The sequence below is a fragment of the Gossypium arboreum genome, chromosome 13, assembly GCF_025698485.1.
Source record: "Gossypium arboreum isolate Shixiya-1 chromosome 13, ASM2569848v2, whole genome shotgun sequence".
In the NCBI taxonomy this organism is placed as follows: domain Eukaryota; kingdom Viridiplantae; phylum Streptophyta; class Magnoliopsida; order Malvales; family Malvaceae; genus Gossypium; species Gossypium arboreum.
The window spans coordinates 9,930,828-9,993,377 of record NC_069082.1 but is presented as its reverse complement, the minus strand read 5'-3'; the positions used below and the strand labels follow the sequence as shown (position 1 = coordinate 9,993,377).

Sequence of the window (62,550 nt, the reverse complement as noted above, 5' to 3'; positions counted from 1 at the left end):
AACTATCAAAAAATTCATTTTAGGGTCTAAAATAAAAATGTTTGTAATTTAAGTACCCATATTACATAGTTCGATCATTTTGTTTACTCTGGTTAAAATCACAAACAACAAGCTGATGTGACAGTTAAAAATCAATATAATAGCATCAACTTTTAAATATTATATCAATTTAGTCATGATTTAAAAATTAACACTCAAAATTTACAAATGATTTCAATTTAATCCTAATTCTAAAATTTCAAAAAAATACATAAATATTTTAACAAGTATAAATTTTATATTAATTTAATATTATCATTAATAAATATAATTATATTAATATTAAATAAATTAAAATCTCCTTCTCCTCCATTGGACCTCTCTCACCATTGTCCCTTGCCCTCCCCACCACCATCCCTATCCCACCACTCGAGGGTTTGGTGTTGGTAGCTTCACAATAGAAAGTGGTACCATGATGAAAACTGTCATGACTGCCAGTGCACTGCTTTCTATTGTGAACCGCGAACACCAAACCCTCTAATGGTAGGATCGGGACTGTGGTGAGGTAGGGAATGAGAGAGGGAGATTAATTTTTATTTTATTTAATATTAATATAAGGGTAAAGTACACCAACAATCACTAAATTTTGGTTAAAATAACAAAACAATCACTAAAATTTGAAAAGTTACAACTCAGTCACTAAACTTTTATAAAAATAACAAACTAGTCACCAGTAAACATTTTTGGTTATGTCTGTAACGAAAAGCTAACCTGTCATGTTAACTGGCCACGTTGGCATCCTATAGTGGAAACGACTCCAATTTAAGAACCCTAGTTGGCTGGACAGTAGAAGAAGAGAAGAAGAAGAAGAAAAAGAAGAATTAATAGAAATAATGAATTTTTTTTTACCCATTGCAAGGTTCAGCAACATGTGGTGGTAGTTCAATCAATAGGTTGATGTGTTTTGAAAGTTCATCTCTTCGATCTTGTATTGTAGAGAGATTCTGTAATTCCCCCATAATCAATAAACGAAACCCTTTTTTTTAGCCATTCACTCTTTAGTCTTATATGATTCTATATATATATCTTCCATGGGATCCACTTTCTTCATTGTTGTTCCATTTTATGTTCATCAAATTAGCTGATTAGTGAATGATTCTTCAAAACCATCTTTCAAATTTTCCTGCAAATCTAAGATAGAAAGAAGAAAAATTTATTAAAGATAATAGTAATAAAGAAGAGCAAGATTTGATGAGAAAAAAACTGGGTAGTGTTCAAAATTGGGAATTTGATAAGAAACCTGAGATGGGTTGTGATGAGTTGAGGGTGAATCCATGTTAAGAGCATTGGGAGAGGTTGTGAAGTTTCTTGTAGGGCCTAAGCGATTGAGTGGTGAAGAGAGGAAAGTGAGGCTTTTTGTGTTGGCGAAATGAGAAGAATTGCGAAAAGAGGAGGAAGAAAAGAAAACAAAGGCGGTAGGCAAGGCAGAGGCAGAGGCAGCAACAGTGGCAACTACCTTAAAAATGCCATAGCTTTTATTTGACATTTTTTTTCACTTTTGATGGTTAGGTGAAGAAGAAGAAGACCCTTTGGCTCCTTATGTCTAACTCATGTTCAACGTGGCAAGTTAATTGGCCAATTAGCTTGCTAACTGGCCATGTCACCTGTTCTGTTAGGTCTGTAACAATAAATGTTAATGGGTGACTGATTTGTCATTTTTTGATAACATTAGGATCTGATTTGTTATTTTTCTAATTTCTTTTCATTTTTATAATTTCCATATATATTTTTTAGATTTTATATATATTTTTATGATTTTTTTATATTTTATTTCTTTACAATTTTTTATGGTTTATACAAACAAAAATTTCACACATGTCAAATGGCACTCTTTCTTTGGCTCAATCTAACCAATGTTTTTTTTCTTAACATCGGTTAAAAGAGATGCCAAAAAGCATAACTTGATATACTTTAGGTATTAAATTGAAAAAAAAAAATTTAAGTACCAACATGAGAAAATAAATATATTTTGAAGGACAAATCATGAATTAAGCCATGATGTTATATAGGTGAATCATTTTATACAAAGAAAAGGGAACATTACACATGGTTAAAAGAAATGAAAAGTCATTGTATGAATAAATGTGAGTTTATATATTGTTTCGGCAGATAGAGGATTTAAAGGAAAATATAAGCAATGTTATATGAATGTGAGTTTAAAATGAATTACAAGGTTTTGAAGTGAAAAGAGATTGTATTTGTAACGACCCAATAGTTAGGAATGTCGGAAAGTATATTTTTGGGACTCCTTTATTACAAACTAGACCCGTAAATATTATTATTAAATATTTACGAAGTTATATTAGAGACGAATTAAATTTTGAATAGGTAATTTTCATGAATTAGGAGTTATTAAGGTATATGGACTAAATCGTAAAAAGGCCAAAAGTTGAATTATAGATTGAAATGAATTAAAGGGACTAAAATAGTAATTACCCCACTAATAAATGTGATGGACGGTGGTTGAGGCTTATAATGTATTAAATGTTATAAATTTATGGTTAATAAATAGTTTATAATATAAAATAATAATAATATTAGATAATGGTAATAAACAATCAAAACCATTTCTTTCTTTTAAATTTTACATGCGAACATTAAAAGAAAGAAGAAAGAAAGAAATAGCAAGGGGAGACGCACGGCTTAGGGGTTTGGAATTCAAAACCAAAATTGGTTAGTGTAATTTAGTCATTTTCTTGTAATTTTTACGTTTTTAGAATCCCGGTACTTAGAACTAGCCAACCCATGTTACAAAGTATTATTCAAGATTGATGATGTTACCATTGTTGATTAGTTAGGTTTTTTGGGATTAAATTGATAGATTTTTAAGTTAGAAGTGGAAAAGGACTAAATTGTGGAGTTAATTGTTAATTTTGAGCAATAGGGGCTAATTTGTTAAAAAATTAAAATTAAGGGGTAGAATTGAAAATAGGGAGCTAAATTTAGTTTAGAATGAAATTAGTATAAAAATTTGAGGTTAAATATGGATATTTAAATCAGTCTCGATTTAGGGACTAAATTGAAGATTAAGTAAAATGTGGTATATAATTTGAAATTTAATAAAAATTGAGTTGTGTATTATTAATCTACTTTAATTATTTTATTCCGTAGCAAACGTCGTCCAGGAATCCTCGAGTAAGAAGGGGAAAGACAAGGTCGATGTCGAGTAGATCAAAATATACGGTTTGTATTTCTATTATATGAAGTAAACTAAAAACTGTTGCATATTGATATAATTGTCATGGTAAGCATTAAAGTGAGATTTTTTATTCGATTGGAATATTAGAATCGGTGGTTGTTTATGAAAGCAAATTTTACATAATTGAAAAATATGTGCATTTATAAATTATGGTTGCTATCAAATTTAATATATGCTATATGTGTGTTAATGTACATATATGAAATCAGAACATTGGTTGCATTGAAAAGTGAAAGGAAACCTTATGAACTATTTCAGGTTAAGTCGGATATAGATGGCGTGCCATAGGATAGGAAGAGTTCAGGGAATTCTTCGACCTCGAGTCGATGAGGCACTGGTGCCAATTTGCTTCGGTTTAACTGATGAGACACTGGGTGTCAACTTATATAGTGTTGGGCGCAGTTATTACTTCGGATTTATCCGATGAGGTACTGGGTGCCAAACTGGTGTGTTGGTTGGATTTGTGTATCCAAACTATCCCGAGTCGTGTTAATAGGGAAAATAAACGATAAAATCGATGTGTTCGATATTGAAATGACATGGTTGAGAAACGGAAATAAGATGTGAAATGTAATATGAAATGGTAGATTGTTATGAATATGGATTGAATTATGAGAAATGAAATCATGAATTGGAAGTAGAGATGAAATATGCCATTGAATGAATTGGTTTCTCAAATGCCATATGAAATATTATTGCCATGTACTAAAATTTGTGAACTCTATTGAATGTGAATAAAGAATGAGTAAGTTGGCATTATTGATTTGATTCATATGTTTTATAACATTACTTATTGTATCTTTATATCTTATCTATTCATATCAAGTTTAAATTGTTCGGATTATAGAAATACCACTAAGTTATATTCAGTGTACAGTTCTTGTTTTCCGTGCGCAGGCTAGGTACTTTCAACTTTTCGTTGACTTAGCACCCAATAAAAATCCCGAGCTCAAGTGTGGTGATATTATATTTTGTAGTGGCATGTTCCTAGAGGGTCTTTTGGAATGATGTTTTGTTAATATGATGATGTTTTAAATTTCATTGTAATGATGTTTAAATGTGCATATGGTTGAGAGTGATGCTATGTTTTGGTAGGTTAGCTTAGTTGATGTTTTGGTATATGTTAGATTTAGCTTGTTAGCTAAATTGTTAAAACATTAGTCAACCTTGATAATCTGGTATGAATGTGAATGAAATGGTTGATGCCTTGTTATGTGCTGGAAATATGAAATGTGGTATCAATGAAGGTAGATTGGTTAAGCGCTTAAAATGATTGTTTCAGCATATTTTGAGCATGTTTAATGGTGTTTTGAATAGGTTAAATGGCTGGTAATTGAGTTGTTTAGTGTCTAAGTAAGCATGAAATGGTAAACTTGAGTTTTAAGGTACACTTAGGTGCATGCGGCCTGAGACACGATCTGTCACAGGACCGTGTGGCACACATGGGCACTCACATAGACACGGCCTTGAACGTATAGAAAAACAGTATAGGTGTAGTTTCCACATGGGCTGACACAGTCAGCAACATGACCATTTTGAGAGGTACACGACCCATGCACACAGACGTGTAGGATAGTCACACGCCCATGTCAAGAGCCACATGGTCTGGCACACGGCCTACGACATGGCCATGTGGCCTAGGTTAGTGAGTTACACGAGCAGAGACACAGGTTGAGACACTACCATGTGCCCCAACTTCGAAAGTCACACGGTCTATCCACACGGTCGTGTGTCCCCTATTTCTAGGTATTTTTTGAGATTGCCTTAAAACTTTCAGAATTGTTCCAAATTAGTCCCTATTTGTTCATAGGCTATTTCTAGAGAACTATACGCTCGTATTAGGGACAATAAGAGTAACTTTTACTCTGGTTTGGAATGAAATAGCAAACCTAAGCTAGATGAAGTAGGTTATTCTACTAGTACCATCGAAGGTAGTAGTAGTCGGAGTATGGTTCAATAATCTGATGCTAATATTTGGAATAGCCTTATTATGTATCCAACTTCTAGCTTTCAAGAGGGGATAAATATTGATAAGAGTGTAGATAGTGGAAGACCAAGTTTAGCATTGTTTAATAGTGATAAAAGTGTAGACAGTGGAAGACTAAGTTTAGAATTACATAGCACGATAACTATTCAATTATATAAGACACTATTATGAAAGTATTAGATTAGCATGATCTGCCCCTGTATATTATGATGATATTAGTTAGCTTATACTACTGCTGATGATGCAATTGAATGTTCTAATTGGTTAGAAATGCTCGTGACCCTAATCCAACGACGGAGAAAGGTTAGAGGTATTACAATATTATAGAATAAGATCGACACTCTCGTTTCACTTTAAGATTTTGGAAATAGTTGCACGAGTCACTTGGAATAAATTGAATTTCATTACAACATTTCCTCTCAGACGAACAAATAATTAGAGTTAATAGAAATCAATTTCTAGTTTAACAAGTGCTATAACACCCCAAACCCAGCCTAGACGTTATGGCCAAGTCCGGAAGTGTCACATAAAATGAGTTGAAAAGAAAACCGTTGTCGTTAAAATAAAAACCCCTTTCCAGTTCAACATTAATCACTATTATTAATTTCAAAGCTCACTTTCATTTAATCATTTAGTGATAAAACATATTTCTAGAGGAAGCTTGTAAAAATGTTGTTTTTAGAAAATTGTTCAAGTATGAGTAATTAAAACCAAAAACCCGAACCAAAGCCAAACAGTTCAAAAACAGTCTAGAGAGTACCAGAAAATACAAACTCTTAAATATTAACGTCAAACTTAATTAAAAACTAAAACAAATGAAACAGTTTTGACGAGTGGTCACCGTCAAGTCCTTTGCTGCACCGATCCACCTAACTTTGTGGGTTACCTGTACAGAATAACAGAAAAGAGTGAGTTTACGTAAATTCAGTGTGTAACCCAATAGAATTAAGCATGTACACATACAGAATATCACAAATCAAACAGATTCATATTCAGGCCTGGGCCCATAGCAGATACGATACAAATATCAGAATCTTACCCCATCCTCTACACACCATCTTCGACCATCCCTACACACCATGTGGGGTTTAAAACACCCACCTATCCCTACATACCACAGTGTACGGATGCTGCACATAACAGATATAATGCAGCCATGCTGCCAGATATTAGGCAAAATTTTCCTTTTAGACACTTGCTCCAATATACATCATCCCACCCCAATCACAGTAGCAGAACATGTATACAGTATAAATAGATAAATCATGCTTAACATGCTTTTCATAACAAATATCAGATATACAAAAATAGGCATGTTCGTAATCATATTTCAGTCTAACAGATCACTTGATTTTAGGGTTAGATAGCGTTTACCGACCCTACGATAGGCCCACAGTCGATTAGGACGACTCATGCGACCCTACAAAAAATCTTAGTATAATGGGCCCACATGCTCGTGTGGTTTGCCCGTGTGGGCCCACACGCCCATATTAGCCTTACCCGTGTAGATCACACGGCTTGGCCCAAATATCACACGCCCGTGTGGCCCACACGCCTAATTCGGTCTAGCCCGTGTGGCCCACATGACCACACTCTAGCCATCACAAGGTCGTGTCTTGCGCACAGTCTGGCCTTCATCGATTACACAACCATGTCAACGTACACGACCTACCACAAAGCCTATCACACGGCCGTGTGGCATCAACAAAGGGGATTTTCGGCTTTCGCCGAATCCTGACTTTCTATGTTTCGGGTACACATCTGGTATTGTTTTGACGCAAAAATACTGCCAAGATCACCAGAACCTGCAATTCACCATTTATCCTGAATTAATCGCTTAAAGCAATAAATTAAACCGAACTCCCTCGAATTAATCAAGTTATAATTCGAGTACTCAAAGCTTACCTGAATTCTTGAATGCCTCCATATAAGATTCCACGTGAGGTAGATGCCCTCATTCACGATTCGCTGCGGTGCAGAACAAAATTTTAATCCCATGAAAAGATTCGAGAATAAAAACATAGATTCTAACATTTTACTTTCACGAACTAACACTGTCAAACCCAAACCATAGTTAAAGGGAATATAACTCCACTTACCAACCGATTAAAGAACAGGAAATCGTAGAACAACGATTGAACGCAGGATTCACGATCCGAATTAAAGAATTGAAAGAATGTTTACTGAAAAAGAAAAGGAAAAACTTAAGGGAAGAAGAGAAAAAATTTTGATGTAATTTTTTTTTGGGAATTTAGGAGGAGAGAGAAAACATAACAACCAAAATCAAGATTATGCTCCCATATCCCTAAATTTTCTCCCCCCACTAACCCACTCAGAAACCTGCTCAACAGAAACTCTAGCAGACACGCAAAAAAAAAAGATAAATAGCTATGCTTACACAAAGAGGCGAACACAGGACCTCCAACACACCAATACCCTTACCACTTGAACCAAAAGGCTTATTCTGACATGGGATTTTAGACAATTAAATATAAGCCCACCGATCAGAGATAGGGCTTAATTCCAAAAATAACAAACTTTGCCAAAGTTAAGGCTTGAACTTAAGACCTCTCACACATACCCAGAACACTTAACCACTGAAGCAGATACATAATTGTGTTAGATTTTATAGAAACAGAAATAAACTATTTAGGGTGTTACAATTCTACTCCCTAAAAGAAATTTCAAACTTGAAATTTACCTGATCGAAATAGGTAAGGATATTATTGTGGCATCGAATCTTCAGGTTCCCACGTGGTCTCTTCAGTGCTATGATTCCACCACAGAACCTTTACTAAAGGAATGGACTTCCTCCTCAGGACCTTAACGTCTCGCTCCAGAATCTAAACTGGCTCCTCCTCAAAGGTCAAATCCTGCCTAACCTCGATATCCTCAACAGAGACTATGTAAGAGATTAGATCAGTACTGTTTCAACATCGAGACGTGAAACACATCATGAATACGGTTTAGTTCAAGGGGTATCTCCAACTGATAGGAAATTGGTCCCACACATTTCAAAATCCAATACGGCCCAATAAATCTGGGGCTTAGCTTGCCCTTATGATCGAACCTCAAAATCTTCTTCCATGGAGAAACCTTAAGAAACACGAAGTCTCTCATAGAATACTCAATCTCACACCTCTTTAGTTCTGCATAAGGCTTCTATCTATCAGAAACCGCTTTCAGACGATCCCGAATAAGTCGAACCTTATCGTCAGTCTTAGAAACCAATTCAGGACCCAAACTCTACGTTCGCCCAACTCAGTCCAACACAAAGGAGTACGACACTTACGACCATACAAAGCCTAGTAAGGTTCCATCTGAATACTAGCTTGAAAACTGTTGTTGTAAGTGAACTCAACTAGTGGCAGATAATCCTTCCAACTACTTCAGAAATCAATCACGTAAGTCCGAAGCATATCCTCCAGTATTTGAATCACCCTGTCAGATTGACCATCGGTCTAAGGATAGAACGTAGTACTGAAGTCCAACCTTGAACCTAGAGCCTCGTCTATATTTTTTAGAACTGAAACATGAAGTGAGGATCTCTATTAGAAATGATCGAGACAGGAACCCCATGCAGTCTTACTATCTCAGAGATATACAACTTCGTTAGCTTCTGAAGAAAGTAATCAGGTCAAACCGAAATGAAATGGGTAAACTTGGTTAATCAATCCACGATGATCCAGACAGAATCCTTCTTAGTGGGTGTCAAGGGCAACCCATTAATGAAGTCTATCATTACCCGCTCCCTTTTCCACAAAGAAATCTTAACCGGCTGCAACAAACCCGAAGGCAACTGATGCTTAGCTTTAACCTGCTGACAAGTCAAACAGTAAGCAATGAAATCGGTAACCTCATGCTTCAATCCCGGCCACCAGTATAACTCACGAAAGTCGCGATACATCTTATTACCGCCGGGATGCATAGTATAAGGGCTACTATGTACCTCCCTCAGAATAGGCTGCCTCAGATCCTCATTGTTTGGTACACAAATTTGACCACGGAAATAGAGTACCCCATCACTATTCAGTCCAAAATCCGAAGTGTTGCCACTCTCAACCTGCAGGAACCGTAAACCCAGAGACTCAACCCCTAACTGCTTATCTCGAATCTGCTCAGTCCAAGTCAGCTTAACTTGCAACTTGGCTAACAGACTCCCAACATCGAATAGACTAAGATATGTAAACATCGCCCTCAAATCAGACATCGCCCTACGATTTAGAGCATCGGCCACCACATTGGCTTTACCTGAATGATACTCTATCATAAAATCATAGTCCTTAAGTAGCTCATCCATCGACGCTATCTAAGATTCAACTCCTTCTGAGTAAGGAGATACTCGAGGCTCTTGTGATCAGTGTAGATGATGCACCTCTCATCATACAGATAATGCCTTTAAATTTTTAATACAAAGACCATTGCAGCCAACTCAAGATCATGCGTTGGATAGTTCACCTCGTGTGTCTTAAGCTGACAGATGCATAAGCCACAACCTTACCGTCCTGTATCAGAACGCAACCCAAACCAATGTGCAACGCATCACTGTATTCTACAAACTCTTTTCAAAATTTAGGCTGTATCAGAATAGGAGCCTGAGTCAGAACAGACTTGAGCTTCTCAAAGTTCTCTTGCTGTGCATCCGTCCAGACAAAAGGGACACCCTTACATAGAAGCTTAATAAGAAGAGCTGTAATAAAAAAGAATCCCTTGACAAATTGACGATAATAACCCACCAAACCTAGAAAGCTATGGATCTCAGATACACTCTTGGGATGTTTCCAATCCAACACAGTCTCAATCTTCCTAGGATCGACTCAGATCCCCTCAGCAGAAACTATATGCCCAGAGAAGTCATTTCATGAAGCTAGAACTGTAACAACCTGATTTTGGGCCTAGTCGGAATAGTGGTTTTGGAACCACTATTTCAGGGCTGAAGAAATTATTATTAATGATATTTTATGTGTTATAGAATGATTATATGAGTGCATGAAAGTTTTGGTGAAATAATTTTAGCGATTTCATACTTAATTGCGAAAAAAGACTAAATCATGTAAGGGGAAAAAGTTTTGTTTTGCTAGCTAAAGGTGTCAAATAGATATATAACATTAAATTAGGGTCTTTATTAAGTAAATAGACCATAAATACGTTAGTGGCTGATCAAGGAGACAAAAAAACGTTGAAAAGTGAAAGTTGGTGTGCATTAGGTGACTTATTTGGTAATAAAATAAAACAAAAAGAAAAAAATTGTTGTCATCTTTTCATCTTCCTTCTTCCCCATTGAAAATACCAGCAAAGAGGGTTTTTTGAAAGATAAAAAATTTCAGCAACTTATATCCCTTACAAGTAAGTGATTTAGATGCCTATTTTTGATAATTTTTGTACTTTTGGAAACCTTGTAGCATGAACTAGCTAATGGGGGGACTATTTTGTGAAATGGTTGATAGTCTAGGGATTTGAAATGAAAGGATTTATGTTATTTGCTGAATTTTTGTAGAAGAAAATGAGTCTTGGTTGTGTAATAAATAACTTTTGTGAAAGGATTTTCATGGAAAACACCTAAAAGGGTCATTTTGAAAAAAGTTATAAAATAAGTTGTAATTGTGTGAAATAGTGGAAATTTGGGGTTGTCATAAGAGTAATAATTGGTCGGTTAGGCTTGGCTAATAAGGAAATTTGATAAAAATTGATTTCTGGGCCTAAGGGTAAAATGGTCATTTTGCCAAAAATGTGAATTTTGATTGTCCAAATTTATTTAGTGATTAAATGAGTGACTTTCATTATGTTAGATCAAGAAATTCGAGATTTGGGCTTAAATCGAGAAAGTGCAAGGTTAAAGACAAAAAGAGAATAATTAACCGAAATTGCATTTGAGGTAAGTCCGTGTGATTAAATGAGCATGATATTTATGCCATTATTATTATACTTGAAAATCTATCTTGCCATGATTGTTTTAAAGTTTAGGTTGGATGATATTGTATATGAGAAAGTGATGTCAAATGTAAATAACATTTATGTGTTGATTGAATGCTTGGAGATTTGATGGAATATAATACTCCATTGAAACGAGTAAGTTGTATGTAAATAATATGACTACAATGTTATTATATGTGTTTAAATTGACATAACATGAATTGCTTGGTTGGGGAAATGATTATGTTTGATGAATATTGAGATAGTAGAATTCCCGTTTGAACTTAAGAAACAATTCGGATATTCATGCCATGACATTCAGGTTATTTGTGTACCAGTGTAAGACCATGTCTGGGACATGGCATCAGCATTGAGACGAGAGCTAGTGTAAGACGTGTCTGGGACATGCATCAGCACGGATATGTGAGAGCTAATGTAAGACCATGTCTGGGACATGGTGTCGGCCTCGATTTCGATAGTCAATGTAAGACCATGTCTGGGACATGGCATCGACATTATACCTTATGTTTGAGGCATAGTGAATATCCGATAGCTTTTCAAATGGTTCAACGGTGAGAGTTACAGTTTAAGCTAAATGAGAAAGGTTATGACCATATTGTGAGTGGTACAGGTACTTACATGAAATTGATGAGATGTGAATTCAATTCATGTTATATGATTAGTGAGGAATGAATATGAGCATGTTAAGTAACACAGGTATTTATGCCAAGCTTATGAGAAATGCTTTCAGTTTATGATGCACATTTAGTGAAGATGTAAATAGGTAATTCATGCTTATGAGAATGATTTTGTGATGAATTTGTGATTATAGGTCTATACTTATGATGTATGAATATGTAACCTTACCAATGTGGTGAAAATGAATTAATATGGTGTGATAAACTTAGTATCGTTAATTTACACTAAAACATTTTTGGACAGCAGCCATAATCCGACTTTGAAAATCCACCAAATATTGTGGAAATTGATTTGAAGGCTTAAAAAATATGAAATTAAAGCCTAATGAGTCTAGTTTCACATAGAAGAAATGTTGTAAGAAAAAGAGTTTCATATTATGAAATATTTAAATTGTTGTGGGACAGAGTCAGAATGACTTTGAAATCCCCTGATTTGATTTTAGAAAATCATTGAAAACTGTAAAAAATATTTATAGGTTATAATTTATATGTTTAGAATTCTTAATGAGTCTATTTTCAATAGAAATAAACGGGAAGATCATCCGAGTCCCGTATTATGAGATAATTAACTTTTAGTGAATAAGGATTAGAATTGTTAGACAACGAAAAAGGGGTAACTTTAAGGAATAAACTGACTAATTTGCTAAACCAAAAATTTTGAAAATTTTATGGTAAGAAGATATGTGAGTCTAGTTTCAGAGAAAATTAGCAGAACTTAATTTGGATTTTCATAGCTCTAGATATAAATAATTTAGTGACTATAACTCGAGAAAATAGCTTGACTGGAACATGAGTAAAAATGCAAATAGGGTTATATTACCATGAAAAGCAAGTTGATAAATTGCTTATTATTTTCATACGGTCTTACTAAGCTATAAAGCTTACTCCCTTCCTTTCCTTTAGTGTTTTCAGGTTAGCTTGGGGTTGGAGATCGTCAGAGGCAGCATCACACTATCACGTCGTTACCTTTGGAATAATGAATTATATATATTAGAAATTTCAAGTGAGTGACATATATAGGGATCTAGTTGATTGACATGTATTATTTTTGCTTTGGCCCAAGGTGTTGGCTTATGTTGAGTTATATGTATATGGCCATGAGATGTGGCTCATATTGATTATGGCTTGTAAGCCTAGCTATTCATGTCATGTCTAATGTTTATAATATGATTATGTTTGTTTGCCATGCATGGTTAGTAATATGACATGTGTGTTGGATGTATGCTCTATGACCAATTGAGGTGGTCATAACCATGTAATAATTGCACGTTATAAACACAACGTGATAATGATTGAACATGAGTGCTTGATGGATAAGTTGGTAACCATAGTATAATGGTAAAAGTGGTCATCAAAATGACAAGTCTTATGAATGTGAAATAAGGAATCTAGACTTGGTATTGCATGAGTAGATGCATTACTTGTAAGAGGACATGTTAATGTTAAGAATATGTCTTAATAAAGAGTGTTTAATTACTAAAATGATGCCATAACTTGCGATTTTGATGTGCATAAGGCTATAAGAGATTATGGGTAACATGAAGGCTTGGAAAATAGCCTAAGTGTTGGCCACACGGGCTGAGACACGACCGTGTGTCTCAACCGTGTGAGAGACACGGCCTAGAGACACGGGTTTGTGGCCCGGCCGTGTGGTTCGATGTGCATGATGAAGTCATAAATAGAGAGTTACACGGACGTGTCCCTATGTCCACACGGACGTGTGACCTTGTTTCATGGGAAATTTTCTAAGTTTTCCTGAAACTTTTGAAAGTTCTCGGTTTAGTCCTGAATTAATTTCGATGAATGTTTTGGGCTTCGTAGACCCAAATAAGGGACGACATGCATGTGTTTAAAAGGTTTTGAATTAAAAGAGATTTTATGGCCCGATTTTTTCATGAATGTGTATGTTTAAGTATGGTAATGCCTCGTACCCTATTCTGACATCGAAAATGGGGAAAAGGTGTTATAAGAACTCACACTTGCTGAATTTTACATAAAGCTGCTTTTCTCGAAGAATATGAAGCACTACTCTAAGATGCTCATCATGCTCATCCTTAGTCTTAAAGTATACTAGAATGTCGTCGATGAAGACCATGACAAACTAATCAAGATAGGGCTGAAATACTCGGTTCATCAGATCCATGAATGCAGTTAGTGCATTCGTGAAACCGAAAGGCATAACTAGAAACTCGTAATGCCCATAACGAGTCCTAAATGTAGTCTTATACACATCAGTCTCCTTAACTCTCAACTGATGATACCCTGAATAGGGATTGATCTTAGAGAATATAGAAGCCCCTCAGAACTGATCAAATAATTCGTCGATCCTCGGAAGTGGATACTTATTCTTAATAGTTAGCTTATTCAACTGTTGATAATCTATACACATCCTAATGGTCCCATCCTTCTTCTTAACAAACAGAACTGGTGCTCTCTGAGGAGACACACTAGGACAGATGGAACCAGGGTCTAAAAGTTCCTGCAGTTGAGCTTTAAACTCTGTAAGCTCCTTCGGTGCCATATGGTAGGGAGAGATGGACACCGAAGCTGTATTCGAAAGAAGTTCAATCCTAAATTCCACTTCTTGATTTGGTGGTAATCCTAGTAACTCCTCAAGAAATGCGTTCGAAAAATCCTTTACTGTTCTGATGTTCCTAACAGAAGAGTCCCTAGAATCTGAAACACTTACATAGACCAAGTACACCTCACATCCTTTCCGGACCAGTTTCTCAACTAGTAAAACGAAGATCATATACAATAAATAGTCTCGATGCTCACCAATCATAACCACCTCCACATCATCCTTGGTCCTCAGAACGACTCTCTTAGATGCGCAGTCCAAACTGACTCAGTGCTCCACCAATCAGTCCATACCCAGGATAAGATTGAGCTCTCCAAATAGAAGTTCTATCAAATTAGCTAGAAATATCTCCCCTTACACCTCTAACGAGACATTCTTGTATAGTTTACTAACCTGAATAGACTGCTCCAACGGGCTTATCACAGTAACCTCACTAGAAGTACTCTAAACTGATAACCCCAGATTTTCGAAAAAGAACAAGCTATATAGGAACTAGTGGATCCTATATCTATCAGAGTAAAGTAAGGTACATCAAATATAAGGAACGTACCAGTGATGACGTCAATAGCATCTTTGTCCTCTCGGTGACATGCAGTATAAACCAAAGCAGGCTACTTCGCCTCACTCTGACCAGCACCTCTGCTCGGTGCTCTCCATCCATGACCCAAACCGTTACCACCCCTAGGCTGTCCATGGCCCCTAGGTGGTCATTTGAATCGCTTCTCTCGAGGTCAGACAAGACTGAGCTGGAGCTTGCATCTGATCTGTACACTGTGGACACTCCCTAATACGGTGCTCAAGAAACCCACACCTCAAACATGCTCCATTCCTCCTCCAGCACTCGCCCAGATGGCGTCTCTCACAGTCACCGCATGATTGTAACCTAGTAGGAACAACAGAAGCAACAGGGGCCCCCACTCTAACTGACCCATCAGATCTGGCCTTTTTCTTAGACCTCGGAACAAAACTAGAGGGCTCTGAATCCCTCTTTTCCTTACCTCTCTCCCTATCTCTATCCTGGCGCTCAACATGTTTAACATCTTTAGCGATCTTTTCCTTCTCTACCAGAACAGAAAACTCACGCTCCCTCTGCAGAGCAATCAGAACCCTTAGGTTATCCCTTGGGTCGTCCTCAAACCTAACACATCTCTCATACTCCGATGCTACCATACCTTGAGCATAGCGACTCAGCCTCAGAAATTTAGCCTCATATTCGGCCACATATCGACCACTTTGTGTGAGGTTCAGAAACTCACCCCTGCAAGTATCAATGTAGCTGGCTCTTACATATTTGCTTTGAAATGTAGTTTTAAAGAACTCCCAAGTCAAACGATTAGGCTGAGTGCCCTCCTTAACAGTTAACCACCACTGATATGATTCGTAGCGAAGCAAGTAGACTGCACCCTTCAATTTCTGCTCAAGGTTACAGTCCAGATCATCCATAATCCTCTTTGTGGCCTCTAACCAATACTCAACCACATTAGGGGAGACTCCTGTGACACTCTAAATAACTCAGCCCCATTAGACCGGAGTCGTTTAATTACCGACCCTCGACCCCCAAATCCAGAATTGAGTCCAATGACCCTCTCTAATATCTTCAGAATAGTTTGGGACAGTGTGTCGTCTTCAGCCGGTCAACTTTGAGACCCAGTCTCAGTCTAAGTAGCAGGTGATACCGGTGTCTCACTAGTGTCTAGGTTCGTCATGCTGCCCAGAGATGAGAACTTAGCTTGAGCCCCTTACGGCTTCCACCTCAGCCTCGAATACCAAATCCCCGAATACTTTGTGCACTCGTTGTGATTTAGAACTTTTATCTACATTAACAATTTTATGTATCAGTTTCGATATTTATTAACAAATTTTTTATGCATAAAGAATCAGAAGTTCAAAGTTGTTTTGCAAGTTTTAGTCTCTATTAGTTTCACTACAGTTTCAGAATGTACTAGCTATAATATTCCCAAGTAAACTATCAACAATGCTTTCAAAATTTCTTTGTCAAAAATTAGAAATACTCACAAGATCAGTGCCGGAAACCATATACTAATCAAAATATTTTTAAACCAAATTTTGGAACCCAAAATTTACAGTCAAGTTTTACAATCTAGCTCTGATACCACTAAATGTAACACTCTAAACTCGGTCTAGACGTTATGGTCGAATCCGAAAGTGTCATATGAAATGAGTTGAAAAGAAAACCGTTGTCGTTAAATTAAAAACCCCTTTTTCCAGTTCATTTAGCCTTAATCATTATTATTAATTTCAAAGCTTACTTTCATTTAATCATTTAGTGATAAAACATATTTGTAGCGGAAGCTTGTAAAAACTTTGTTTTTAGAAAATCGTTCAAGTAATGAGTAATTAAAACCAAAAACCTGAACCAAAGCCAAATAGTTTAAAAATAATCCAGAGAGTCTCAGAAAATACAAACTCTCAAATCTTAATGCCAAACTTAAATAAAAACTAAAATAAATGAAACAGTTTTGGCGAGTGGTCACCGTCGAGTCTTCAGCTGCACCTATCCGCCTAATTCTGTGGGTTACCTGTACAGAATAACAGAAAAGAGTGAGTTTATGTAAACTCAGTGTGTAACCTAACAAAATTAAGCATGTACACACACAAAATATCAAAAATCAGACAAATTCATATTCAGGCATGGACTTATAGCAAATATAGATACAATATCAAAATACTACCCTTCATCCTCTACACACCATCTCCAACCATCCCTACACACCATATGGGGTTTAAAACACTCACCTATCCCTACACACCACAGTGTACTGATGCGGCACATAACAGATATAATACAGCCATGCTACCAGATATTAGGCAAAATCTGCCTTTCAGACACTTCCTCCAATATACATCATCCCATCCAAATCACAATAGCCTAACATGTATACAATATTAACACATAAATCATGCTTAACATGCTTTTCATAACAGATATTTGATATACAAAATAGGCATGCTCATAATCATATTTTGGTCTAACAGATCGCTTGATTTTAGGGTTAGATGGCGTTTATCGACCTTACGATAGGCCCACAGTCGATTCGGATGACCTGTACGACCCTACAGAAAATCTTAGTATAATGGACCCACATGCCCATGTGGTTTGCCTGTGTGGGCTCACATGCCCATATGGCCCATCCGTGCGGATCACACGACCTGACCCAGATATCACACGTCCGTATGGCGTACCCGTGTGGGCCCATACGCTCCTGTGGCCACACGCCCAATTCGGTCTAGTCCGTGTGGCCCACACGACCACACTCCAGCTATCACACAGCTATGTCTTGTGCACGACCTAGCTTTCATCGATCACACAACCTATCACACGACTGTGTGACGTCAACAAAAGGGTTTTTCAGCTTTCGCTGAATCCTAATTTTCTGCGTTTCGGATACACACCTGGTACTGTTTTAACGCAACAACCCCCCGAGATCACCAGAACCTACAATTCACCATTTATCCTGAATTAATCGCTTAAAACAATAAATTAAATCGAACTCCCTTGAACTAATCAAGTCACAATTTGAATACTCAAAGCTTACCCGAATTCTTGAACACCTCCAACTAAGATTCCACGTGAGGGAGATCCCCTCCTTCACGATTCACTGCTAAGTAGAACAAAATTTTAATCCCACGAAAAGATTCGAGAATAAAAACATAGATTTTAATGTTTTACTCTCACAAACTAACACTGTCAAACCCAAACCGTAGTTAAAGGGAATATAACTCCGCTTACCAACCAATTAAAGAACAGGAAACCCCAGAACAATGATTGAACGCAGGATTCACTATCTAAATTAAAGAATTGAAAGAATTTTTACCAAAAAAGAAAAGGAAAAATCGAAGGGAAGAAAAGAAAAAATTTTGACGTAAATTTTTTTTTTGGAATTTAGGAGGAAAAAGAAAAGATAACAACCAAAATCAAGATTATACTCCCATATCCCTAGATTTTCTCCCCCCATTAACCCACTCAGAAACATGCTCAACAGAAACTCTAGCAGATACGCTAGAAAAAAAATATAAACAGCTACGCTTATATAGAGATTCGAACACAGAACCTCTAACACACCAACACCCTTACCACTTAAACCAGCAGGCTCGTTTTGACATGAAATTTTAGACAATTAAATATAAGCCCACCGAACAGAGATAGGGATTAATTCGAAATATAACAAAATTTGCCAAAGCTAAGGCTTGAACTTAAGACCTCTCACACATACCCAGAATACTTAACCACTAAAGCACATACACAATTGTTTCAGATTTTACAGAAGCAGAAATAAACTATTTGAGGCATTACAAGTGCCTTAAATGGCAATTGATCTAAAGGCATGTTGGCAATTAAGCCATTTAAAGTCATGATTATTGCTTAACATCTTTCACTGACTAGAATTATAACATAAGAATCTAGTAAACTAGTTAATAACTTAAGCTAATAGATTGTTAATTTCCTTTCCTTCTCTCTCTATATATATACATACGTGAACGCATGCGCGGGTTTCCCTTAGTGGGAAAGAAAAGATGAAAACACCATTTTCTCCATCTTTTGCAAACTGGAACAAAAAGAAAGAAAAGAAACATTCTTCTCATTTCTTAAGTCTCGTGGCTTGTAGCAATAAATTTGGTAAGTTTTGTGTTTAATTAGAATTGAAATGTTGATAAATGGTACTTGATCATGAAAATATAAGCAACAATATATGAATGTGAGTTTAAAATGAATTATAAGGTTTAGGAGTATAAACATATTGCATCATAGAATAAGATATTAATAAATAAAAGATTAGTCTACATGATGTTTTATATAATAATAAGAATAAGAGGTAATACAAAAATCATATAAGTCACACTAAATATAGAGGAATGTTTAGCATAGTGGATTTGTTCTTCACACACAAGTTAAAAAAAAGATACAAGAAAAGTTGTGATGAGTTCTATATTGAATCAGATTTTATCATTTGATCTTGTATTGTAGAATGATTTTGTAATTCCCCCATATTCAGCAAACAAAATCCTTTTTTAGCCATTCACTCTTTAGTCTTACACTATTCTATATATATCTTCCAAGACTCATCTCTCAAATTTTCCTACAAATCTGATATAGAAAGAAGTAAAATTTATTAAATATAATAGTAATAAAGAACAAGATTTGATGAGAAAAAAACTGAGCAGTGCTCAAAATTGGGAATTTGTGTAACAACCCAATTTCAGTGGTGTTAGAAACAGTAGTTTCAAGACCATGAATTCGAAAAGTGAGATATTATTTTAATATTTATTTAATATTTATAGGGTTAATTTAAGGTCGTATTAAATTTTTTGTTAAGAAACTTCTAAGTTTAAATGGTTAATTAGGTAAAAAAGGACTAATTGTAAATGATGTCAAAGTTGAATTCTATTAGCTAAAAGGGTTTAATGGCCGTGAAATTTTAATTTAGGGGACTTAGATGGTAATTAAAATATATAGTAAGATAGTGGATTGTGATGGAGAGGTTTGTGTGTAATTTTAATAGATTCTAAAGGTTAGATTAGTAATTAAATAAGTTAAGTTAAAATTAATAAAACAAAGATGAAACAAATGCCATCTTCATCATTTTTCTTTTCTTTCTTGGTTAAACACCATGGTTAAGAAGGAGGAAACTTTTGGTTGTGGTTTTGCTCATCCATGGTAAGATTTTAAGTCACGTTTTTAATGATTTTTATGTTTTTAAACTCGTTTTAGCTTAAACTACTTAGCCCAAGGGTTAATTTGCAAAATTGTTAAGGGTTGAGGGATATCCTATGAATGAAATTAGTGAATTTTTGAAGTTAATTGATAGATAATTAAAGTTAGTTGTTAAATGAACATGTTTTGTTAAGTGATTTTTATGAATTTAGGGTTAAGATTGAATTGTTAAAAATGTAAAATTCCTTGAGGCTAATGTGAAATAATGAAAGATATGGGCTGTAGAGGACCCCTAGTGAAATCGACTAGCATGTTTTAGTGAGAAAAATGGTGAAATTTCAAGTTAAAAATTTAGGGACTAAATTGTAAAAAAGTTAAAGTATTGGGGGTAAATTTGTAAATTTTTATAGAAGGGTTTAATTGTATAAAACTACTTGTTAGAATGTTGGAAGTATAATAATTGAATTAAATTATTATTTAGATCACGAAAAGAATCTATCGGACCTGAATCGGGGTAAGGCGAAAGTTTCGGATTAGCTTTTGGCTAGCTTTAACAACTGTGGTGATTTAGGTAAGTTCGTACTATACTATTTATCTTTACATTTAATTATCATTATTAGTTGAACTTTAAATTCATACAGTGTTATTCAGGCTTAGTGCTTAACAGGCTTAGTACCGGTGTTATTTAGGCTTAGTGCTAGTGTTATTCAGGCTTAGTGCCAATGTTATTCAGGCTTAGTGCCTAACAGGCTTTGAGCCGGTGTATTAAATGTTCACGTTCGTTTGAAATTTGGTAATATGTAGACAATGACTTGACTTATCGAACTTACTAAGCTTCTTTGAACTTACTCGTTTAATTTGATTTTGTAGGACTCTTGGAATCATAGCATCAATTGGATCAACTTGGGAGCTCACACATTATCATCCATCCCTTCGTAGTCATTTTGTGTTTTGTTTTAACGTTTGTTAAACGTGGCATGTAATTAAAAAAGGTCTTGTAGTACTATGATATAACGTAGTTGAACTATTAAGTTGGAAATGGTCATTTTGATATTGGTATGGTATGTTTGATGTTTTGGTGTTTATGCATATAAATATGATATGCTAAGCATATATAATTTGAAATAGTTGGTATATTGAATTTGTTGAGGTTTGGGTTGATTCTGTAATTACATGTGGTACCAATATAGGTATATTGTTTGGTTGATGAGAATAGGTTGTATAAGTGTGATTTTGATATGTTTTGGTCGTGTTTAAGTAAGTATTGGATAGGTTTATAGGTTGGCTAATGGTATGTTTGTGGCACAAGAAAATACAATTGGTAAACTTGATTTTTAGGGTACATTTGGTACACATAGCCTGAGACACAGGTTGTCACACGACCGTGTATAACATACGGTCTGTTCGCAGCAGTTGTGTGTCTTTTAAGTTTCAGGTGGATGTTTCACACCTAAAATAGTGAGTTACACGGTCTGAGGCACGGCCTGTAACACGGTCGTGCGTCTCTTTTTCGAGCACACACACGGGCTGGGACACGGTCGTGTGGTCCTAGTCAGTGAGTTACATGGTTTGGGAACACGGGCGTGTGGGATAAACACACGACCATGTTTTGGCCACATGGGCTGGCTTGTGTCACACGGTTGTGTGACTCCTGTTTTTCAAAATTTTTAACCTTTATCCAACTTTTTAGGTTTGTTTCAAATTGACCCCAGAAGATTTCCAAATTATGATTAGAGCTTAGTAAGCTCGATTTAAGGCCCATAAAAGTATGTTTGACTTAAATTGAATGCGATTTGTTATTAATATTTCTTAGAAATATAGAATTTATGTAAGGTTAAATGTTATTAAATTCTTTGTGATACTTGGTAATCCAATTCGGTGACATAAATAAGTTAGGGGTGTTACAATTTGATAATAAACATGACATGGGCTGTGATGAGATAAAAGTGAATCCATGTTAAGAGAAATGAATAGAGGAAATGGAGGCTTTTTGTGTTGGTGAAATGAGAAGAATTGCGAGAAAATAAGGAGGAAGAAGAAGGAAAGAAAACAAACCGGTAGGCAAAGTAGAGGCAGGGGTAGCAGCAACGATAGCGACTATGGTAGTGGCAGGGGTTAGTGACCTTAAAAATGCCATAGATTTTGTTTGAATTTTTTTTACTTTTGATGGTTAGGTGAAGAAAAAGAATACCCTTTGGCTCATCATGTCCAACTCATGTCCAATGTGGCAAGTTAACTTACCACGTCAACTAGTTAACTAGCCACGTCACCTGTTCCGTTAGACCTATAACAAAAAATATTAGGTGACTAATTTGTCACTTTTTGATAACTTTAGTGTCCGGTTTGTTATTTTTCTAATTTTTTCATTTCTATAATTGACATATATAATTTTTAGATAATATATACTTATGAATTTTTATATTTTATTCCTATTTTTTACAATTTTTGTATGGTTTATACAAACAAATATTTAACTAATTGGTTTAGTGATTGTTTTGTTATTTTATCAAAGTTGAGTGATTGTTGGTGTAGTTTGCCCTTAATATAATTATATTTATTTAATGTTAACGTTATTTTGTATATATATTTTATAGTTTACATATGATTTTTTAATACTTTCTTTCCATTTTAATAATTTATATATATATATTTTATCTATTTTTCTGAATTTTAATTCACATATATTTTTAAGATTATTTTAATATTTTCTAAGTTCTTTTCATTTTTATAAGTGACATATATAATTTTTACATTATATATATTTATGGATTTTTATATTTTATTTATATCTTTTACAATTCTTTTTGGTTTATACATATTTTTTACATGTAAAATGTCACTCGTTCTTTGGCTCAATCTAACAAATGTTTTTTCTTAACATCAATTAAAAAAGGGTCAAAAGCCTAATCTGATATATTTTACATATTAAATTGAGAAAAAATAATTTAAATATCAAAATAAAAAATAAATGTCATTTGAAGGCCAAATAATGAATTAAGGCATGATGTTATTTAGTTGAATCATTTTATACAGGTAAAAGGGAACATTACACATGGTTAAAAGACATGAAAAGTCATTATATGAATAAATGTGAGTTCATATATTGTTTTGATAGATAGAAGTTTTAAAGGAAAATATAAGCAACAGTATATGAATGTGAGTTTAAAATGAATTATAAGGTTTATGAGTAAAAAGAGACTGTATTATAGAATAAGATTTGGGACCCTCGTTTCACTTTAAGATTTTGGAAATAGTTGCACAAGTCACTTGGAATTAAATTGAATTTCAGTACAACATTTCATCTTCAAACAGACGGTCAATTAGAGAGAGTTATTCAAATTTTCGAAGATATGTTGTATCATTGATTTTGAAGGCAACTGGGAATATTATTTGCTGTTGTTGGAATTTGCTTACAATAACAATTTCTAATCAAGTATTCAAATGACCCCATATGAAGTATTGTAGGGCTGGAAGCTGGATCGAACTAGGTGAAAGAAAAATAATTAGGCCAGAGTTGATTAAGAAAATTGGAAATAAAGTCAAATTAATTAAAGGTAGACTAAAAGCAACATCAAACAAGCAAAAATCTTACGTAGATTTGAAACAGAAAGAATTTGAGTTTTTAGTAGCAGAGAAAATGTTTCTAAAAGTTTCCCGGTGGAAAATTTGCTTTGTTTTGGTTGAAAAGCCAAGTTGAGCCTAAGATATATCAGACCATATGAACTTCTTAAACGAATTGGACCTATAGTTGATAAGCGCTAAAAGTAACATGTTTTAATCTCATTATTAATGCGTTTGTAGGTGATTATATGTTAATAGTAAATTTTATGGTCCTAATCCTTTAAATTCATATTTTTATACTTAGGAGAGCATTTCGGAGCAAAATGAATGAAAAACAAGTGAAACCAAAAAATCAGAGCAAGTTACAAGAGCCACACAAGTTGCTATAAAGTCATGTGGCAAGCCGTGTCGATTTCACGAATTGGTACTTTGAACTGGGGAAAATGCGATTTTTAGGTTTTTCGAGCATTCTAAGGTGTATATATGACAAAAATAAGAAGATAAGAGGTAGCCATCATAGAATACTCAAGAAAACAACTCAAAAAACACCATTGAAGCCGATTTTGAAGCAGATTCCCGTCAAGATTGAAGACTCCCAGTTGATTTCTCAAGAGATTATAATGAGTTTCTTTATTTTTTTTTCGATATACTATCTTTGGGGTGTTTTTATATGCAAGCATGAACTAATTTTCTGAATACCTAAGGAGATGAACCTTATGATGGATTCTGTCATTTATTTTTATTTTTACGCAATAAATATTTAGATCTTGTTCTCAATTATGTGTGCTTAATTATTGGTTTAATATTTCTAGATTATTGATCCATGTTTGATGTGTTTAAATCAGAGGAGGAATAGACCCTGTTTAAGAGTAAATTGAGTGGAGTTGCATGCAATCCTAGAAATAAGATGGCATAAATCAACCAGATTAGAGTCAAATATAATAGAGGAATCCATAACACAAGTTAATGCGATAATATGAGCTTTAATTAGAAAGAAATTTCAATTAATCAACTTAGAGTTAGTTGCTTTTACTCTCGAAAAGAGATATTAGCATACTTTAGGGATTTCTACGGATCAAGATACTAAGTAAAGAAATTGTGTAATTTAGATTGATAATGACAAATAAAATCTAGGTGAATTATTTCCTAGGTATTGTATAGGGACTAAGTTGTTAGTAAACAAATTTAATAGAATTGAGTGAGAAAGAAAAGATGAAAACATCAACTTCTCCATCTTTTGCAAACCGAAACAAAAAGAAACATTCCTCTTAATTTTCAAGTGTTGTGGCTTGTAGCAATAAAATTGGTAAGTTTTATTTTTAATTAGAATTGAAATGTTGATAAATGGTACTTAATCAATAAAATATATGAATGTGAATTTAAAATGAATTATAAGGTTTAGGAGTAATATTAATGAATAAAAGATTAGTCTACATGCAATAAGAAGAAGAAGGGGTAATACAAAAATCACATGAATTAGCACTATATAGAGGAATGCTTAGCGTGGTGGAGGGGTTATATTTATTGGAACAGTAGCAAATTGACTTCCATTAACAAAAGAGAAGAAAAGGTCTGGTCAAGAAAACCAGGGGCAACAAAACTACATCAGTCCCAAGAAACCAAACAAACATCAAAAGACGGTATAAAATTAACTTCCATTAACAAAAGAGAAGAAAAGGCCTGGTCAAGAAAACCAGGAGCAACAAAACTACATCAGTCCCGAGAAACCAAACAAACATCAAAGACCCAAAACAAATAGTTGAGCTCTCAACCCAAACAAGAAGCCAAAAGTAATAGTGCAAAGAGAGCTCCATTTCCTCATCAAGACAGAACAAGGTCACAGAAGTTAAATCGACCGAACCATCCCTCGCCGATCTCCGTCAACATAAACAGTAGCCACATCCAGGAAGAAAGGCCCATCTTGTGGAAGCAGATGAGCCACAATGTTGGCACTTCGATGGATGTAAGTAACACTGCTCAACAAAAGGTTTTCTTTAATAAATCCTTACCACCACCCCTAATTTCCCATCTGTCTTCATTTGGTGATGTGAGTTTCTTTATAACCATCAATGAGTCACCTTCAGAAACAACATGCATGAACCCCAAATCTGCTGCAAAAGTCGTCGCCTGGATCGCTGCCATAGCCTCCGCTAAAAACGCGTTGGGTATCTACCTATTAGGTTGCACACTAGAAGCCAGGACAAGACCTTCAGTATTTCTAATGACATACCAGAGCATGATTTTGAAGAGGTCCCTTAAAAGTAGCATCAAAATGAGCTATTCTAATGTTTTTAACGACTTTCAACCGCCAATATCTTGATGTGTCCCGTACGAGGGACTTTCCGGCTTTAAATCAGCAAAGGAGGTATGTTAAGCTGATATTTTAGAACAGAATTTTCTGATGTGTTTTTGCTTCGGTTTCTTTTGAATATTAAGAAGAAAAATGACTTATGAGGTTAAAATTGTCAATTTCATATTATGAAATTTGAATTATTATTATTTTATTTTAAAATAATAAACGAATTATTTGATACAAAAGCTATATATATGCGATGTGAGGTTATAACCTGACATCTTTCTACAACAGTACTTTTTGAATTTCCTTTGAAGACCACCAAATTAGTCTCATCTTTCTCTTCGTCGACGAAACCCCGATTATGCCACAACTTCAGATTCCTTTAGGGTTTCTATTTCTTCCCACCAAAGAAGAAATCCTTTGTGATTACCTTAAACCAATCATCAAGGGCGATCCCATACCTTCTGGCGTGCTGAAGGCGCGCCATATTTATGGTGCAAATCGCGAGCCTTGGAATATCTTCGACCAAGATTTGCTAGAGTCTTTCTGGGTTCTCACAAAGTTGAAGAAAAAGAGCAAATCAAGAATCGAAAGAACCGCCGGAGATGGATGTTGGTTCCAACAGTTTGCCAAAGAAGTGAAGAGTAAGGACGGCGGCGAAGTCATAGGGTTTGATAAATACTTCACATACACCAGCAAGAAAAAGAAGAAATCAAATGGTCAATGGATTATGCATGAGTTCTCTTTGAAAGACCAAGAAGCTGTTGGTTTGAGTGATTTGGTTATCTGCGAGATTAAGAATAAGGATGCCGCTGTTGTGAGCTCGGATTACGAAGAAAGTGAAGGAGAAATAAAAAAGAACAAGAAACGTAAGTTGATGGCGGTGCCGTTGGATTCAACAAATGATTTTGCTACCATGCCCGTGGGGAATCAGACATTTGATTATATGGCTCCAGAAATAGGAGGCTTCTCACCCTTCTCTGCATGTTTAGACCAACAACCAAACCCTTGGACGTCGGCAGGCGTTGATGGCAATCTTGGAGTGCCTGACTATAATTCTCACCATCTGGTACCTGCCTAACCCTTGCTCTATTTTCGTTTTGTACGTTATATATTCATAAGTTGGTTCATGCATGCTATTGTGACTCAATTTGTATGTATATATATTTGATTCTCAAAATTGACCATTGTTATTGATTTGTATATTTAGGAAGAAGCTAATGAGGCTGGGGACGCCAATCTTTTCTTCACTTTCCAAGAACTGGACAACATTTTGAACTCCAATCAGAGTTGATGTAAATGCCTTCATGTAACTCTACATATGAATATTAGTGATGGCTTTTTTCCCGTGGTTTTTTTCCCTTCCAAATTGGAAGGGTTTTCCACGTAAATTTGGTGTTTCTTTAGATGCCTTTATTTATTTTAATATATTAATACACTAATTTAAAATATATTTTAAAACTAAAATTGATTTAAATATTTTATAATCAAACATGATTTTTTAACTTAAAAACCCAGGTTTTAATTACCACCGTTGAAAATTTTAATTATCAATATTATATTATTATTTTGATTTGTTTATTATTAAATTTTTATTTTTAAAAATAAATACCTAAAATGTGACATAATAATATCTTAATCAAAATAACCCTGATTATGACGTCAACCACTAATTATAATGACACTTACTAAAATAAATTTTAAAACATTGATAAATGATGCAACTTTTTTTTAAAAATAAAAATAATTACAACCAATATTAAAATAAAACATATTATACCATAATCAATTAAAATATTAAAGAAAATAAACTAATCATATCATTTAAAATCCAACCCAAAACAAAATTAAAATTAATCATGTAAAATATAATCGAATTAATCTAAAACTAATAGTAAAAATAACTTCAATTAAAAATAGGAAATAAATCAAAACTGTGAATTAGAGGTCAAATTAAATCGAATAATGAGACTAAAGGACCTATCGTCAAATTATCCCCAGAAATCACGTGGTTCAATGTAGAGCTCCCATTTCAAAACTAAAATTGTATTTAAAAATATTTTATGTAAATTATTAGTTGTACTAAGTTTGTTTTTATCTTAACAATATTTTTTATTAATTTTACCAATAGTATATAATATGTTTGTAACACTCCAAAATTTCCGATTAAACACATGACACTATTTCAATGTGGATACAATGAGTTTTCGAGAAAAATAAAAATTTGTCGAATCAAATAATTCTTATGAAAATAAAGTGATTTTGGATATGACAATAAATGAAAAAAAATTTAGACTTGAAAGTGTGATTAAAGGACCAAATAAAAAAATTGTAAAGTTTGAGGACTAAAAGTGCAATTTGATCAAAATATGAGTGACTTAGTACTAATTAATAGGCATAAGGATAAGTTGGAAAATATATTGATATTTTGAGAATCACATCTGAGACCAAATAAAAAGATTAAAAAGTATAAGGATTAAATTATAAATTCTCTCATTTTTATAAAAAATGGGGAAAAATAGTTTTTCTACCATTTATAGAATACATTTGAATTATGATTTTTGGATTTGATAAGTGCTTATTTCTTTATGAACGGAAAGTAGCTAGGTGCATGAACTACAGCAAATGTAACACACATCTCATGTACCTCCTTACAGTAAACCCGAAAAAAGGTAACAATGTCATTTGAGGTCCGACCACACCCTCATGATAATATTGATTTCGAGCATGCCAAAGAGCCCAAATGGTAAAAAGAATGATAGTAACATCAAACCCTTTGTATCTACTAAATAAGGAGGAACATGTAACCACTCATAACTATTTAAGTTACTATACTATCTCCTTTCCACACCAATTTGTTTGGTCGAGCTATGGACGGTAAAAGGGATACCCAGGATTCTATCGATCTCATCTCTTGAAAACAAGGTATGGACCAAATCCCACTTCAATTAGACTTTGGAGAAATTAAATCAACAACCCTTAAGAACTGTGAATTAATACTCATTGTTCAGGCCTTGCAATCACTTGGCCCAGAAAGCCAACAATTATTCCACATTGAAATCGATGTCCTTGATCCATCTCTCCAACTAAGGCCCATCTCCAAAAGTCTGCGTAAACTCCATACACTAACACTGACAAGCCAATAACCTTATATTGAATTTAGTCAAATCACGAAAACTCATTCCTCCATTGATCTTTATTTTTTTTATTCATTTTACCAATTGAAATAATATGTTTGTAACACTCCAAAATTTTCGATTAAGCACGTGACACTATTTTGCTAGTGGATACAGTGAATTTTTGAGAAAAATGTAAAATTTGTCGAATCACATAATTCTTATGAAAATAAAGTGATTTTGGATATGAGAATAAATGCAAAGAATTTTAGAATTGAAAGTGTCATTAAAGGACCAAACCAAAAAAATTGAAAAGTTTGAGGACTAAAAGTACAATTTGATCAAAATATAAGTGAGTTAGTACTAATTAATAGGCATAAGGAAAAGTTGGAAAATAATTTGATATTACAATAATCACATTTGAGACAAAAAAATTTAAAAGTATAAGGATTAAATTATAAATTCTCTCATTTTATAAAAAATGGGAAAAAATATTTTTTTCTACCATTTATGGAATACATTTGAATTATGATTTTTGGATTTGATAATTTCTTATTTCTTTTTGAACGGAAAGTAACTAATATTAACAAGGTAGGTGCATGAACTATAGCAAATGTAGCACACATCTCATGTATCTCCTTACAGTAAACTCGAAAAAAGGTAACAATGTCCTTTGAGGTCTGACCAAACCCTCATGATAATATTGATTTTGAGCATGCCAAAGTGCCCAAATGGTAATAAGAATGGCAGTAACAACAGACCCTTTGTATCTGCTAAATAAGGAGGAACATGCAACCACTCCTAACTATTTAAGTCCCTGTACTATCTACTTTACACACCAATTTGTTTGGCCGAGCTATGGACGGTAAAAAGGATACTGAGGATTCTATCGATCTCATCACTTGAAAACAAGGTACGTACTAAATCCCTCTTCCATTGATTAGACTTTGGAGAAATTAAATCAATAACCTATATGAATTGTGAATTAATACTCATTGTTGGGGCCTTGCAGTCACCTGACCTAGAAAGCCAACAGTTATTCCAGATTGAAATCGATGTCCCCAATCCAGCCCTCAAACTGAGGCCCATCTCCAAAAGTTTGTGTGAACTTCATACACCAACACTAACCAACCAATAACCTTATATTGAATTTAGTCAAATCAAAAAAACTCATTCCTCCATTGACCTATATATGTTTTTTTAATTATACCAATTGAAGTAATATGTTTGTAACACTCCAAAATTTCTAATTGAACACATGACACTATTTCTATAGTGGATACAGTGAATTTTCGAGAAAAATACAATATTTTTCGAATCAAATAATTCTTATGAAAAAAAAGTGATTTTGGATATGAGAATAAATGAAAAGAATTTTAGACTTGAAAGTGTGATTAAAGGACCAAACCAAAAATTTTGTAAAGTTTGGGGACTAAAAGTGCAATTTGATCAAAATATGAGTGAGTTAGTACTAATTAATAGGCATAAGGATAAGTTGGAAAATGTATTGATATCACAAGAATCACATTTGAGACCAAATAAAAAGATTTAAAAGTATAAGGATTAAATTATAAATTATCTCATTTTTACAAAAAATGGGAAAATATATAATTTTTTCTACCACTTATAGAATACATTTGAATTTTGATTTTTGGATTCGATAAGTGCTTATTTCTTTTGAACGGAAAGTAACTTCTATTAATAAAGAAGGTGCATGAACTACAGCTAATGGTACACACATCTCATGTATCTCCTTACAGTAAACCCGAAAAAAGGTAACAATGTCCTTTAAGGTTCGACCAAACCCTCATGATAATATTAATTTCGGGCATGCCAAAGAGCCCAAATGGTAACAAGAACGGTAGTAACATCAGACCCCTTGTATCTACTAAATAAGGAGGAACATGTAACCACTTCTAACTATTTAAGTCCTTGTTCTATCTCTTTTCCACACCAATTTGTTTGGCCGAGCTATGGACGGTAAAAGGGATACCCAGGATTCTATCAATCTCATCTCTTGAAAACAAGGTACAAACCAAATCCCCCTTCCATTCATTAGACTTTGGAGAAATTAAATTAACAACCCATATGAACTGTGAATTAATACTCATTGTTGGGGCCTTGTAGTCACCTGGTCCAGAAAGCCAACATTTATTCCAAATTGAAATCGATGTCCACGATCCGACCCACCAACTAAGGCCCATCTCCAAAAGCCTGTGTAAACTCCATACACCAACACTAACTAGCCAATAACCTTATATTGAATTTAGTCAAATCACGAAAACTTATTCGTCCGTTGACCTATATTTTTTTTATTAATTTTACTAATTGAAATAATATGTTTGTAACACTCTAAAATTTCTGATTAAACATGTGACACTATTTCAATAGTGGATATAGTGAATTTTCGAGAAAAATAAAATTTTTTTTGAATCAAATAAATCTTATGAAAATAAAGTGATTTTGGATATGAGAATAAATGAAAAGAATTTTAGAATTGAAAGTGTCATTAAAGGACCAAACCAAAGATTTTGAAAAGTCTGAGGACTAAAAGTGCAATTTGATCAAAATATGAGTGAGTTAGTACTAATTAATAGGCATAAGGATAAGTTGGAAAATGTTTTGATATTATGAGAAAATCACTTGAGACCAAATAAAAGATTTAAAAGTATAAGGATTAAATTATAAATTCTCTCATTTTTATAAAAAAGGAAAAAATATATTTTTTTCTACCATTTATGGAATACATTTGAATTATGATTTTTGGATTTGATAATTTCTTATTTCTTTTTGAAAGTAAAGTAACTTCTATTAACAAGGCAGGTGCATGAACTACAGCAAATGTAGCACACATCTCATGTATCTCCTTACAATAAACCCGAAAAAAAGGTAACAATGTCCTTTGAGGTCCGATCAAATCCTCATGATAATATTGATTTCGAGCATGCCAAAGAGCCCAAATGGTAATAAGAATAGCTGTAACATCAGGCCCTTTGTATCTGCTAAAAAAGGAGGAACATGCAACCACTCCTAACTATTTAAGTCCATGTACTATCTTCTTTCCACACCAATTTGTTTGGCCAAGCTATGGACGGTAAAAAAGATACTGAGGATTCTATCGATCTCATCACTTGAAAACAAGGTACGGACCAAATCCCCTTTCCATTGATTAGACTTTAGAGAAATTAAATCAATAACCCACATGAATTGTGCATTAATACTCATTGTTGTGGCCTTGTAGTCACCTGGCCTAGAAAGCCAACAGTTATTCCAGATTGAAATCGATGTCTTCGATCCAACCCTCCAATTGAGGCCCATCTCTAAAAGTCTGCGTGAACTCCATACACCAACACTAACGAGCTATATTGAGTTTAGTCAAATCACGAAAACTCATTCCTCCTTTGACATATATTTTTTTCATAAATTTTACCAATTGAAATAATATGTTTGTAACACTACAAAATTTTGGATTAAACACATGACACTATTTCGATAGTGAATACAGTGAATTTTTGAGAAAAATGGAAAATTTGTCGAATCAAATAATTCTTATGAAAATAAAGCGATTTTGGATATAAGAATAAATGAAAAGAATTTTAGAATTGAAAGTGTCATAAACCTCATCGAAAGGTAGTTCATCTAGTAGGATGCGAGGGAACCCAAAGTATTTGCACGATTAAGTACAAATGGCTACCTGCCTTCTGCTACATTTGTGGGCTCATTTGACATATGACACAAAAATGCATTAGAAAAGAATAACATCTTGAAACGGGCAACATTAGTTTCCAATATGAAAGTTGGCTTACAGTTCAGCCAGGAGGAACAACCCAAACTAGAGGAAATTGTAGGAATGGGATTGAAATATTAGAAAGAAAAAGACAAATCATAGTGAAAAGATAAACGACGCTAAAGAGAGGAGTGGAGACGATAACAATCTCACGATGCTTAAAGAAAAAGAAAAACTAGAGCTGGGGAAGAGGAATCAGAGTCTTGCTCCCCTATGGAAAAAGGTCCAACAAAACTAGTTCGTGATGGATGAGGGAAAATGAGATGTAAAAGAAAAATAATAAAAGAAGGCAATGGGAGAACAACGAGGAAAGTCCTGCCAGATTGGTTTGAAGAAAACTAGCGGATAGTCTTTAACCTTGCAAGGCAGTGGCTGGTGACCAACCCCTTCAAGAGTAATGAAGCTTCTTTGTTGGAACTGTCATGGGCTTGGAAACCTTATGACAATTCGGGAACTTAAGCAACTTCTTGTTGGTTCTAATCCCGATGTTATCTTCTTGTAACACCCTATACCTGGTTCGTCCCAACGAACCTGATATAGGAATATTACATTTGGTGCCAAAGTGATTTAGCTAATCACTACTATATTTGAACATTAAAAAAATTTATAATTTATATTTTAGTCCCTACTACTTGGAACATACTTGATCTTCCTAAGTACATGTCATTCTATTCAAAATATTGAAACATACCCTCTTGGCACTTGGAGATGTGATGAGATGAATGCTCACAACCTCGATTACAAATCTTCAAAATAACTGTACCTAATCTGTGCACGAAAAACAAATCGTATGCTGAGTAAAAAATCAACAGTATTTCTATAATCTGAATATTTAAAAAAATAATATAATATAATAATAGGCACAATTAAATTTATAAGGACATATTAATGTCTAGTATCATATCATAACTATCATTTTTCATTTATTAAACAATATCCTAATTCACACAATTGCTATATAAATGATTATTCACATATCAACCATACTTATTCGTACAATGGCATCAGTCATGCAGTACTCAATTCATGAATACATCATTTCATACCATACTGAATTCATGAGTATATAGCTCATATATTCCATGTATTGTCAACATATTTCACATTCTATTTTCAATTCACTATATCACTTCCATTTCTCATATCATTTCATTTCAATATCAATTGTAAGACTTTATTATTCATTTACCCTTATTAACAAGACTCGGACTTGGACAGATACACGGACCCAACCAAAACACACCAGTTTGGCACCCAGTGCCTCATCAGATAATTTGAAGTAATAGATTGACACCCAGTGTCTCATCGGCCATGCCAAAGTAAGTTAGTACCCAATACCTTATCGAATTTATCCGAAATAATAATTTGACACCTAGTGTCTCATTGATTAGTGGTCGAGGTATCCCTGAACTCTTCCAATCCTATGGTATGCCAACCATATCCGACATAGCCCGATACAGTTAATAGGGTTTCTGATTCACTTTTCAGACACAACCAATATTCAGTATTCCATTGTCAAAAAATTCACATTTCAATACCAATCAATAATTTCATCAATCACAAATTCATATAACCTCAATTCAATATCAAGATAATCATAAACAACACTCACCTTAATTACTTACCATACACATTAATTTAAAATACAACAAATAAAAATTTTCTAAATTCGGATTATAGAAATACAAACCGTAATTCTCGAGCTACTCCTCGTTAATCTTGTCTTTTCCTGTCTTAGCTGAGGTCTCCGGCACAATGTTAGCTACGAAAATTAAAACAATTTAAAATCATAATACACACAACTTCACATTGAATATTTAAATTTTTATTTAAATTTTTATTCAACTTTTGCTTACATTTCAATTCAATCCTTAATCAAAACTAACTTTATTTTATTTAAAACTAATTTCATATTTTCATTCAACTCCCACTTTAGACTAATTTCAACCTTCAAATTTCACTATAAACCCTTATTTCAAAATTCTCTCAATTTAGTCTCTATTACTCAAAACTTATGATTTATTTTACAATACAATCTCTTTTTCACTTTTAACTTGAAATTCTATCAATTTAACCCCTAACACTTCAATTTATTCAACGCGAACAACTTCTAAAAATTCACTAACTTCTAAAATTTCAATATAAATCAAGTAGTATTTTGTTTTAAGATTCTAAAAACATAAAAATTTTAAGAAAATGGACTAAATTGATTTACCACTTTGAGTTTGAACCTTAAAACCTTAAATTTTCTCCATTCTTTTTCTTCTTTCTTTCCCCTGTTTCGTTCCCCAATTCTGTTCTATCTTTTCTTTTCTTTTATGTTTTGTTTTTATTATTATATTATAATATAATATATATTTTACTTATACAATAAGAAATACATGTATTATTATATACATATGATTATTATTTTTACACATGTATTTCACCATTACTGTACATTTGTCATAATTTGGTTTAATTACTTATTTATTTATTTTATACTTTAATTGTAATATAATATAATATAATATAATAATATTTTCTTAAATAATAAGTATGTATATATAATTATTACAAGTATATGTATAATATTATTACACATGTAATTTACTATTACCATACAATTGTAAATTTTATGGTTTATTTGCTTAATTTGTCACTTTACTTTTCTCTATTCTATTACTAAGCTTCCACACTTTATTCAATTTAATCCTTATACCTAATTAACCTTAATCTAAACAAATTCACCTAATCAAAACCTAATTAACTACATTACTAATTGTCGTAAATATTTTTAATAAATATTTACGAATTCGTTTTTCAGAAATAGAGACCCGAAAATACACTTTTCGATACTCGTGACTATCAGGTCTTTACACTTCTTATGCAAAACAAAAATGCAATCTAATAATTTTTCTCACGTCCGTAACATTTGCAGGATGGATGGGTGTTTGACCGTGAGCTCGGATGGTAAAAGTGGGGGCTTAGCGATGCTTTGGAAAGAAGAGGTCGATGTGGCCTTACAAAACTACTCTAGTCACCACATTAACTCGTTGGTTCATTTGGAGAATCACAACATCATCAGGTTCCCTGGTGATCGCGTTATTTCATGATAGGTTTTAAATATTTATAATTACTTATTCTTGAACTAACTATTATCGCGATGTAGGCAAGTGTACCTATCGAACAGTAGTATAGTTTTAGGAAGACCGGATTGTCGAACCCAAAGGAACTAAAAGTACTAGTAATGACTGTCTTTTTATTATCTAGCCTAAGAATAAAGAGGTTTTGTTTTAATTAACTAATTATCTAAACTAAGAACGCACGGAGAAAAGAATTAGGGAATTGCTTCTGGGAAAAATCGATTGACTTAAGACAATACCTAAGGAAAAATCCACCTAGACTTTACTTGTTATTCTGGCTCCGAATCGGACGATTTATTCATTCAACTTATTCCATAGAGATCCCTAAGTTATGTTATTATCCCTATTCAAGACTAATAACGTCTAATCCCTAGATTGAATAACCCAGACTTTTCTCTAATTAACACTCTAGGGTTGCATTAACTCGATCTATGGATCCCCTTATTAGGTTTCACCCTAATCTGGTAAAATCTTGTCACCCTATGTCTAGGCGCGCAATCAACTCCGCTTAATTATGACAAAAGTACTCTTAGACATGGTCTATTCCTCCTCTGAATAAAAGCATGTCTTGAATCAGTATCCTGGGATATCAAAACAAGAATTAAGAACACATAATTAAGAACAAGTTAAATATTTATCATACGATTCAGAAAATAATAACAAGATTCGTCTTAGGTTTCATTCCCCTTAGGTATTTTGGGGTTTAGTTCATAACTAAATAAGACAACATCTCAGAAGAATAAAGAATACAAAACATAAAGAAAACCCAAAACTCTTGAAAGGAAATTGAGGAGAGATCTTCAGTCTTGATGATGAATCCGGATTCCGAGATGGATCAATCGACTTTCTTGGAGTAATTCCTTACTCCCCATTCTTCGTCTCTCTTTTCTTCCTCCTCTAGGGTGGATTTATAAGCTTTGGAATGCCTATGAGCCCTCAAAAGTGGCCTTTTTCGAATTGGAATCAACTTGGGCTCGGCAGGGACATGCCTGTGTACGATTACTTTAGGCCGTGTTCGAGCCTACCAAATTGACACGATCGTGTGGTCTGCCCGAGTGAATCATGCTTCGATTCAGCCAAATTGCCACGGCCGTGTGGGCTGCCCGCGTGAGGAAGTCCAGGCCGTGTTGAGTTTGTACTTTGGCCCATTTTCTCTATTTTTGGCCTGTTTCTCGTTCCTTTCGCTCTCCCATGCTCTCCTAAGTATAAAACGTGAAATTAAAGCATTAGGAGCATCAAATTCACCAATTCTAATGAGAAATCATCCATAAAATGCATTAAACATGGGGTAAAAATATGTATAATTTACGGTTTATCAAATACCCCCACACTTAAGCATTTGCTTGTCCTCAAGCAAAATTCTCAACTCATAATCAAAATAAATTCTTCTCAACTTATAATTTCTATCGGTAATATCTCAAATTAATCCATAAGTTATCATACATTGAGAATTCAACTAAAAGAACATCAAAGTCTCAAACATTCTGAGTTGAGCATTTTGTTCATGTAAACATAGGTGTCTCCCTTCATCTAAGTAATTACCTTTGATTCAGAATATCACAGAGTTTTACATCCTCACTAAAGATTTACTCAAATCACTTGAGGTGTTTAAGGACAGTAAATGAAGCAATCAATAGTCAATAATGAAAAGTCATTACCATAGGCTTGCATGAAAATCAAATCTCCACCACTATAATTTAAGATGATACATCAATCAAAAGGTCTTTAAAGAGTTGTAGTGAGGCTTGGTTAGGGGGTGTGGTCACAAGCTGAAAGAAAGGATTATAATCGAGATTGAATTAAAAAATTATCTAACTAGAAAAAGAGTTAATCTTCACTTGCATACAACAGAGCTTCTCTAAGAATATGAAATTACAGATATGTATACATAGGTTTTTTTTTTAAGAACAAGTTAAATATTCAAAGACTAACTTATTACAAGCAAGACATAGCTAAGCAATTTATTCAGCTCAAATCTCGACAAAAATAGGGATCAAATTAATTTAGGGGATTTCAACAATAATGGGTTAAGGGTTAATATTGAGGTTAATACAAGGAATGGCTTGTTAGGCTCAAATGGGTTTACTAAAGTTTAATCGTGGAGGTAGGCTTTTCATGGCATAAGTGGGTTAATCCTAAGTGCCTTAATCATTTTGATATATCAAATCAAATGGTGTGGTCTCAATATGCATAATCAAGAAAGTTCTAGAATAACAGTTCAATACTGACGCACTTAAAGCAATAATAAAAGTGAGCATGAAAGAATTACAAGATGCTCAAAAGGCTAAAAAATCTCACAAAAATTATGGCTTTTTGATGTTAAAAACTTGTAAATTCCAATTCAAAGTAATACCTAAACTTTGGGGAAACAGCCTAAGATTTTAAATTCTTAAAAATCAACTTGTCATGCTTGATTCTCTAATGTCTTAAAGTTTAAACAATCAATGCATAAATCCCTGTGTTTTAATTCAAGATATATCAATCAAAATCATAAATCAATTAAAATTTATCCTAAATATGATATGAGAGCTTTTTAAGAGAACAAAGTAGTCATTCAGGGATTTTTCTGATAATGAAATGAATGCCTCCCCCCACACTTAAGATGTACATTGCCCTCAATGTACAAAGATAGATATTAGAGTATATAAAATTAAGATAGGGAGAGAAGTGAAACTTCTTGTATTAAGAATGGATGATATTCTTAGATTGGCGAGATCGAGTATTGGAGATAACTCTGGATTGCAAGCTTGACTCTGAAGGTAAGCCATTTTTAAAAGGAAAACAAATGAATCTTAAAAACTTAATAAAAGAAAAATAAAATAAGATAATTATTCTAATTTTTCAAATGGCACGGCCGTTTCACACTCCCATGTGGTTCGTGTCCCATCCGTGTTCGTCGCAAATTGTGATGTCATCACATGGCCTTCTCGTACACCCGTGTGTATAGGCCATGTGGCTACATGATCGTGTCACATGGTCGTGTCTGGTGTGGTTCGCTTCTCCCACGGTCGTGTAGGTTTTGATACGCCAGTGTCATTTTGACAGTGTTGTCTACGGATGCTAGACACAGGCGTGTCGCACGCCTGTGTTTATTTGGTAGATTCGACCTCACCATGTCGAGCGATCGTGGCGTTTTATCGCAGCCCGTGTTTGAGGAAATATTCTACCCTGTTTCTGCACGGCCATATCGCACAGCCGTGTTTCTATCTGTGTTGGTCACACGGGTTTAAGCACGGCCGTGGGCTGGGCCGTGTGGAGTTGGGAACCTATACTTTAAGTACTCTGTTAGTGACCTAAATGTTTAAAACTTGAAATGTAAATAATTTAAAGCCATTAGTATTCGGGTTGCCTCCTGAAAAGCGCTTGTTTATAGTCTAAGCTCGACTGTTACCTTGTTGGTTTATTCAGGGCGGTTTGTAGAGTCGTAGCTCCTCTCTATCGACTTTAAAATTCTCACCATTTTAAAGTTTGAGACAGTGTCCTTTTACTTTGAAAGTACCGTATGATGGGTGACTTACCTTTATTGTGCCATATAGAAGAATAGATTGAATTACGAAGGGTCCTGACCATCATGATTTTAGTTTTTCAAGAAACAATTTGAGTCTAGAGTTGTATAGTAAGACGAGATCTCCAACTTCAAATTGTTTTCGTTGCTTTAAACGAACATCATGATACCGCTTTGTCACTTCCTTGTATAGGCGTGAATTTTCATATGCATTGGCTCACCATTCATCAAGCTCGTTCAGCTGCATCAACCAGTTTTTTCCTACAAGTTCGGGATTAAGGTTTAGAAATTTAATAGCCCAAAAAGCTTTATGCTCTAGTTCGAATGGTAGATGGCAACTTTTTTCATAAACAAGTCTGTAAGGTGATGTCCCGATGGGAGTCTTAAAAGCAGTTCTGTAAGCCCGTAAGGCATCGTCTACTTTAGATGCCCAGTCTTTTCTATTTGATTCTACTTTTTTTCAAGGATCCGTATTTCTTAAGGGTTTTTTCAAATTGGGTATTACAAAAATGAGTGCCCCTGTCACTGGTAATTGCTCTAGGTGTTCCGAATCTCGAGAACAGTTTTTTAAAGAAACGTACTACCACTCTAGCATCATTAGTAGGTAGAGCTTGGGCTTCTACCCATTTGGACATGTAGTCAACTACTACTAAGATGTATTTATTCCCAAATGAACTAGGGAATGGGCCCATGAAGTCGATATCCCAAACATCAAATATTTCACATGAAAGCATATAGTTTTGAGGTATTTCATCACGTTTAGATATGTTACCTGTCCGTTGGCATTTGTCACATGAAGTAACATACCTGATAGCGTCTTTGAATAATGAAGGCCAATAAAAACCTGATTCAAGTATTTTTTGTGCGGTCTTAGTTCCACTATAGTGTCTTCTGGTTGGCCCTAAGTGACAGTGTTCCAATATTTTTGATGTTTCTGATCTTGTAACGAACTTCTAATGACTTGATCTGCACATCTGCAAAACAGAAATGGGTTGTCCCAAAAGTAGTTTTTCACATCATTAAAGAATCACTTCTTTTGCTGGTGTGTTAACCCGTTTGGGATGATGTTAATAGCTAAAAAATTCGCGATGTCTACAAACCAAGGTACCTCAGAGTTAGATATAGCGAAAATTTTTTCTTCAGGAAACAAATCATTTATTTCAACGTCATCTAGTTCTCCAGTATTAGATTTCTCAAGCTTGGACAAATGATCAGCCGCGAGATTTTCAGCTCCTTTCTTATCCTGAATCTCTAAGTCGAATTCCTGCAATAGGATAATCCATCGAATAAGTCGAGGTTTTGCATCAGTTTTAGTTAAAAGGTAGCGAAGGGCGGAATGGTCAGTGTAAACAACAACTTTAGACAAAATGAGATATGATCGAAATTTATCAAATGCAAAAACCGCAGCTAGCAACTCTTTTCCGTAGTAGTATAATTTTCTTGTGCAGCCGTTAAAGTTTTACTGGCGTAATAGATAGGTTGAGAGTGCTTGTCTTTTCGCTGTCCCAATACTGCACCTACTGCAAAGTCACTCGCATCACACATTAGTTCAAATGACAAGTTCCAATCAGGTGCAATTATGATTGGAGCATTAATTAATTTATCCTTTAAAGTATTAAATGCTTTTAACCATTCCTAATCGAAGTTAAAAGGTATATCTTTTTCTAGCAATTTAGTCAAAGGCTTAGCTATTTTAGAAAAATCCTTAACAAATCTTCTATAAAAACCAGCATGTCCTAAAAAGCTTCTAATAGCCTTAACCGAACTAGGTGGTGGTAATTTTTTGATTGTTTCTATTTTAGATTTATCCACCTCAATCCTTTTACTAGAAATTTTATGCCCTAGTATAATACCTTCTTGAACCATGAAGTGACATTTCTCCCAGTTAAGCACAAGGTTTGTTTCCTCACATCTTATTAAGACTCGTTTTAAATTTTTAAGACAGAGATGGAAAGAGTTACCAAATACAAAAAAAATCATCCATGAATACTTCCATGATATCTTCCACAAGTTTGTTGAATATGGCCATCATACAACGCTGAAAAGTGGCAAGAGCATTACATAATCCAAAAGGCATTCTACGATAAGCAAACGTACCATATGGGTATGTGAATGTCATCTTTTCTTTATCTTCAGGAGCTATTAAGATTTAGAAGTAACTAGAGAATCCGTCTAGAAAGTAGTAATACATGTGTCCGGATAATCTTTCCAACATTTGGTCAATGAATGGCAAAGGGAAATGATCTTTTCTTGTGGCATCATTCAGTTTCCTGTAGTCTATGCAAACTCTCCATCCTGTAACTGTTCTTGTTGGGATTAATTCATTCTTCTCGTTGGTCACAATCGTCATGCCTCCTTTCTTGGGGACAACCTACACTAGACTTACCCAAGAACTGTCAGAAAATAGGATAAATTATTCCAGCATCTAAAAGTTTAATTACCTTGACTCTTGCAACTTCTTTCATGTTGGGGTTCAGACGTCTTTGATCTTGCATACACGGTTTGTATTCATCTTCCATCAAAATTTTGTGGGTACAAAAAGAAGGGCTGATTCCTTTAATGTCAGAAATTTTCCAAGCTATGGCCTTTTTATGTTCTTTTAATACTTGGATTAATTCTTCTTTCTCCTTGGGTTACAAGTTAGAAGCAATAATAACTGGTAATGTAGAATTATTTCCAAGGAATGCATATTCTAAGTGGTTTGGTACTTGTTTAAGTTCCAGTTTGGGAGGCTCCTCAATAGAGGGTTTTTGCTTAAGTTCATCATTTATCTTAATGCCCTCATATTCTACTTGTCTTGACGAATGGTCATTAGGTTCCTCACTATCTCCTCACTTTGAGCTGGATACGGTTCCATCGTCTCCTCTTGTACAATTTCCTGAAAAGAGTCTTGAGTAATATGATCAATAGAGTTAATAAAGTAACATGAATCATCCTGTTCCCTAGAGAATCTCATAACATCGTAAATTTTAAAGATAAGCTCCTCGTCACCTACTCTAAGTACCAATTTACCGTCACCCACGCCGACATAAACTCTAGCAAGGGCTAGAAATGGGCGCCCTAAAATTAAGGGTACTTCCACATCTTCATCCATGTCAAGTACAACAAAATCAACAGGGAATATGAATTTATCTACTTTTACGAGTACGTCTTCTATAATACCCCTAGGATATTTAACAGATCATTGGCTAATTGAATACTCATCCTATTAGGTTTAGGTTCCCCAAGGCCAAGTTGTTTGAACATTTTATATGGCATCAAATTAATGCTAGCGCCTAAATCAGCTAGTTCTTCTTCAACATTCAGACTACCAATTAAGCAAGGGATAGTAAAACTTCCTGGATCTTTCAGTTTGGTTGGCAGCTTGTTTTAGAGTATGGCTGAGCACTCCTCGTTGAGTTCTACTGTAGATAAGTCCTCGAACTTCCTTTTATTTGTTAAAATCTCCTTCAAAAATTTTGCGTAGGTAGGCATCTGCGAGATGGCTTCAACAAAAGGTAAGTTGATATGTAATTGCTTAAAAAGTTCAAGAAACTTATCGAATTGTGCATCAATGCGATCTTTTTTTAATTTTACTGGATATGGAACTGGTGGTTTATATTCTTTCAGCACTAGTTTGTCACTATTTTCTGGTTTTTCTTACCTCCTTTTGCTTTCCACGGCTTCTTGTGCTAACTTCTTTTCAGATTCCGCTAACACTTTCCCACTCCTTAGTGTAACTTCTTTAACTTCTTTGACATGCTCTCTTGATTTGGTGTTACTAAGTAAACTTCCTAGTGGTTTTTCCGAGATTAGTTTGGATAGCTGCCTTATTTGAGTTTCGAGCCTTGGATTGACGCTTGTTAATTTTTAAATGTTGTCTCAGTGTTCTGAAAATGAGTTTCTGACACTGATATGAATTTTGAGAGCATCTCTTCAAGGGTTGGCTTCTTTTCTTGTTGGTAGGGTGGTTGTTGGTAGCCCAGAGGATGTTGTGGTCTTTGATTTCTTTGACCGCCCCACGAGAAATTGGGGTGGTCCCTCCAACCTGCATTATAAGTGTTACTATATGGATTGTTTTGAGGTTGAGGATTATTACCCATGTAATTTAATTGCTCGTTATCCATGTTGTGGGCATAAGGTTGATATTCCGAATTGTTTGTTCCACCTTCACTTGTTTCGCACTGCATTACTGGGTGAACCTGTGAAGAACTAAAAAAACCCTCAATCTTTTTATTTAAGAGTTCTACCTGATTAGAGAGCATGGTGACCGAATCGACGTTATAAACACCGGCTGTTTTCGTTGGCTTTGTCCTCATGACTTGCCACTGATAATTATTCAGTGACATCTCCTCTATAAACTCATAGGCATCTTCTGGTGTTTTATTATTGATGGTTCCGCCAGCAGCTGCGTCAACCATTTGCCGAGTCGAAGGATTCGGACCATCGTGGAATGTTTGTACTTGGAGCCAAAGCGGTAACCCATGGTGAGGACACCTTCTCAGTAAGTCCTTGTATCTCTCCTATGCATCGTAGAGTGTTTCTAAATCCACCTGCACAAAAGAAGAGTTATCATTACGTAATTTAACCATTTTAGCCGGTGAAAAGTATTTTAGTAAAAAATTTTCGGTCATTTGTTCCCAAGTAGTAATTGACCCTCGTGGTAACGAGTTCAACCACTGTTTAACTTTGTTCTTCAATGAAAAAGGGAATAACCGAAGACGAATGGAATCATCAGAAACACCATTAATTTTAAAGGTATCACATAGTTCTAAGAAGTTGGCTAAATGAGCATTGGGATCCTCATCCTGCAAACCATCAAACTGAACAAATTGTTGTATCATTTGAATAGTGTTAGGTTTTAATTCAAAAGTATTTGCAGCTACAGTAGGTCTAACTATGCTAGATTCAGTTCTTGTTAAAGAAGATTTAGCATAATCATATATAGTGCGTGGAGAAGGATTTTGGTTAGCCGCAATTCCAGGAGGTAGCTGATTGCCTTGGTTTTCAGCCACCTCTTTGATTGGGGGTTGAGTATCATCTTCTTGCTCGTTCTCTATGTATCTTAAGCTGCACCTTATTTCTCTTTGATTTCTGCGAACTGTACGATCTATTTCTTCGTCAAAAAGTAATGGTTCTGACAGGTTTATTCTAGTCATAAACTATAAAAACCTACCAAGAGAAAGAAAAAGTAAATTAATTAGTAATAGTAATAATTAAATTAAATTAAATTGATAAATGGCTAAAGTAATAAAAATTGAGCGTTCCTAATATTTAAGTTCCCTGGCAACAACGCTAAAAACTTGATTGCGCTATTTCGTGATAGGTTTTAAATATTTATAATTACTCGTTCTTAAACTAACTATTATCGCAATGTAGGCAAGTGTACCTATCGAACAATAGTATAGTTTTAGCAAGACTAGATTGTCGAACCCAAAGGAACTAAAAGTACTAGCAATGACTGTCTTTTTATTATCTAGCCTAAGAATAAAGAGGTTTTGTTTTAATTAACTAGTTATCTAAACTAAGAACGCACAAAGAAAAGAATTGGGGAATTGCTTCTGGGAAAAATCGATTGACTTAAGACAATACCTAAGGAAAAATCCACCTAGACTTTACTTGTTATTCTGGCTCCGAATCGGACGATTTATTCATTTAACTTGTTCCGTAGAGATCCTTAAGTTATGTTATTATCCTTTTGCAAGACTAATAATGTCTAATCCCTAGATTGAATAACCCAGACTTTTCTCTAATTAACACTCTAGGGTTGTATTAACTCGATCTATGGATCCCCTTATTAGGTTTCACCCTAATCCGACAAAATCCTGTCACCATATGTCTAGGCGCGTAATCAACTCCGCATAATTATGACAAAAGTACTCTTAGACAGGGTCTATTCCTCCTCTGAATAAGAGCATGTCTTGAATCAGTATCCTGGGATATCAAAACAAGAATTAAGAACACATAATTAAAAACAAGTTAAATATTTATCATACGATTCAGAAAATAATAACAACATTCGTCTTAGGTTTCATTCCCCTTAGATATTTAGGGGTTTAGTTCATAACTAAATAAGACAACATCTCAGAAGAATAAAGAATACAAAACATAAAGAAAACCTAAAACTCCTGAAGGGAAATTGAGGAGAGATCTTCAGTCTTGATGATGAATTCGGCTTCCGAGATGGATCAATCGGCTTCCTTGGAGTAATTCCTTACTCCCCCTTCTCCATCTCTCTTTTCTTCCTCCTCTAGGGTGTATTTATAGGCTTTGGAATGCCTATGAGCCCTCAAAAGTGGCCTTTTTCGAATTGGATTCAACTTGGGCTCGACAGGGACACGCCAGTGTACGATTACTTCAGGCCGTGTTCGAGCCTGTCAAATTGACACGGTCGTGTGGTCTGCCCGTGCGAATCGTGCTTTGATTCTGCCAAATTTCCACAGCCGTGTGGGCCACCCGTGTGAGGAAGTCCAGGCCATGTTGAGTTCGTACTTTGGCCATTTTCTCTATTTTTGGCCCGTTTCTCGTTCCTTTCACTCTCCCATACTCTCCTAAGTATAAAACATGAAATTAAAGCATTAGGAGCATCGAATTCACCAATTATAATGAGAAATCATCCATAAAATGCATTAAACATGGGGTAAAAATATGTATAATTTATGGTTTATCACCTGGCTTTTATGGACATGCTGACCCAAACCTAAGGACTTGGTCTTGGGACATCCTTAGAAGGGTTGGGAGATCAGTCAGGGAGGATTGGATTGCAGGTGGGGATTTTAATGCCATTGTCAATGATGTTGAAAAAAAAGGGGACTGTAAGAAATTTAGGGTATCTATGGAAGAGTTTCGTGACGTTATGGAGGAGCTTTCTATTGTTGATATCAAAATTGATAAGGATTGGTTTATGTAGGTTAACAATTGGAAGGGGGATAATATGGTCAAAAAGAGATTGGATAGGTTTCTTATATTTGTAAATGCTATAGTCAAGTTCCCACTTCTTGAGACTAATGTGGTGAGGCAATCAAAATCGAACCACGATGCCATTGTGTTTGATCCATTGGGTAGTAAGCCTCGTGAAAATTTCAGATACCCAAGACTCTTTTTAGAATATGATGTGTGATGGGCGAAGGAGAAGGAAGCTAAAAATATCATCAAGGCAGCTTCGAGTGGGAATAATATGAACACCCTTAAGAAACTCGAGAAAGTAGAGGTGTAGCTTGGTCTGTGGCAACATAATCGGTATATAAAAATGAAAAACCAAATTAGGAAGTTGACAGCGAGGATTGATAATCTCATTGATGGGTCCAATAGAAGGAAAATGATAACATGCTGAAAATAGCGCAGATAAAGCTTGGTCACCTCTATGCCAAGGAGGAGTGTTATTGGGCTCAAAGGTCACGCATAAGGTGGCTCAAAGAGGGGGATAAGAACATGCACTTTTTCATATCCGGACCACTAGAAGGATGAAGAAGAACAATATTGAAATATTGAAGGACTCAAATGGGATTTGGAAGCATGATAAAAATGATATTTGTAAAGTTGCTTGGGAGTACTTCTGTAACACCTTGAAAATTTCTACAGTAAGATATTATCCTTAATACAGTAAAATAAGAAAATAAAGTGACAAGAAGAGGAAAATTGAGTTGTCACTGGGAAGTATATTATGACATATTGATTCAAGAAAGGACTAAATTGTAAAAGTGAGAAACGTTTTGTGGCCCAAGAGTAAATACTCAAAATTTAAGGGATTAAAGTGTAAATATGAAAATTTGAAGGATTAATAGTGCAAATATTTTAAGGGTGGAATGATCTAGAAACCAAGGAAAGTTGATGAATAAGGACGAAATTGAATAAGTGAAGAATTATGAGGGACTAAATTATAATTTTATCAAATTAAGTTATGACTCAAGAATGGAATTTTAAAAGATCACAAAGGGAAAAATGGTCAATTGGAAGAGAGAGAAATCTAGAAAGTAATGATGATGTTGGTGATATTTTATAGTTATTTAATTAGATAATTATTATTTATTTAATATTTTAATAATATATTTTATTATTTTATTATTTTATTTAGTCTATATATGTGTATGTGTGTGAAAAAAAAAACAACACACACACACACCATTCATTATCTTTCCCATGTAAACTAACGTGAGAAGAAGAGAGAAAGAAAGAAAGTTTTACTTTTTTTACAATTTGGTCCTATCACCAAAAATCTACTATTTTCACCTAGAAATCAAAAGAATTTCCATAGTCATCAAGAGAGAAAGATCACAAGGAGACTATGGGGAGCTAGAATATTAAGTTAGATTCAAGAAATAGAAGCTGGAGGAGAGAGAAAATCAAGTTAAAGATTGAAATCAATGGAACAAGGTAAGAACGTCAAGATTTCAATACATTTTTAAGATTAATATTATTGAAAAAGCATGGAATTGATGTTAATGTAGAGTTTTCTTATATATGGTCTTATGTTCTTGATATGTTAGTGAATAGAAAATAAGAGAAAGTAATGAGAAATAGTGTAGAGAAAGAAAATAAGGGTGTTATAAACATGGTAAATAAACATCTTGCATTAAAACAGTTTTGGACAACAACAGTAGGTTAATTTTGAAAAATCACCGCAAATTGTGGAAATCTAATCAGAGAATGATATTTATCATGACATGTAAATATGTGCTTATCTTTGATACGTTAATACAAGGAAATTAAGTATATTGAAATGAGTAATAAATTCAAGTAAAACACGTCGAGAAAAAAATAAGTACGTTTAAGGGACAATATGTTTGATTTTAATTGGTTCCAAATATGAACGTTAAATGAAATAAAATATCTGATAAATAAATCGGTAACTCCAATAATGCTCCTTAACTCTATTCCGGTGACGGATGCGGGTTAGGGGCGTTACAACTTCTATAGTCTATTTAAGTCGAATGTTCTCTATTATGGAGAGCCAAACCTGAGTTTCATGGATAAGTGTGTCACCGAGGATATTAACATTATGTTGGTCAAGGACTTTATGGATGATGAGATCCTTGATGCCTTCAATCAAATGGATCTCGGTAAAGCTCCTGAGATTGGTGGCCTTTCGAGTTGTTTCTTTAAAGAGAATTGGGAGGAGGTGGGAAATGAGGTTATTAAGCTTTGTCATGAAGTATTAAATGGAAACAAAGACATTGTTTGCCTTAATGATACAATGATTATCCTTATCCCTAAGCTAAGAATCCTCAAGACATGACTAACTTTCATCCTATTAGCTTATGTAGAGTGATTTATAAAATTATTTCCAAAGTCCTCGCAAATCGTCTCAAGGCTACCCTTCTGTTGTGTATTAGTCAAAAACAAAGTGCTTTCATTTCGGGTTGTATGTTCCATGACAACATCCTTATTGCTCATGAGCTGATGCATTATCTTCAGAGCTCAAAGAATGGTCTGAACAAAGGTTTTGTCATAAAATTTGGTATGAGCAAAGCTTATAACCGTGTCGAGTGGAATTTTCTCATGACATTTGAAAAGATCATGCGTTGCATTCGGCCAGTTAGATATGTGGTAAAGTGTAACATGGTTCTTTTTTAGATTATTATTTCACAGCGGGGTCTTTAACAAGGGGATCCTCTCTCCCTTTATCTTTTTTTTTGTATGGAAGCTTTATCTAGAATGTTGTTACATGCTAAAAGTAGTAGCATTATCAGGGGCATTCGGGCAAATCAAAACAACCATCATATTAACCACTTATTTTTCACCGATGATGACCTCTTTTTGTTAGGAACAAAAGTAATGTCGAGGTTGTCTTGAATTGTCTTAAGGAGTTCGCCAAAGCCTCGAGCTAGAACATTAACCTTGACAAATCTATGGTGTTTTTCAGCCCGAATACACCCTTTACTCAACAATAATAATATAGTGATTTACTTAGAGTGAGAGTAGTCAACAAATTGGACAATTATATTGGCTTACTCCTCCTTGTTGGGAAAAAGAAAACTATGGCTTTTCATAGCATTGTTAATCGTTTCTCTTGCAGAATTAATAGTTGGTTGAAGAGGCTCCTATCTTACGATGGTAAAGAAATTTTCATAAAGTCTATTCTCCAATCTCTCTCTACTTATGCATTTTCTGTTTTCCTTGTGCCTAGGGGCATTCTCGAATACATGCAATCCAAGATAAGCCGAACATGGTGGGCTAGTAACGAAAAAAGTAGAGGCTGGTCAATGTCGGCTTGGGACAAAGTTTGCTTTCCAAAGGGCATGGGGGGCTTGACTTTCGTGATATTTGCCTTTTCAACTCTGCTCTCCTCAGAAAACAAGTGTGTTAGAATGTGGCCCTCCATGCAGCTCAAGCACCAGTCATCCGACCATGCAGAAAGCGTGCTAAGACCGTGTCGTCGAACCAAGTCTTTAACTGCTTTTGTTCATTTTGTTGTTTTAGTCAATGTAACTCTTTTCGGTTCATATTGAACTACATTAGGTAGAAGATTGATGTATGAATGAGCTGTTAATCAGCTTTTATGAATGAGCTGTTAATCAGCTTTTCTTTCATGTACAAGTTTAGTTTTGTAAGTTCCAATGTCTTAGTGGTAGTTGGTGTAGATTAGTTGACCACATGTTGATTTTGACAAGCAAAAAGCTTGATTTATGTATTGGCAATATGCCATTGTTTAGGTGAATGAAAATTATCAGATTTTCTTCCATATGCTCCATTCTTCCTTTGCCTTCTAAAAATTCTAAGTTCTGTTCTCCATTCTTGACAGTAGCTAAAAGCTTGAACTTCAAGCATTTTTCCTTCATATATTACCCGGGTATAATACGTTGCTGCTGGTATTCTGTTTAAAATTCTTACTTTACCCAGTTAAAGTGTGTTGAAACTCCAACAATTGGTATCTAGAGCTGCATTCTTAAGGGACCTGTTCTAGTAAACTTTAAAAAAAAACGATGGCTTCATCAGGCTTCTCACCAGCTGCACCTCCAATTTTCAATGGAGAAGGATATCACATATGGGTTGTCAAGATGAGGACTTACCTACAGGCCTTTGATCTGTGGGAAGTTGTCAACACTGATGTCGAGCCAGCTCCACTTCGAGCCAATCCAACAGTGGCTCAAATCAGACAACATGCAGATGAGAGGACCAAAAGGCACAAGGCCATGTCATGCATTCAGAACTGTGTTTCTGATGTTATTTTCACCAGGATCATGGCTTGTGAGACTCCAAAGCAGGCCTGGGGCAAGCTTAAGGAGGAGTTCCAAGGCACTGAAAGAACTAGGCAGCAGCAGCTATTAAACTTGAAAAGAGATTTTGAAAATCTCAAGATGAAGAAAGAAGAGACAGTGAAGCAGTACTCAGACAGGATAATGGCTGTGGTCAATAGCATAAGATTGTTAGGAAAATAGTTCAGTGAGGCAAGAATTATGGAGAAGGTGCTCTCAACATTACCTGAAAGATATGAGGCAAAGATCTCATCCTTGGAAGATTCGAGAGACCTGGAAACCATCTCTCTAACAGAGCTCATTAATGCTCTTTATGCTCAAGAACAAAGGAGAGCCAGTAGAATGGAGGAGCACCAGGAGGGAGCTTTTCAAGCCAAAGCTAAAGCAACCTCAAGTACTACTGCCTATAAGGGCAAGAAGAACTGGAAAAACAGGCCTAAGCCTGATGCTGCAAGAGGAGGAGATCGACTCTGCAGATTTTGTAAAAGACCTAGTCATCCAGAGGCCGACATCGGTTCGGGCGGATGTCAGTGTCAACACTGCAAGAAGAAGGGCCATGTTGAAAGGGTCTGCAAAGAAAAAGGCAGACCTGGCCAAAACCAACCACAACACAAGGGTGAAGAAGCTCGAGTGGCTGAAGACACCAGTGACCATGAGGAGCAGGTCTTTGCCGTGTCATGTCTAGCTGGTCACAACAAAGGCTCAAAAGGGTGGTTTCTGGACAGTGGCTGCACCAATCACATGTCACCAGATGCAACAATTTTCAAAACCTTGGACAAAAGTTACAAAACCAGGGTGAAAATTGGAAATGGTCAGTTCATAAATGCTGAAGGCAAAGGAGAAGTGCTGATATGCACTGCCACAGGTGACAAGATCATCAAAAATGTGCTGTTGGTACCTGAAATTGATAGAAATCTTCTCAGCATTGCTCAACTACTTGAAAAGGGCTACTCTGTTGTGTTCAAGAGTCAAGAGTGCCAAATCACTGATCCAAATGGATCAAGCCTTATGACAGTCACCATGAGTGACAAATATTTTGAAGTTGACTGGTCAGGTGACTCACACACAGCCCATACAGCTTCAACAGAAAATACCAAGCTTTAGCATCAAAGACTTGGTCATGCCAACTTTAAGTCTATGGCTCGGATAGTCAGTAAGGAAATGGTTGAAAACTTCACCAAGGCAGTTTAGAATGAAGATGTTTGTGAAGTCTGTCAGATGGGAAAGCAAGCTAGGCTTCCATTTCCTGCAAACACCATCTGGAGAGCATCAAGCAAGCTGGAATTAGTGCACACTGATGTTTGTGGCCCCATGAGAACTGAGTCACTTAGTGGCAACAGGTACTTTATTCTCTTCATTGATGATTTTACCAGATACTGCTGGGTTTATTTTTTGAAGCAGAAGTCAGAGGTTGCTCAAGTGTTTATGAAGTTCAAAGTCAGAGAGAAACGAAACACGCTGCAAGATAAAGACCATTAGGTCGATAATGGGCCGAGTACACTTCACCCAGCCCAAGCCTTCGCAATGATGCGGCATCAAACACCAGTTAACAAATGTTTATACACCTCAACAGAATGGGGTCAGTGAAATAAAAAACAGAAGTCTATTGGATATGGCTAGATGTCTCTTGTTTGAGAAGAAATTGCCTAAAAATTTGTGGGCTGAAGCAGTTAACACTGCAGTCTACTTACAAAACAGGCTTCCAACCAAAGCCTTAGAACAAAAGACTCCATTTGAAGCCTGGTTCGGATTCAAACCTTTTGTAGAGCACCTTAGGGTGTTTGGTTGTCTATGCTATGCTCACATACCAGCTGTGAAAAGAGATAAACTATCAGAAAGAGCCAAACCTGGTATTCTGGTAGGCTATAGCTCTGTAAAAAAGGGTTATAGGATCTTGGATCCCTCAGCCAATAAAGTTCAAGTAAGCAGGGATGTAGTATTTGATAAGAAGGCATATTGGAATTGGGAAAGAAATCAACCTGAAGCCACCTCTGAAGAACTCATGACTGATCAGTTTGATTCTGAGCAAAATGAGCCTGACATAGATGTTGATGATGAACCAGTCAGGGGCACAAGAACATTAGCTGAAGTTTATGAGAGGGCACATGTTTCATAAGAAGAACCAGTCTGCTTTGAAGATGCTGAAGCACATGAAGGTTGGAGACAGGCAATGTCTGATGAGATAGCCATGATAGAGAAAAACCAGACATGGAAACTGGTTCCTAGGCCAGACAACAGGAAAGTTATTGGAGTAAAATGGGTCTATCGAGCCAAGCAGAATGCAGATGGGAGCCTAAACAAGCTCAAAGCCAGGCTAGTTGTGAAAGGCTTTAGCCAAAAGTATGGTCTGGACTATATGGAAACATTTGCACCAGTGGCCAGGCTAGACACCATCAGGCTATTGGTTGCCTTAGCAGCTCAAATGGAGTGGAAAATCCATCAGCTTGATGTAAAATCAGCTTTTCTAAATGGTTACCTAGAAGAGGAGATATATGTGGAGCAACCTGAAGGTTTCAAAGTGCCACACAAGGAAGACATGGTCTACAGGCTGAAGAAGGCTTTGTATGGGTTAAAACAAGCTCCTCGGGCCTGGTATAGTAGAATTGACAGTTATCTGGTTGGTTTGAGATTCGAAAGAAGCCTCAGTGAGCCTACTCTGTATGTCAAAAAGGAAAATGGTAAAACACAGCTTATTGTGTCTGTGTATGTTGATGACTTATTGGTTACGGGAGGAGATCAAGCCATACTTACTGATTTCAAAACCAAAATGCATCAAATGTTTGAGATGTCTGATCTTGGAGAAATGACCTACTTTCTAGGGATGGAAGTGACACAATCACAGGCTGGATTCTTTCTTAGTCAAAGAACTTTTGCTATAAAGATTCTGGAAAAATTCTCAATGCAGAATTGTAAAGCAACAAGCACTCCAGTTGCTGTTGGAGAAAGATTAACAAGTCAAAGCAACTCAGAAAAGGTTTGTGAGACAACCTATAGAAGCTCGGTTGGATGCTTGCTTGCACTTAATGACCACAAGACTCGACATAATGTTTGCAGTGAGTCTATTATCAAGATTTATGCACTGTTGCAATGAGGACCATTTTCGAGTAGCAAAAAGAGTCCTCAGGTACATCAAAGGTACCCTAAACTATGGCATGCATTACAGGAAGGCAAAAGATCTAAGACTCATTGGTTATACTGATAGTGACTGGGCTGGATCAAAAGATGACTTGAAGAGTACCTCAGGGTATGCCTTTACCCTTGGTTCAGCTATGTTTTGCTGGAGCTCCAAGAAGCAATCAATTGTTGCTCACCAACAAAGCAGGTTTAGTATGTGGTCATCTTTGAGCGAAGAAACCAAGCCATCTGGCTTAGGAAAATCCTTGGTGATTTAAACCTATATCAAAAAGAAGCAACAGAGATTTATTGTGATAACATGTCTGCTATTGCAATCGCAAAGAATCCTGTCTTCCATGGTAGAACCAAACACTTCAACATTAAATTGTATGTAGTAAGGGAGATGGAACAAGCTCGAGAAATAGAGCTGGTTCATTGTAATTCAGAAGACCAAGTTGCTGACATTTTCACAAAGGGCTTAAGTACTTCAAGATTTATCAAGTTAAGGAAAGAACTTGGAGTTAGCAGCATAGAGTCCAAGGAGGAGTATTAGAATGTGGCCCTCCATGCAGCTCAAGCACCAGTCATCCGATCATGCAGAGCAGGCCGAGACCATAAGCTGTCGAACCAAGTGCTGCAATCTATTTTTGTTCATTTTGTTGTTTTAGTCAATGTAACTCTTTTTGGTTCATATTGAACTACATTAGGTAGAAGATTGATGTATGAATGAGTTGTTAATCAGCTTTTCTTTCATGTACAAGTTTAGTTTTGTAAGTTCCAATGTCTTAGTGGTAGTTGGTGTAGATTAGTTGACCACATGTTGATTTTGACAAGCAAAAAGCTTGATTTATGTATTGGCAATATGCCATTGTTTAGGTGAATGAAAATTATCAGATTTTCTTCCATATGCTCCATTCTTCCTTTGCCTTCTAAAAATTCTAAGTTCTGTTCTCCATTCTTGACAGTAGCTAAAAGCTTGAACTTCAAGCATTTTTCCTTCATATATTACCCGGGTATAATACGTTGCTGCTGGTATTCTGTTTGAAATTCTTACTTTACCCGGTTAAAGTGTGTTGAAACTCCAACAAGGTGTTGAGCTCGAAGTACTTCCCAAGAGGTTATATTTTCCACCCTAAAGCTGTCGACAAGCTATCTTATACCTGGACCAGTACTGCCATTACTGCTAAAACCCTTGAGAATAGTTTCGGATGGCTTGTGGGTGTTGGTACTAGCATAGATATCCGCGAAGATAACTATTTTGAGGGCTTAAGTGGTGACTTGCAGTACCCTACTATGCTGATTGAGAACAAAAGAAATGTGAGAGATTTATGGAATCATAATCATACAGGTTAGAATAAAGAGAGAGTGAATGAGCTAAAAACAAAGAAAGGGTGAATGAGCTTTGTGGTTGCACTATGAGACCAGATTTGTAATTTGCCAAATTTTGCTAATGGCCCCAACAAAAGGAGGGTTTGGTTTCATAACCTTGATGGTTTTTACACTTCAAAATCTGCTTACTCATGGCGTCTTCTCAAGCAGGTGGGTTTTTGCCCTTACAGATTATACTGGAAAACAATATGGAAGTTGAAAACCTTGCCAAAAATTCATGTTTTTAGCTGGCGTGTGGGTTATGATATTCTCCCTACGTATGGCAAGATTTCTTCTGTCCACCAAAACTTTAAGAAGGATTACCCTCAGTGTGGTACGAAGAAAGAAACCCCCATCCATGCTCTCAAGGATTACCCTACGACTTGGACCATTCTGGCTTTTTGTGGTCTTGATAATAGGATACTTGTTGGTGACTATTCTAGCTGCATTGATTGGATTAAGGATGTTACGCGTGTCTTGGATATGAAAGCTGTTGTCGATTTTTTCATAACCCTATGGAATAGTTAGAATAATCGTAATAAATTTGTTTTATGGGGTAAGGAGGATGATGCGGGAATCGTTTGGGAGAGAACCAACACCCCCTATCAAGATTTCCGGATTCACAACCTTGTCAAAAATCTGATGTTGCCTATTACCCCTGCTTGTAAAAAATGGGAGAAGCCTCATTGCGGTTATGTAAAAATTAATTTTAACGCTACTGTATCAAAAAATAAAGTGGGTTATGGTGTGATCGTAAAGGATTCTGATGGTTTCGTGCTTGGGGGAGTAAGGGTTTTAAAGATAATGTACTATCTACTGAGTGGGCGGAGTTGTTCGCTTTTGAAGAAAGTTTGAAGGTGACGTGCGCTATTAACATTTCGAAAGCTATTTTTGAATCTAACTCTGCCGACTTGGTCAACAGGGTGAAAAAGTAGGGTAAAGACATTACTATTTTGGGCTATTGCATTGATGAGCCTATAAGCAAATGGACAAGTTTAATTCGGTTGATGTGATTTGGGCTAACCGCAGCTGCAACAAGGTGGCTAATTTTTAATGTCATTTAGCTATTAAAAGTAATTGTAATTGGAATTTTGTTATGGATTATCCTAAGGAAATCCATGGCCTTGTAATGGTTGATGCTATTAATTGATGTTTTGATTTTTTTAGGTCTTTTTGTCAAAAAAAATTAAGTAAAATTCAAAATACTTTATTGTAAGAAAATCCATGATAAGACCTTCGAATGTCGAGTCCAACCTTAGTCTTAAGGGTTATCTATAGAGAGTAAACCATGGGGTGAGCTTAAAAAGCCCAGTGTAAGTTTAAGCAATATAAGCATTCAATTAGTCAAGAGACATACAATCATTATAACAGATCATACAATTTTATCATCGCATATCAAACTAAAGTATATGACATGCTCAATGATTCAGTGCAATAGTCCTACATGAGTTCCCAAAACCTATCATTTGAACATCAAAATAATAAGAGCTAAAGCTCAGTATGGTTAAACTATCAGTATCAATATGTAGATAAAACTGCCAGTAAAATGCAAACAAGCTACCAATAGGATGCGATAAGTTGTTAGTAGTCCACAATACTCTGGGTTGCAATATACTAACTATCCAATGTTACAGATTAACCGTCGATACTCCACGGAACTCCTCTGCCACCCAATTAATACCCTAACCCATACAATGCAATATGAAATATAAATCATGTAGCATATCATGTTATTCGGTCATAGTAACAATATCAATGGCATGTTTATCATGCTTTCAGCTTAACAATTCTAGTGGTATGCTTATCATGCTTCTGGTTTAACAATCTCAATAGCGTGCTTATCATGCATTCATTAACAATATCATGTCATATAAATCAAAAAATACATTAACAATAATTACAGTCAGTACCCATACAATCATTTAATCTCAACTAAGGCCCTGAAGCATTGGACCACTGCCCCTTTTTAGTACTTACCTTAATCAACACTTTTAATCCACTCATGACCTTTCGGTCACGCACAAATCAGCATGTATTTTGGTTTATCATGCGCATAACATTATTACATATAGTCAATTACACACCTAAAGGTTAAACTCACACCTGATTAACACGAAAATCGATCATTAACTATACCGTAACTCTTACGCCTTAGATTTAGACAGATCTCAATTAGATCTATACAAAACACACATGTAACATAATTAACAACCAGCCTTCAACACCCTTATAGGGTTCGGCCACAATAGTTACTTTAACTAGAAATCTAGATCCAAACTTGAATCTAACACTTTGTAACACCCCTTACCCGTACCCGAGGCTGGGATAAGGTACGAGGCGTTACCAGACAAACATACAAACATTAAACTAAAATACGGCCCATAAAATTTCATTCATATTTCAAAGCGTTCATTCACTTACACATAGTCCCTTATTTGAGTTTACGGAGCCCAAAAATACTTTAGAAAGGGTTCGGGACTAAACCGAGAACTTACGAAAATCTTGGAAATTTCATGCTTTAAGGCTTCACACGCCCGTGTCCCAAAGTCGTGTTCCATACACAGTTGAGACACATGGTCGTGTCTCTGCCTGTGTGGAATATACCTAGGCTATTTTCCAAGCTTTGGTCAACCTTGATCTCTTAACACTTATACAAAATCAAAAGCATATAACATGGTATTCATTTAATGATTAAACATCATCAATTAAACCACAAACATAGCATTTGTATGTCATCATACATGTGTCTCTCATACTCATTTTACCTTGTTTATTATAGTACCACTTATACATTTATACCAAGATTATCATCTTATCAAATATCTTCAGCTTAATCATCAAGCATTCATATTTAAAGCTAGATCATATCTTTATAAAATACCACAATTCAGATCATGAGAATAACATGTTTGCTCAAACATTTCAATTCAATTCCATACCCAACAAGCATTACATTGAGACTAGTCATATATATATATATATATATATATATATATATATATATATACATGTCATGATACATAACATTCTTTTTCTGCTTTCTTATAAACACATATCATTTATTTCATTATATCAATATTTCATATACCATAGTTTCCATGTATTCCATATATATTTATTTTTCCTCCTCCTCTCCATTCCACATCCTTAATGTATATAGCATTCTTGTAAGTACGATTTCACAATTTACTAATAAATGCTCACATCAAACTGTCCACACGATTCATAGTCACTTAATTATTTATAATTCGAGCTACAGAGCTCCAAATTAAGATCCGTAAATTTCCACTGAAACTAGACTCACATATATTTCCACCATAAAATTTTCATAATTTTTGGTTTAGTCAATTATTACAGTTTATTCATTAAAATTTCCCTGTTTCACTTTCTCTCGATTCGACCTCTCTTCACTAAAAATTAATTATATCACAAGATGTAACTCGAGATAATGTTCTTGTTGATTTATCTTGAAAATATACTCATTAGGTATTTTAAAAATATAAGTTTTAGCCTCTAATTATTTTTCTCCAAATTTTTGTGATTTTCCAAAGTCAGAATAGGGGATCACATAATCATTCTGAACCAGTCTCAGAAAAACATAAATATGTCAAAATATAGAACTCCTTTGCTTGCTCTGTTTCTTTTATATGAAAATAGACTTATTAGGCTTTAATTTGATTTCTTATTCAGTCTCTGATTCAATTTCTAATATTTTTTGTGATTTTTCAAAATCACATCACTACTACTGTCCAAAACAGTTTTATTGCTAATTCACTCTTTCACACTTTCTTTGTATTAACCTCATTTTAACATACATATCACAAATCATTTTCACCACATTTCATACATCACAAGTATAGGCCCATGATCACAAGGTCACCATAAAATCATTCTCATGTATAACTTACTTGTTTATAACCTTACCATATCCTGGTCACTTAATGAACACATCATTCACATAACCAAGTTCCTGCTCTTATTCATCACAAAACTCACAAAGAAATACACAGAGAGTCTCCCGTTGAATACTTCGGATCAATCCTCGATACTTGGTGGTTTCAGCACATAACTCCACCCATCATATAGTTCGGCTCTCTTGTACACATGGTGAACACGTAGTACCACCCATGTGACCTAGCCAGTTTATCTCGTAGCTCTCTTGTCTACATGGTGTCCTTCACCTGGAACCACGCATGCGACCTAGCTACATATATCCCGTAGCTCTCTTGTCTACATGGTGTACACATAGTATCACCCATGCAACCTAGCTACATACCATCTGTATCATCCAATCTTTCCAAAGGTTCAACCGGGATTTCTCTCTCTTTTCCAACAATTTCACCAATCAAGTAATTATCCACAAACATATTTCCAATATTATTATAAAATATCATAATACAAGTAATAGTGATGTATTACTTACATATAAACTTACATCTCATTTAATATCAAGGCAATAACATTAAATTACACATTGCCTTATTAAAATCATATGAACTTACAATTTCTCATAATATCCGTAATCATAGAAATCACATTTATGTATGATAATTCAATGCACTTCATGTACCATAGACATATTTTTAAATCAATTCATAAACTGGGCACCTTAAACATTTAATTTAACATAATTCGATTAATTCCTTAAATTTAACTTTCAAATATAAATTACAGCATTATTGCTGTATTATTATCACACCAACTTACATACTTTCAACACCTCGGAAATCATAGTAAATATATCAATTTTACATTGAAAAATGCATAAATTAATGCTTATTATACATATGAACTTACCTCGATACTAAAACGGCCATTTTACCAACTTTCCCAATTTTCGATTTTTCTCTCATTCTAGGTTCAAATCTCATTTTCCGGGATCTAAAACATCATATTTTACTTATTTAATTAATGTACTATTCAAAACAGTCCTTAACTCAAATTTTGGAAAAATTACAATTTTGCCCCTAAACTTTTGCATATTTACACTTTTGCCCCTAGGCTCGGGAATTAAACTTCATCCCTTATTCTTATGTTTTATGACATGCTGATCACTTTTCCCTTCTATGGAAACATCAAATTCTCACTCTAACACATACTTATAACTATTAGGTATTTTTACCGATTAAGCCCTTTTGCTCGTTTTCACTTAAAACCGAGTAGCACAAGTTGTCTAACATAATTTAAAATCTCATATTGTATCATAAAACACCAGAATACAAAAATTTCACCTATGGGTATTTTTCCAAATATGAACCCTAGGTTGAATTATTACTAGCATAAGCTAAATCAAGTTACCGGGACTCTAAAAACGTAAAGAACTTGAAAAACGGGGTTAGAATGGACTTACTATTGAGCTTAAAAAGCTTGAAAACCCTATCCATGGAGTCTCCCTTGGTATACACGTCTATGGTGAAGAAGATGAGCAAAATTGGCTTTTAATTTTGTATTTTAATTCATTTTACCCCTAAATGACGAAAATGCCCTTACTACTAAACTTTCCAAAAATTCCATCCATGTCCAATTTTTTTCCATAACTTAGAAATTGGTCAAATTGTTATTTAAAACATCCTAATTAATACTTCAAAGCAATTTCATACTAGAAACTTCTAGAATGCAAGTTTTACAACTTATTCAATTTAGTCCCTAACTTCAAATTAAGCACTTTATGCATAGAATTTCTTCACAAAATTTTCACATAATCATGCAATCATATCATAGACCTCAAAATAATCATAAAATAATTATTTATATCTCAGATTTTTTGGTCCCGAAACCTCTTTCCAACTAGACCCAATTTTGGGCTATTACACACTTGCTCTATTTGGTTCTCGACAGATTCGCAAACAACTTTCCTGATACTATAGTTCATCCATTTAGGTAGGATCTAAATCTAGAATAAAAGCAAAAAAAGGAAATCAATGAGTTAAACCATCATAGAACATGAAATCGAGGAAAATTAACTCAAATCTGATAACACAATAACTTTACTTACTCTACCCATTATGGATCTGTGATAACTGCTAGCACGGAAAAGATGAGTGCTTACTAACAAATTCCAAAAAAAGGTTTGACCAATGGCTTAGATGGTGATTTTGGAAGCAATAAAATGAGACAAAGGAAAGGAAAATACGGAAATAATTGGCGACGGCAGAAAAAGTGGTGGTTGATCACCATGACGGCGGTAGAAGAGGAAAAAGGAGGAAACAACTATGACAATAATGAAGATCAAAAGGTGAACATTAATAATCCAGCCTGGGTGATGGAAATACTAATCAAAAGAAATAAAAAGAGTGGAGGAGGACCACTAGAGGTGGCGACAATGGTGGAAGAAAAGAGGAGAATGGAAGAAAATGAGAGAAAAAATAAAGAAGAGAAGAGAGTTAGAGAGGGGGTGACAATAGGGAAAAGAAGGAAGAGAAAATAAAAGAAAAACTCAATAAAAATTAGAGCCCGTTTGGAAGCTAGGAAAATATTTTCCGGAAAATATTTCCCTGGTTTTACTATGTTTGGATGCTTGAAAAACATTTTCCTTTTGGAAAATGTTTTACTAGACACGGGTAAAATGGCCTTCAATTTGGGGAAAACGTCTTACTGATTTCATTTGTGTAAGACATTTTCTATCTCCTCTTCATCCAGGTAAGCCTTATTTTTCTTCCGTTCTTCAACTTTAAGCCTTTTTTTTTCTTCAATTCTTCAACTTTTTCCATCTCTTTCTTCATCCAGATAAGTCTTCTTCTTTTTCTGTTCTTCAAATCTCTTCCCTTTTTCCTTAGTCTGTTGCATATCTTCTCTTCTCAAGAAAATTTTACACGCTGCTGTTTCGTTTTCTATCTTCCCCTCTTTCTCAAGATCTCATTCCTCTTCGCAAGGTATGGCATCTTCTTTAATTCTGCTTTTTCATTTTATTTTGGTGATGGGTTTTGTGATGTGGGGTTGCAGTTTTAGTGCAGAAACTGATATAGTTCCTAACCTGTATTTGTAATACCTTGAAAATTTTTACAGTAAGATATTATCCTTGATATAGTAAAATAAGGAAATAAAGTGACAAAAAGGGAAATTTTGAGTTATGTTAATATTGAGAAGTATATTATGATATATTAATTCAAGAAAGGACTAAATTGTAAAAGTGAGAAAAGTTTTGTTGCACAAGAGTAAATATTCACAATTTGAGGGGTTAAAGTGTAAATATGAAAAAGTTGAAGGACCAATAGTGTAAATAATTTAAGAGTGGAATGATCTAGAAACTAAGGAAAATGGATGAATTAGGACCAAATTGAATAAATGAAGAACTATGAGGGACTAAATTGCAATTTTATCAAATTAAATGATGACTCAAGGATGGAATTTTAAAAGATAATGAAGGGCAAAATGGTCAATTGGAAGAGAGAGAAATCTAGAAAGTAATAATGA

At 34.9% G+C, this 62,550-nt stretch overlaps 1 protein-coding gene and 1 non-coding gene across 2 annotated transcripts; both read left to right on the top strand.

The window, feature by feature from the left end:
• Positions 1–26,309: 26,309 nt before the first annotated feature.
• Positions 26,310–27,242, top strand: LOC108462630 (NAC domain-containing protein 83-like). Its single transcript, XM_017762554.1, has 2 exons — positions 26,310–27,017; positions 27,159–27,242. Exons 1-2 carry the CDS (start codon positions 26,310–26,312, stop codon positions 27,240–27,242), a joined length of 792 nt encoding a protein of 263 aa, XP_017618043.1.
• Positions 27,243–43,939: 16,697 nt separating this feature from the next.
• On the top strand, positions 43,940–44,046 carry LOC128287105 (small nucleolar RNA R71). The gene has a single exon (XR_008277805.1). It is a non-coding gene; the product is annotated as a small nucleolar RNA R71 (small nucleolar RNA).
• The last annotated feature ends 18,504 nt before the right edge of the window (positions 44,047–62,550 follow it).

Coding starts and splice junctions, on each gene's coding strand:
- LOC108462630 (XM_017762554.1), top strand. CDS start 26,310: ATGCCACAACTTCAGATTCCTTTAGGGTTTCTATTTCTTCCCACCAAA. Junction 27,018..27,158: donor ACTATAATTCTCACCATCTG/GTACCTGCCTAA, acceptor TTGTATATTTAG/GAAGAAGCTAATGAGGCTGG.